Consider the following 72089-nt stretch of genomic DNA (forward strand, 5'->3'; position numbering starts at 1 on the left):
AAAACTCCACTGAAAATATTTATGCTGCTTAATGGACTTTTCCAAAAGCACATAAAATGTTTCAGGGTATTTGGAAATATATTCTATACAAATTATGAATATAGTTCCAAATGCAAATAAAGTAATGATTTAAATTCAGTGCTCAAAATATTCCTCAAAAATGTTCATTATTTTTGGTTTGGTGCAAAACCCTTGCCAAAATATAACCAACATTATTTAAGGCCATTTTGAAAACATTGAATGCATTTTCCAGGGTTCTTTGCCCCTCTTTTATTTAAGTTTTTGAGGCTTCCAAAATTCCTCAGTTCAAGTTTCAGAAATTTAAATATGATGCCTGGATGAAGATGCAACTATTTACAAACAATATTCTAGGGCTGTGACAACTCACCCCCACTAAACAAAAATCTCGTCCCGAGATTCAAGCGTAGGGTAAGGTGAAGGGGGAACGCAACTAGTACAATCTTCACGATCCAGGTTGCACTTCATAGAAACGTTGATTCGATCACCATCATTGTCTTGAAGTCTTGCCTTGAGAACTCCAACTATCATGACAACGAGAGGAAAGGAAAGACCCTAAAGAATTGTTCTTCTCGAAGGTCGAACAACTCAGGATTAACCCACGGAATGAGACATAACAACATCTCTCGAGCTGAGACACGAAGCACACCTCTAGAGGGATGGAGTGGAACAGATGACGAGGGTTCACTAGGTAGACAACAATTCCACACCTAAGAAGGTGGTAAACGATTGCCAACGTAGCGAGGAGTTGAGTTGCCATGATACCATAACGATGCACCTTAGGGAAGGTGACTCGTAGAAATATCCCCTTAAGTGGCAAAAAGAATTACCTTTGATTCAAAGATCAATGAAACTCTTTAAGCCAGCCTAAGGCAATTCTCGAGCGATCGTTTGGAGGGGGTCGGTAGAATGGCATACTCGGACTTGGATGATGTGGATTACCTTGTTGAAGACAACGTAATGGATGATTTTTGCTTATCACCGGAAATGGAAGAGACCCATGGTAGAATGGCACATTGGCGGTGCAAGCTGGGAACAAAATGCAAATGCTGGGAATGATTCTAGTAACTGGGGAGAGGCTCAACAATAGAGAGTGAATTCACTGTTTGAAAAGGTCATAGCATTGCCGAGGAAACTGAGAGCAAACCCAGTTAGTGCCGATGATAACACGTAGCGCTTGTGCGTGCTCTCAAGAACTTGAGCATTTCCACATTCATCAAGGTTTTACCAATATCCGTGTCAAGGATCCTGGCAACACAACTTACTACCATGATGAATAGCGATGGGCGATGCAGATGCAAAGGAGGATAACACTTTCTCAGATTTCACCTTAGCGAGGCCAAGGAAAAAAAATCTGGATGATCGACCGAGAGACATTTAGCACTCCGCTTCTAATGTTCTCCTTGATGTGCTAGTGTAACCCATTCATAGATATGGTTTGATATCTAGAACATCAAGTAAAAAAAAAGGTCGGACTTCGGGAACACAGGAATCCATAAGGAATAACTACGGAGGTAAATCCTACGAAGTCCTCATGGGGAGGTGGCCAACTTCCTCAATCATGATGTTATAATAACAGGTCTTCCGGCTGGGTGTGTTGGCCACGACATCCACCTTACCGGTTATCGAGGGACCAATATTATAGTTCTTGGGAAATGTTCCAACCATCATATCTGCCTGAGATTCAGATCTGGTTGGTGTCAGGATATTCTAGACTCATCGAGTCTAGTAAGAAAAATGAAAGTTTGCAACACAAATCGACGAGATGACGTCGTGAGATTCTCGGGGAGCGAACTACGATAGCAGGCTCCAAAACATGAGCTGGTTCTGCTACACACATGTGAACACGTTGTCCCAGACAAACATTATCACATGGTAGTCTTACAACAAAACACTACCGAGTTCAGGTGGGGAACCATCATTAATGACATCGAAGTCTCCACGCGTGGAAGTCCAAAGAGTTCACCTTGGACAGACTCCTTTATCTTTGAACAACTCAATCAGTGGCTTGGTGTGCTAGGATATACATATAGAATGGAGGTTGCAAATCTCCAGACCACAGAATACTTCGCACGTATGCATGACTGACTTGGGATGATTCCAGAGGAAGCAAAACTAACTTTCTCAAATTCACGGCGGCAAATTTCACCAAATGCACGTGTATAAAAGGAAGTCACTCCTTTCATCAACAAATACTTCATGAGCTAGCATGAATAAAATGCTTTCAAAAGTTTCCAACACTAGCTTAATGTCCAACAAAATCATCGAGGAGATAAGGATGTTGTCAATGGGATCAACAACAATTCATCTAGGTTTCCTTCTAAAAGGAATTCCATAGTTAAGTGAACACGGTGATAGCATTGGTCAGACCAAAGATGTAATGGTGTATGCTCGAGGGATCAACCATGAATAAGACAACATTACGAGCATCGTTGGTACTGATTTGATTTGACGATAGCCCACACTCAAATCAAAGGATTGATAAGACAATAGGTCCAGCAACTGATCACAGGGACCAATCGATGAAGATACCGTCTTTCTTCAACACACACTACACAAGAATATCCCTTTGGAACGAACTAAGTCAGGCAAGCTTTTATCTTCCAACCCTCCAAGTTGTTGTTTAGCTTAACCAACTAGCTCAGGGATATCTAACACCGATTCTTGGAGAGAAGGTGGTTCACAAGAAACCAACTTGATCACAAGCCCAACATAACAGTCAGGAAATAACCCGGTAATGCTTCCAAGAAGATATTTGGAAAGTCACAAACCACCGGTATGTTACTAAGCTCGAGAACAATCTTGCCTTTCAGGGCAAGACGATATGATCAAATGAGCGAGGACTTGACAAAATCCTAACTCATCAATCGAAATGTGCACCAGGAAGATGGACAAGGTAGCACGATAAATCTTAGAATGATGATTCAAGAACAAACACGTTAAGAATGAGGTTATTGTCCATTTATCTACCAAGCAACAAGGTTGCTAGGAGTATTGATTTCACACATCACGATTCACTTGTCGACATTCCGGTTGTGACAACACGGAACCGAGGGATGAATAATGATGGCGAGAAGTATCACTACATCAAGAATTCTCAAGAGCCGGTGCAATCCTCATGAAAATCCTGACATAAAGGGGGTAATACTCCAAGGTAGAACAGAACCAAAAGCTGGATTGGCATTTGATCTGCGGAATACAACTACTTTGACCCAATCCTAGATATGGATGAGGTACTGGAGTTTGTTTCCCCAAGTCATTCAGGACAGAATGGCTTGACGGACCACATGAGTAATAGATATTGATAAATGAATGCATGCATACTCTTGACTATCAATTGATAGACGAAGGTCAGTAGGCAACTAAAGAGGGACAACTCAAAGGAACATATAATTCTCTGAGTTATGGATGCATAGATTTGTATGTCGAGCGAGATCAACATTTCTTCCAGATAACCCATGCAGAGAGGTAGGACTGGCAGAGTCACGATTTATGAATGGAGATCTCCTCAAGAGTACTCTAATTGTGATTTTTTTTGATCCAATAAACATCTGCCATAAGCGGTTCATAGTATTTGGAAGAAGGAAATACCACGGACCTCGAGGACTATCGCAAAGTTACTAATATCCTGAAGGAACTAGCAAACACTATCAACATGAAGTAAGTAGAGTGAATCTCGGGTTCAAAACCCAGAAATAGAATACCTACTACTAAGTAGCATCACGAGATGCTTTCGAGAATGATGGCCAGAATCTTCACACTGGGAACACAAAACGTTGCTAGATTACTAGGTGACTCCCTAAATACCTAGGGTCATAATAGTAACTCCAACATAAATGTCAAGGCAATAGAATACCTCAACTTAACAATTAGTGTGATTGAGCTGGCATAAAGGAACATCGAAACCAGAGGGAAAGGATTTGCAAATGCATCAGACCATTTAGAAACCTGGAATGACTCGGACAGCATAACGGCTGTAAATGCTCAGAAAAGATTTGAGACATTCACAAAGATGGTGGCATAACCACTCAGAAGCACAATATCAAGGTTTCGAGATCAACAATTAACATACGGAAGTAGTAGAAACTGAACTCAAGCTTAAATCCAACAATCTTATAAGTCTACGAATTAGTAACGCGTGATCCTGATAGAAAGAAGAGATAGCCTAGTTCTTAATCCCCGTAGAAGAGAAGATGATGACTCAGATCAGAAGGCATAAGGTATAAGGAGTAAAAAGAGCCTTACGTTCCATCCCACAATCAATTCCCTTATATAACTAAAGAATTTCTAGACTCAACTTTGACCAGTTTGGCTTGGTAATCCTACAGGCAGTCAAGCTCTGATACCAACGCTGTCAGGACCCCGACTCAATGCCACATCGATCTAGCATGTAACACCTCATATCACTTTGCGGCCTCACGCACGGTATTCCCACGGGTGTCGCCTTACCTTAGCCCGGGACCGTTTGCGCCTTTTGGCACACGTATATGACAGTGTCGCTAGCATCCATATGATAAGGAGCCCGGGCTGATATGGCTAGTCATAAACCCAAAGTGGCACAGACTTACAGGGACAGGCATCCATGACCCAGCATCGAATGTGTCGGTCATCAGCGAGTGAATCCAGGCTGTAGCACTGGGCTAGCAGGACTCCGGTGAACCGGGCTGTAGCAGGCTAACAGGACTCCGGTATTCATCGCGTGACATTTCCCCGAAGGGACAGACACAGGAACGAAGAAGGACACATGCCGGCCAGCCTAAGTGTTCCGGAGCAGTAGCAAGCTACCATGGCTCGGTGGAAACACTAGGAGACATTTCCCGGTAAGAGAGGCTACTAAAGATAAACAACTAGATGGTCAGATCCCACACATACCAAGCATTTCAATAACATACACACAATATGCTCGATATGTGCAAATACAACATGGCATCACAACATGACTCTACGACTCAAGTATTTAATCAATAGGCTCCGAGGAGCGAGATATTGCAAACATGGGTCTCATGACCCAACACTCAGAGCATACAAGTCAAAGCACAAGCGGAAGCTATCATGTCTGGGTACAAACATCTATAAATGAAAAAGGCTGAGAAGCCTGACTATCTACCAGATCCTGCCGAGGGCACAAGATCGTAGCTGAGGTAACAAGCTAAACGTCGAAGTCCATGCGGAACTACTAGCGAGACCGAAGTCTCTCTGCAAAAACATAAAATAGGCAAACGTGAGTACAAATGTACCCAGCAAGACTTACATCAAAACTATCTACATATGCATCATTATCAACAAGGGGATGGTGGGGTTTAACTGCAGCAAGCCAGCTTTGACTCGGTGGCTATCCTAAACTACGACTGCAAGCAACTCTTTGAGGTGGCGCACACGAGTCCACATATTCACCATATCAATACACCACTATGGATCCACTCCCGTCTCTCTACGAGAATGCCATCCATAGCACTCACGCTTATCTTGCGTATTTTAGAGTATCCACTTTCACTTGTCTATGAACTGATATAAGCAACCCAGAAGTCCTTTTCCGCGGACACGGCTATTCGAATAGATGATGTTAACCCTGCAGGGGTGTACTTCTTCACACACGCTCTCACCACTTACCGCCGTTTACACGACATGTACTCGGCAACCTTCAAGCGGAAGCCCAACGTGGGTGTCGGCCACGGCCTACCTAAACACTCAAGTCTCTAGTCCAGGTTTATCGCCTATTCGGGTTCCATCCATGAGGAGATCCGGCCGGAGTTTCGCTCACAGCCCCAAACGATGTGTACAGGGTTCCGTGACACCAAACGGGCGCCCGGTTTACCCGGCCACGTGCCTACCGCATCACAGCCCACCCCTACGGTCAGCGCTGCGCACGGCCTCCAGCATACTACAAACACCAGAAACTAATTGCAACTCCTGGACAGAGGACAAGGGTGATTAAGAAGCCGAGAGGGTCCATTGGTTTCGGACCCAATGCGTGGTAGTAGCTGAATCATGGATCGCAAACACAGAACTCAATTCCTGAGGACGGCTGCAATGAGACAACCCACCATGTACTCCTACATGGCCTCTCACCGCTACCTTTACCAAAACGTGTTCACACACTTAGCTCACACACAGTAGGACATGTTCACACGCCTCTGAATCATCCCCGATGAATCAGACCCGACTCAACTCTAAGCAGTAGCAGGCATGACAACAAACATAAATGAGTAGGCACATCAGAGCTCAAACAACTCCTACTCATGCTAGTGGGTTTCATCTAATTACTGTGGAATGACAGGTCATGCAGAGGATAAAGGGGTTCAGCTACCGCAGCAAGTAACAGATGAATCGATGTTGTCCTAATGCAGTAAAAGAGAGCAGGAGCGAGAGAGTGGGATTGTATCGGAATGAACAAGGGGGTTTTGCTTGCCTGGCACTTCTGAAGATAACATTGAGTCTTCATCAGTGTCAACGATCACATCATCGGTATCACGTCTATCGAGAGGGGACAAATACCGGCAACACAGAAGGAAACACAATCAATGCAATGCACAATATGATGCATGATCATGACATGGCAAAATGAATGTGTTTTGGGCTAATGCATCTAGCAACAAGTTAAATGGGGTTGGTTTGAATACAAGATTCAAATTCAAACTCCATATGTGATTATTCAAATGCCATTTAATTGATTTGTGCTAAACAGCAGCTATAAGTTGTTCTAACATGCATGAAAATGGTACAGATGGATTCCTTGAATTTTTCTGATAATTTTTCATATATAATTTATTTAATTTGGAGTTACGGTTAATTTTCTATGATTTTTAGAAGTTTTAGGTATTTTCTGGAATTTCCTGAATTTATTTTAAATCCAGAAAATGATTTATGGCGTCAGCACCACGTCACTGTGACGTCAGCAGAGTCAACTGGGCGCCCCAGGTCAAACCTGACCAGCGGGGTCCACTGGTCAGTGACACAACTAATTAACCAAGTTAATTAGCCTTAAGTTAATTCTAACTAAACTGTTTGTGGGGCCGGGGCCCACTGGTCAGCGACTAATCAGCTAACTAACCTAGGTTAATTAGTGTTAAACTAATACTAACTAAAATGTCAGGGGGTGGCCCACACGTCAGTGACACACGGGGAAGGTCAAACCTGGGTCAACTCGCCGGAGTTGATCCGCGGCTCGTCGCCGGCGGAGCCAGAGACGGCGGAGGGGTGCGGTTTCCCTCCTCCGGCGACCAAATGGCCCGCGGAGGGCGTCTACGTGACGCAGGCACTCGTCCGCGTCGAGTAGTGGCAGCGGCTGGGCCTAAGATGGCCGGAGTCGTCACCGGCATCGACCGTGGCGGTCGCCGGAGCTCGGGCGAGCTCGGGGTCGACGCTATGGTGGCCGGGGAGGCTCGTGTGAGGCACCTACGTGCTCTAGGCAGCGCGGGGAGGAAGCTGAGCACGACAGCCGGGCCACTAGGTGGCCGGAGGCACGTCGGCGGCGATCACAGGCGGCGGCGGGTTTCGGTCATCAAGGGGGCGACGGCTACGGCAATCAAATGAAGAGGGGAAGAGGGGGAAACGGTGGCGGAGCTCACAGCGGTGCCGTAGGGATGGTTAGCCAGCTCGGGGACGTCCTGCGTGCGGCGGATCGACGACGATGGTGGCCGGAGCCCGAGGTGGAAGACGACGGCGATGGCGACGTTGCTGGCCTCCCGGGGTCGCGTGCGTCGTGTGTGTAGCTCCACGGGGTCGGGACGGAGCTCAGGGATGTGGAGAGGGAGCGAGGGGGTGGCTGTGGCCGTGGGGGAGCTCGTCGGCAGCGGCGGGCGCGTTCGGTGAGGAGAACAGAGGAGGGGGAGAGTGTTCGGGGAAGAGAGAGGGAGCAGCGAGGGAGGAAGAGGAGCGAGGGGACACGAGGCGTCGTCGTGGCGTCGCTAGGGAGACCGGGGGAAGCAGGAGGTGGCCGGGGCATCGCCAGCGCTCGCCACCGAGCAGCTTCGGTGCGAGGGGAGGAAGACGACAGGAGAAGGGTGGGCTGGGCTGCGCTGGGCCGGTCCTGTTGGGCCACCAGGTGGGCTTCACAGGTAAGTCCAGGTGGTTCTGCTCCTTTTTTTTAATTCTGTTCTGTTTTCTTTTATTTAATCTGTTTTGCCACTATTTTGAATTTAAAAATAATTCAAGCAATGCCAAAACTCCTCTGAAAATATTTATGCTGCTTAATGGACTTTTCCAAAAGCACATAAAATGTTTCAGGGTATTTGGAAATATATTCTATACAAATTATGAATATAGTTCCAAATGCAAATAAAGTAATGATTTAAATTCAATGCTCAAAATATTCCTCAAAAATGTTCATTATTTTTGGTTTGGTGCAAAACCCTTGCCAAAATATAACCAACATTATTTAAGGCCATTTTGAAAACATTGAATGCATTTTCCAGGGTACTTTGCCCCTCTTTTATTTAAGTTTTTGAGGCTTCCAAAATTCCTCAGTTCAAGTTTCAGAAATTTAAATATGATGCCTGGATGAAGATGCAACTATTTACAAACAATATTCTAGGGCTGTGACACAGGCTGCAACGGCATTCATTACTCCATACGGACCATTCTGCTTCAACACAATGCCCTTCGGACTCAAAAACGCTGGTGCAACATATCAGCGCATGATTTAGACATGTCTGGCTACCCAGATCGGCAAAACAGTGGAGGCATACATAGACGGTGTGGTCGTTAAGACCAAACACGTCGAATCTCTAGTAGACGATTTGAAGCTCACATTCGACAACCTCCGAGCATATGACATTAAGCTCAACCCAGAAAAATGCGTTTTTAGTGTAGCAGCCAGAAAGCTCTTGGGCTTCATTGTATGCGGTAGAGGAATTGAAGCAAACCCAGCCAAGATCCGAGCTCTGTCACAATTGGATATCCCAAAAGACCTCAAACAAATACAAAAACTGACTGGATGCATGGCGGCTCTAAGCCGCTTCATCTCCCGTTTGGGAGAAAAGGCATTGCCTCTCTACCGCCTCCTCCGGCGCATCGAACACTTCGAGTGGACGGATGCTGCCACGGTCGGACTCGAAGAAATAAAGGCCATATTAGCAACAAATCCGGTCCTGGCCGCGCCCAACCTAGGCGAACCAATGTTATTATATATCCGGCAACACATCAAGTTGTAAGCGCAGTGCTCGTCGTCGAATGAGAAATAGAAGCACACAAATTCCCTCTTCAAAAACCAGTGTACTACGTATCCACTGTCTTAACTCCATGCAAGTCCTGGTATCCACATTATAAAAAGATAGCGTATGCGGTGTTCATGGCATCCCGGAAGCTGCAACACTACTTTCAAGAGTGCTCGATAACAGTGGCCTCCAAAGTACCCCTCAACGACATTATAAACAACCGCGACGCAACGGGCAGGATTGAAAAATGGGCCATCGAGCTCTTACCATTTGACATAACCTACAAACCACGGCGAGCTATAAAGTCACAAGTTTTGGCTGACTTCATCGCCGAATGGACCGAAGCCGAACTCCCTAAAGAGTACGGCACATACTCCAATTGGATCATGCATTTCGACGGCTCCAAAATGTTGGCCGGCTTGGGGGCTGTCATTGTATTGACGTCCCCAACCGGAGACACAGTCCAATACGTACTTCAGATAATGTACACGGACTCCAACAATGCAGCCGAATATGAGGCCCACCTACATGGTCTCCGGATGGCAATCTCCATGGGTATTCAACGCCTAGAGGTGCATGGGGATTCAAACCTCGCAATATCCCAAGTAAATGGAGACTTTGACGCCAAGGATCCGAAAATGGCAGCCTATCGTAACGCCGTCTTAAAAATGTCAGTCGAATTCCACCATGTAGCTCGGGATAATAACCAGGCAGCCGACGTGTTGGCGCGCATCGGCGCAAAACGCGATGCCGTCCCTCCAAACATCTTCCTTGAGCGGCTCTTTAAGCCATCCGTATTATGGGAAGAGGAGTCCAGAAATAACAACCCAGAACCAACCGCGCCACCCAACACGGAACATTCTGACATAGTCGGTGGCTCAGCCAATGAAATAACACCCTCGGCCCACGAAATAATGGCAGTAATTGCCCCATGGACGGAACCATTCCTAGCCTACTTAACTAGGCAGGAACTTCCCGAAGACCAAAATGAGGCCCGCTGCATAGTTCGGCGATCTAAAGCCTACAAGGTCCATGAGGGAGAACTTTATAACAAAAGCACAACTGGAGTCCTTCAAAGGTGCATCACCGAAGAGCAAGGGCAAAATCTCCTGGCTGAAATTCACGCCGGACTCGGCGGGCACCACGCCGCAGCCCGGGCCCTTGTAGGCAAGGCCTTCCGTACAAGATTTTATTGGCCGACTGCCCGGGCAGATGCTCAGGACTTAGTCCAACGATGCGTCGGTTGCCAGCTCTTTGCTAATCAAAGCCACATGCCACCCACCGCCCTCAAAACTATACCCATCACCTGGCCGTTCGTGGTCTGGGGGCTTGACATGGTTGGACCCCTTAAAGGGGGAACCCACAAGCAAAAATACCTATTGGTCATGGTGGACAAATTCACCAAATGGATAGAAGCCAAGCCAGTTAAAACAGCAGAATCCGGACCCGTGATAGACTTCATATCCGGGGTAGTACACCGTTATGGCGTCCCCCATAGCATCATCACTGATAATGGCACGAATTTCACGGCCAATGAGGTTAAACTCTGGTGCAAAAACATGGGCATTAGGCTCGATTACGCTTCAGTCTATCACCCCCAAACTAACGGTCAAGTCGAACGAGAAAATGGTCTAATCATGAGCGGCATCAAACCCAGATTAGTGCGGTCCCTCACGGAATCTAACATGCACTGGGTAGAGGAGCTCGACTCCGTACTCTGGGGGCTGCGGACCACGCCGAACTGCACTACTGGATTCACACCATTTTTATGGTGTATGGCGCAGAGGCAGTTTTGCCCTGTGATATAATTCATGACTCACCTCATGTGTGCATGTACGAAGAAAGAGAAGCCGAGTTTGGACGCCTTAGAGGAGGAGCGGGACGTGGCAAAAGCTCGTTCCGCATTCTATCAGCAACAGGCTCGAAGATATCAAAGCAGAGAAGTACGGGCCAAAACTTACAATGTTGGCGAGCTAGTTCTACGCCTGCCGGACAAGAAAAAGGACAAACTTAAGCCCAAATGGGAAGGTCCCTTCATCATCGACCAAGTCCTGACCGGCGGAGCATACCTGACAACCGACTCGAGCCGAACCCATGGAACGCAACCCGTCTCCGAAGATTCTACGCCTAGCGCCGAACTCAGAGTTCGTCTCCTTCCTCCGTCCACCTTTTATATTTTCGCTGTCTTTTTGTTCCCCTCTTTTTTCCCCTTTTTTTTTTAATAAAAGCCCTTGAGGGCTGATCTACGCATTGTTCGCACACACTTGATGTGCTACTCGCACTCATTATACCTGGGGGCTTCTTTAACAGAAGCTTATTTATACGGGCTTCATGCCCAACACATGTGTCATACTTCTGCATGTACCTTTTATTCACCATTATATGCATCGATATGACTTAAGTTTTGGCCAAGCTGGGTTGCTTGGCTCCTGTGCTTACCCCTACGTCCCCGATTGTTCGGCTAGGAGGTAAAGGGAGCACCTCTGCAATTGTTACTGCCGGGTCAGCCGGATGTGTACCTCAGACTGGGTGAAGCTGAAAGCTAGCGTTCTTAAGGGAATATTCGGTCGGTGACTTGAAAGATGATTTATTACTTATTTATTTATCTGCCCCCAGATGCTTTTTATGCTCTCTTCGCAGTACGGACATGCACCTCAGGGCATGCCTCCCAGGGAAAGGAACCCCTAACGGAACTATTCTCCCTGGAAGATGTTTCTTACTAACCATGTAATATAACATAACTAGTTGGGCACTTGTCTGATAAAGCACTAATGACCCCTACGCCTGGTCTCCATGCATGCCCCGGTTTTTATATAACCGATAGGGTATTCGGACACACTCCGGACTGTTGGGTCCCGAGGTTGAAGCGAAAAGGTCCGCAAAGACAAACGATCTACAATCCGGCTAGAAGGTATTTTACATGTCATTTTAAAATTACATTGTCAAACCGACTGATTGAACTCCTCTTCAATCCCATCTAACAGGCTGTCTAGTTTACAGTCCCGTTGGGAATATTTCGCGGCCAACTCTACTTGGCCGTACATTAGGATCACAGGGATCTCCTTCCCATCAGGCCCCACAGGTCCGACCTCGGCCATGTGGCTTGGATCAGCCTTCGTGTACCGTGTCTTCACCATGGCCCAAGCCTCCCTGGCGCCTTGACGGCAGGCCGATATCTTCCACAGACGGAAGTGCTGCCGTACTCCCTGAAGCTTCTCAGCAAGCCCTCCAAGACCCTCGGGTAGGGAGACGGACGGCCATAAGGCCTGAACGACGCCGCTCATCGCCTGCCGAATATGTTCGTGCAGTTGCAGCAGCTCGGGAAGAAGGTCACCCATGGAACCAGGCATTTCCTCCGCCGGACGGCCCGTGAGCACACCTACAGAAATATTTCTGTCAATCGACTTCCTCGCCGAAATCTTCTTTTCAAAAGAGTTTGCTCAAGCACTTACTATAAATGCCGCGACGAAGCCGCCGATTCTCCTTTACGGAGTCAGACAGCTGGACCCGAACATCTTTTAGTTCTTCGCCCAGCTGGGTGTTAGCATCCTGGAGTTTGTTTCTCTCCTGCTGCACCCTCATAAGCACCTTCTCGCCGGCCTTCAGCTGGCGCAGCAGATGTTGCTTGTCCGGTTCCAGTCCGGCACCCTCTGCAATATTATTGTCAGACTTACGCACACGCCACACTTCATAAACTACTTATCTTTTTGAAGTATGTATTACCAGAGGGGGTCTCTGTGGCTCCCCCTGCGGCGGCTAGCACGGCCTCAAGTTGGGCCTTGCACTCTTGAAGCTCCTGGGACAGACATGTATTCTTCTCTGTAAGATCCTGCATAACAAATGATCCTTAAATCAGTTATTTTAACTATTTTAAGTCTCGGGGCTACTGGCATATATAACTATTAAAATTCCTCACCCGTATGTCTTTCACATACTGCTCCGTGGCTCTGGTTAGACCATCTCGAGCGGCACAGAGGTGCGCGTCTCCCGCATTAAAGGCATTCAGTGCCTCCGGAGAGAAACACACGTCATGAAGAACCGTCCGGCGGCGCATGTGATTCATGGCGCTCTCCACCTCAGACCTGGTGGCGGACAGCCTGTCGGCATATTCCATTGGAGGAGCATCCGGCTCATGCCTTGTGTTCGCCTCCCCTTCCGGACCACGCATTGGAGCATGGCTGGCGGAGGCTTGATTGGCAACCTCTCTGGACACTGTCCGGCGAGCACTCTTTCTCCTGGAAAAATCATGAGCGTTAATATACCTCCTAGGAACCTTTCCCTCAAAAACGGCGGTGCACCGTACCGTTGCGGCGACGTTTCGATTCGCGCCGCACTCTTCCGCCTGCTGGGCCGAACTGACCCTTGTTGGTCAGCCGTCGCGGGTTCGGCTTCCCGCCTTAAAGGCGCCTCCTGCGGAGCACCATTGGTATACGGTGGTCAGAAATGAGCATGGACCAAGTAATGATGTCAGGGCTCCGGTCGTAGTCACCTGGGAAGCCGGAGATAAACCGGGGTAGTCAGCCGTAATGGCGACTAGAGCATTGTCCATGCTAAGTTGGTGGAACACTCCGTCAATCAGCTCCACCTCTATGTCCGAATCCTCTTCGGAGGCCGGATCAAGGGATCGTCCTGGGTCCTCGGGCTGTGGAGTCAGGCTTTGTATGCCCTCCACGTCCCGACGCAGCTCCTGCGTCAAAATCACAAAGTGGGACACTTGACTTTGGAAATATGGATCGGGTAGATAAACGTCCACTTACCCAGCTCCGAGGGTTATTCATGGAGAATCCATTCAATGGACTCATGCGGAGGAAGTCCTCCTTCTCCCCCTTGTACAAGCCGGACAGGATCTTCACCAGATCGGCGGCCGATCCCGGCCCCTTGCGGCCATGACGGGTGGCGTCATCCTCCCCGTTGAAATCCCACATGGGGTGGCCCCTATATTGGAGCAGCTGCACCCCTCGCATAATGCACGTGGCCATGACTCCAATCATGGTCAATCCGGAGTGAGCCAGTAACCTTATCCAGCCCATCAGATATTGGACGCTCCCACCATCTTCCCGTTGAGGGCTCCGCGGGCACCAACTCAGGCGTTTCTTCAAGGGAGCGTTGCTTAACTCTGGGAGGCCGATCCGAACTGGATCTGGCAGAGGGGCGTCTTCCATATAAAACCATGCCGAAGGCCAATCTTCGGACGCCTTCTTCGGGGTTCCAGATAGATATCCGGTCCCGGCGATGCGCCATATTTCGGCTCCGCCCACTTGATATATCGACCCCTCATGAGAACGGGGTACGAGGCAAAACAATCTCTTCCACAACGCAAAATGGGGCTCGATGCCCAAGAACAGCTCGCAAAGGGCTACAAAGCCCGCGATGTGCAAGATAGAGGCAGGTGTAAGGTGATGAAGCTGGAGTCCATAGAACTCCAGGAGCCCTCGGAGAAACGGATGTATGGGAAATCTGAGTCCCCTTATTAGGTAGGGGATGAAGCATACCCGCTCTCCTTTGGAGGGATTGGGGACGCTCTCCGCCTGCTTCCCACCCTTGTAGGTGGCCAGCCCGGCTCGAACCGGAACCATAAAGGCTGGGGGAAGGTATCCCTCTGCTTGGAGCATTACTAACTCGCTATGCGGGACTGAACATCTCCTCCAATCTCCTGGCTGAGGGCTGGGAGCATGAGAGGAGGAGCCGCGTCGACTATCCATGATGGAATGGATTTTTGTCAGAGGCGCTTCGATGAGTACTTGCGGAAGGAGGATGGGGTGATTCGGATCTAGATCCTCGCCTCTCTTATAGGCAGCTTATTCATGCAGCTAGGGGGTAAAACGTAAGAATACCCTGGTGTCAGTGTCAAAACCGGCGGATCTCGGGTAGGGGGTCCCGAACTATGCGTCTAGGCGGATGGTAACAGGAGACAAGGGACACGATGTTTTACCCAGGTTCGGGCCCTCTTGATGGAGGTAAAACCCTACGTCCTGCTTGATTAATATTGATGATGTGTGTTACAAGAGTGGATCTACCACGAGATCAAGGAGGCTAAACCCTAGAAGCTAGCCTATGGTATGATTGTTGTTCGTCCTATGGACTAAAGCCATCCGGTTTATATAGACACCGGAGAGGGCTAGGGTTACACAAAGTCGGTTACAATGGTAGGAGATCTACATATCCGTATCGCCAAGCTTGCCTTCCACGCCAAGGAAAGTCCCATCCGGACACGGGACAAAGTCTTCAATCTTGTATCTTCATAGTCTTGGAGTCCGGCCGACCATGATAGTTCGGCTATCCGGACACCCCCTAGTCCGGGACTCCCTCAGTAGCCCCCAAACCGGGCTTCAGCGACGACGAGTCCGACGCGTATATTGTCTTCGGCGTTGCAAGACGGGTTCTCCTTCAAACTTCATGTTCCTGTCGAATTGTGTCCGGCTTCCTTATAAATGTTGCGCTCCTTGGCTTCTACGCCCAATAATGGCCTTCTTCCACATGTCGTATGAATGCGGAAGGCTGGGGTATTTTTACATTTTACCCCCTAGCCGTGCGAATGAGCCGCTTATAAGAGAGGCGAGGATCTAGATCCAGCTCACACCATCCTCCATCCGCAAGTTCTCATCGAAGCGCCTCTGACCAAAATCCATTCTATCATGGATAGTCGACGCGGCTCCTCCTCTCGCGCTGCCAGCCCTAAGCCAGGAGATTGGGGGAGATGCTCAGTTCCACACAGCGCTCCAAACTGAGGGATATCTTCCCCCAGCTTTCATGGTCCCGGTTCGAGCCAGACTGGCGACCTTTAGGGGTGGAAAGCAGGCGGAGAGCGTCCCCAACCCTTCCAAAGGAGAGCGGGTATGCTTTGTCCCTTATCTAATAAGGGGACTCGGATTTCCCATACATCCGTTTCTCCGGGGGCTCCTGGAGTTCTACGGACTCCAGCTTCACCACCTCACACCTGCCTCCATTTTGCACATCACAGGCTTCGTAGCTCTTTGCGAGCTGTTCCTGGGCGTCAAGCCCCATTTTGCACTGTGGAAGAGATTGTTTTGCCTCGTACCCCATTCTCACAAGGGGTCGATATATCAAGTGGGCGGAGCCGAAATATGGCGCATCGCCGGGACCGGATATCTATCCGGCACCCCGAAGAAGGTGTCTGAAGACTAGCCTTCGGAATGGTTCTACATGGAGGACGCCCCTCTGCTGGATCCAGTTCGAATCGGCCTCTTGGAGTTCAGCAATGCTCCCTTGAAGAAACGCCTGATTTGGCGCCCGCGGAGCCCTCAACGGGAAGATGATGGGAGCGTCCATTATCTGATGGGCCGGATTAGGTTACTGGCCCACTCTGGATTGACCATGATTGGAATCATGGCCACGTGCATTATGCGAGGGGTGCAGCCACTCCAATATAGGGGCCACCCTATGTGGGATTTCAACGGGGAAGATGACGCCACCCGTCATGGCCGCAAAGGGCCAGGCTCGGCAGCCGATCTGGCAAAGATCCTGTCCGGCTTGTACAAGGGAGAGGAGGAGGACTTCCTCCGCACGAATCCATTGAATGGATTCTCTATGAATAACCCTCGGAGTTGGGTAAGCGGATATTCATCTACCCGATCCATATTTTCAAAGTCAAGTATCTTACTCTGTGATTTCGACGCAGGAGCTGTGCCGGGACGTGGAGGGCATACGAAGCCTAACTCCACAGCCCGAGGATCCAGAACGATCCCTTGATCCAACCTCCGAAGAGGATCCGGACATAAAGGTGGAGCTGATTGATGGGGTGTTCCACCAACTTAGCATGGACAATGCCCTAGTCGCCATTATGGCTGACTACCCCGGTTTGTTTCCGGCCTCCCAGGTGACTACGACTGAGGTCTTGACACCATCATTTGATCCGCGCTCAATTCTGACCATTCTATACTGGTAGTGCATCGCAGGAGGTGCCTTTAAGGCGGGAAGCTGAACCCGCGGCGGCTGACCAACAAGGGTTAGTTCGGCCCAGCAGGCGGAAGAGGAGTGCGATGCGAACCAAAACGTCGCCGCAACGGTACGGAGCACCGCTATTCTTAAGGGAAGGATCCCTAGGAGGTATATTAATGCTCATAACTTTTCCAGAAAGAGCGCTCGCCGGACAGTGTCCGGAGAGGTTGCCAATCAAGCCTCCGCCAGCCATGCTCCAACGCATGGTCCGGAAGGGGAGGCGAATACACGGCATGAGCCAGACACTCCTCCGATGGAGGATGCCGACAGGCTGTCCACCACCCGGTCTGAGGTGGAGAGCGCCATGAATCACAGGCGTCGCTGGACAGTTTTTCGTGACGCGTGTTTCTCCCCGGAGGCGTTAAATGCCTTTGATGCGGGAAACGCGCACCTCCGTGCCGCTCAAGATGGGTTAACCAGAGCCACGGAGCAGTATGTGAAAGACATATGGGTAAGTAATTTTAATAGTTATATATGCCAGTAGCCCATGAGACTTAAAATAGTTAAAATAACTGATTTAAGGATCATTTATTATGCAGGATCTTACGGAGAAGAATACCCACCTGTCCCAGGAGCTCCAAGAGTGCAAGGCCCAACTTGAGGCCGCACTGGCCGCCACAGGGGGAGCCACAGAGACCCCCACTGGTAAGACATACTTCGAAAAGATAAGTAATGAACAAAGTGCGATGTGTGCGTAAATCTGACAATAATATTGCAGAGGGCACCGGACTAGATCCGGACAAGCAACAACTACTGTGTCAGCTAAAGGCCGGTGAGAGGGTGTTTATGAAGGTGCAGCAGGAGAGGAACAAGCTCCAAGATGCCCCCATCCAGCTAGGAGAAGAGCTGAAAGATGTTCGGGCCCAGCTGTCTGGCTCCGTGAAGGAGAATCAGCGGCTTCGTCGCGGCATTTATAGTAAGTGCTTGAGCAAATTCCTTTGAAAAGAAGAATTCGGCGAGGAAGTCGATTGACAGAAATGTGTCTTTAGATGTGCTCACAGGTTGCCCTGCGGAGGGAATGCCTGGTTCAACGGGTGACCAACTTCCCGAGCTGGTGCAACTGCTCGAACGTGTTCGGCAGGCGATGAGTGGCGTCGTTCAGGCTTTATGGCCTTCCGTCTCCCTACCCGAGGGCCTTGGAGGGCTTGCTGAGAAGCTTCAGGGAGCACGGCGACACCTCCGTCTGTGGAAGATATCAGCCTGCCGTCAAGGCGCCAGGGAGGCCTGGGCCATGGTGAAGACGCGGTACCCAAAGGCTGACCCAAACCACATGACCGAGGTCGGACCTGCGGGGCCTGATGGGAAGGAGATCCCTGTGAGCTTGATGTCCGGCCAAGTAGAATTGGCCGCGAAATATTCCCAACAGGACAGTAAATTAGACAGCCTGTTAGATGGGATTGAAGAGGAGTACAACCAGTCAGTTTGACGATGTAATTTGAAATTACATGTAAAATGCCTTCTAGCCGGATTGTAGATTGTTTGTCTTTGCGGACCTTTTCGCTTCAACCTCGGGACCCAACAGTCCGGAGTGTGTCCGAATACCCTTACGGTTATAGAAGAACCGGGGCATGCGTGGAGACAAGGCATCAGGGTCATAATTGCTTTATCAGACAAGTGCCCAACTAGCTATGTTATATTACATGGTTAGTAAGAAACATCTTCCAGGGAGAATAGTTCCGTTAAGGGTTCCTTTCCCTGGGAGGCATGCCCTAAAGTGCATGTCCGGTCTGCGAAAATAGCAGAAAAAGCATCTAGGGGCAGATAAATAAGTAAGTAATAAATCATCTTTCAAGTCACCGACCGAATATTCTCTTAAGAACGCTAGCTTTCAGCTTCACCCAGTCTGAGGTACACATCCGGCTGACCCGGCAGTAACAATCGCAGAGGTGCTCCCTTTACCTCCTAGCCGAACAATCGGGAACGTAGGGGTAAGCACAGGAGCCAGGCAACCCAGCTTGGCCAAAACTTAAGTCATATCGATGCATATAATGGTGAATAAAAGGTACATGCGGAAGTATGACACATGTGTTGGGCATGAAGCCCGTATAAATAAGCTTCTGTTAAAGAAGCCCCCAGGTATAATGAGTGCTAGGAGCACATCAAGTGTGTGCGAACAATGCGCAAATCAGCCTATAAAAGGTATTGACAAGAAAAAAAGTGGGAAGAAGGAGGGGGACAAGAGACAGTGAAAATGTAAAAAGGTGGATGGAGGAGTGAGACGAACTCTGAGTCCGGCGTTAGGCGTAGAATCTTCGGAGACGGGCTGTGTTCCATGGGTTCGGCTCGAGTCGGTTGTCAGATGCGTTACGTAGACGGTATGCTCTGCCGGTCAGGACTTGGTCGATGATGAAGGGGCCTTCCCACTTGGGCTTGAGTTTGTCCTTTTTCTTGTCCGGCAGGCGTAGAACAAGTTCGCCAACATTGTAAGTTTTGGCCCGTACTTCTCTGCTTTGATATCTTCGAGCCTGCTGCTGATAAAATGCGGAACGAGCTTTTGCCACGTCCCGCTCCTCCTCTAAGGCGTCCAAACTGTCCTGCTGATCCAACTCGGCTTCTCTTTCTTCGTACATGCGCACGCGAGGTGAGTCATGAATTATATCGCAGGGCAGAACTGCCTCTGCGCCGTATACCATGAAAAATGGTGTGAATCCAGTAGTTCGGTTTGGCGTGGTCCGCAGCCCCCAGAGTATGGAGTCGAGCTCCTCTACCCAGTGCGTGTTAGATTCCTTGAGGGACCGCACTAGTCTGGGTTTGATGCCACTCATGATTAGACCATTTGCTCGCTCGACTTGACCCTTAGTTTGGGGGTGATAGACTGAAGCGTAGTCGAGCTTGATGTCCATGTTTTTGCACCAGAGATTAACCTCGTCAGCCGTGAAATTCGTGCCGTTATTCATGATGATGCTGTGGGGGACGCCAAAACGGTGTACTACCCCGGATATGAAGTCTATCACAGGTCCGGATTCTGCCGTTTTAACCGGCTTGGCCTCAATCCATTTGGTGAATTTGTCCACCATGACCAATAAGTATTTGTGCTTGTGGGTTCCTCCTTTAAGGGGTCCAACCATGTCAAGCCCCCAGACTACAAACGGCCAGGTGATGGGTATAGTTTTGAGGGCGGTGGGTGGCATGTGGCTCTGGTTAGAAAAGAGCTGGCAACCGACACATCGTTGGACTAAGTCCTGAGTATCTGCCCGGGCTGTTGGCCAATAAAATCCTGTACGGAAGGCCTTGCCTACAAGGGCCCGGGCTGCAGCGTGGTGCCCGCCGAGTCCGGCGTGAATTTCAGCCAGGAGATTTCGCCCTTCCTCTTCGGAGATACACCTTTGAAGGACTCCGGTTGTGCTTTTCTTATAAAGTTCTCCCTCATGGACCTTGTAGGCTTTAGATCGCCAAACTATGCAGCGAGCCTCATTTTGGTCTTCAGGAAGTTCCTGCCTGATTAGGTAGGCTAGGAATGGTTCCGTCCACTGGGCACTTACTGCCATTATTTCGTGGGCTGAAGGTGTTATTTCATTGGTTGAGCCGCTGATTGTGTCAGAATTGTCTGAGTTAGGTGCTGCAGCTGGTTCCGGATTGTTATTTCCGGACTCCTCTTCCCATAATACGGATGGCTTAAAGAGCCGTTCCAGAAGATGTTTGGAGGGACGGCGTCGCGTTTTACGCTGATGCGTGCCAACACGTCTACTGCCTGGTTGTTATCCCGGGCTACATGGTGGAATTCGAGTCCTTCGAACTGAGCTGACATTTTTAGGACGACGTTGCGGTAAGCTGCCATTTTTGGATCTTTGGCATCAAAGTCTCCGTTTACTTGGGATATTGCGAGGTTTGAATCCCCGCGCACCTCAAGGCATTGAATGCCCATGGAGATTGACATCCGGAGACCGTGTAGAAGGGCCTCGTATTCGGCTACGTTGTTGGAGTCCATGTACATTATTTGAAGTACATATTGGACTGTGTCTCCAGTTGGGGACATCAAGACGACGCCAGGCCCCAAGCCAGCCAACATTTTGGATCTGTCGAAATGCATGATCCAATTGGAGTATGCGCCATACTCTTTAGGGAGTTCGGCTTCGGTCCATTCGGCGACGAAGTCAGCCAGAACTTGCGATTTTATAGCCCGCCGTGGTTTGTAGGTTATGTCAAATGGTAAGAGCTCAATGGCCCATTTTTCAATCCTGCCCATTGCGTCGCGATTGTTTATAATATCGTTGAGAGGTACTTCAGAGGCCACCGTTATGGAACACTCTTGAAAGTAGTGTTGCAGCTTCCGGGATGCCATGAACACCGCATACGCTATCTTTTGATAATGTGGGTACAGGGACTTGCATGGAGTTAGGACAGTGGATACATAGTACACTGGTTTTTGGAGAGGGAATCTGTGCCCTTCTGTTTCTCGTTCGACGACGAGTACCGCACTGACAACTTGATGTGTTGCTGCGATATATAATAACATAGGTTCGCCCAGGTTGGGCGCAGCCAGGACCGGATTTGTTGCCAGTATGTCTTTTATTTCTTCGAGTCCGGCTATGGCAGCATCCGTCCATTCGAAATGTTCGGTGTGCCAGAGGAGGCGATAGAGGGGCAAAGCCTTTTCTCCCAAACGGGAGATGAAGCGACTTAAAGCCGCTATGCATCCGGTTAGTTTTTGTATTTGCTTGAGGTCTTTTGGAATATCCAATTGTGACAGAGCTTGGATTTTGGATGGGTTTGCTTCAATTCCTCTACCGGATACAATGAAGCCCAAGAGTTTTCCGGCTGGTACTCCGAAGACGCATTTTTCCGGGTTGAGCTTAATGTCATATGCTCGGAGGTTGTCGAATGTCACCCTCAAGTCTTGGACTAGAGTTTCGACATGTTTGGTCTTGACGACCACATCGTCTATGTATGCCTCTACTATTTTGCCTATCTGGGTAGCCAGACATGTCTGAATCATGCACTGATATGTTGCGCCGGCGTTTTTGATTCCGAAGGGCATTGTGTTGAAGCAGAATGGCCCGTATGGAGTAATGAATGCCGTTGTGGCCTGGTCTTTCTCTGCCATCTTGATTTGATGGTATCCGGAGTATGCGTCGAGGAAGCACAATGAATCGTGCCCTGCAGTAGCATCGATGATTTGGTCGATGCGAGGGAGAGGGAAAGGGTCCTTTGGACAGGCCTTGTTAAGGTCTTTGAAATCGACGCAGAGGCGCCAGGATTTGTCCTTTTTGGGTACCATTACTAGATTGGCTAGCCAGTCCGAATGTTTTATATCTCTGATGAATCCGGCTTCTAAGAGTTTGGCTAGCTCCTCTCCCATTGGCTGTCCTTTGGGTTCGGAAAATCGCCGAAGAGCTTGTTTGACTGGCTTGAATCCTTTTAGGATATTTAGGCTGTGCTCTGCCAGCCCGCGTGGGATTCCTGGCATGTCTGAAGGGTGCCAGGCAAAAATGTCCCAATTTTCCCGAAGGAATTCTCGTAGTGCGGCTTCGACATCAGGACTTAATTGTGCCCCAATGGAGGCCGTCTTTGTGGGGTCCGTTGGATGGACCTGAAATTTGACTATTTCGTCTGCTGGTTTAAAAGAGGTGGACTTGGACCTCTTATCAAGTATCACATCGTCCCTATCCACCGTGGAGCGCAGTGTGGTTAGTTCCTCTGCCGCTAGGGCTTCAGACAATGCCTCTAGGGCCAGTGCGGCTGTCTTATTTTCAGTGCGTAGTGCTGTATCTGGATCGCTTGCGAGAGTGATTATTCCATTGGGTCCGGGCATTTTGAGCTTCATGTACCCGTAATGGGGTATAGCTTGGAAGATTGTGAATGCCTCTCGCCCTAACAAAGCGTGATATCCGCTGCCAAATGGGGCCACTTGGAACGTGACCTCTTCGGACCTGTAATTGTCCGTGAGCCGAACACTACATCGAGTGTGATTTTTCCTGTGCAGCGTACTTCTCAACTAGGAATTATTCCCCTGAAGGTTATGCTGCTTCGCTCAACGCGGCTCCAGTCAATTTCCATTTTTTGAAGGGTTTCCTCGTAGATGAGGTTTAATCCGCTGCCGCCATCCATGAGTACCTTAGTAAGATGGAAACCGTCCACTATCAGACTGAGGACCAATGCGGCTGGTGCTCTAGCTGTTCGGAATTTAGGTTCGTCGTTGGCATTGAAGGTGATAGCCGTGTTGCTCCATGGATTTGTTGTTGCTACTTGGTAGACTTCGGCGAGGCTGTGGATTGTTCGTTTCTGCATGTTATTTGATGTGAAAGTCTCGAAGACTGTTAATACCGTACTGGTACTGTTGGGTTGGTTGCCCGGGGCTAAAAAGCCTTCGCCACTTTTGTCCACCTGCCGTAGTATCCAACATGCTCGAAGGCTATGTGTTGGAGTGGTGCCCTCCGTACTGTGGATTTTGCAGGGTCCGTTGAGCCATCCCTCCAGTACGGTTCCGTACCCTTTAGGGGGTTTTTGCTTTTTGGTTTTTAACCCAGATGCTTGTATATAACGCACCCTTTTATTTCGGACTGGGGTTGTATTCAGGGCCGGATTGTCCCAAAACCTAGTTTCGGTTTTCCAGGCACTCTCCATCGCGCAGTATTTTTGTACAATGGTCGCTAGGTCAGTGAAGCGTGTAACTTTGCGACGACTGATGGAGTTTATGATTCCCTTGTCTGTGCAGTTGTTGCAGAAGATTGAAATCGCGCTCTCTTCACGGCAGTCCTGTATCCTGTTCATAACCAGGAGGAATCTAACCAATAATGATGTACTGTTTCATCGGGCTCTTGCCGTATTTGAGATAGATTGCTTATGTTTGGGTGGGCGGGTGGAATTAAGTCCGGAACCCCGCCCGATCTGAGGCTCAAGGGCCAAGAAGCTTCCGGATTCGGAAGCTTGGCTTGCTGAACGCTTTCCAACAAATCTGGTCCGATGCCTGATTTTAGGTTCAGCATTTGATTAGCGTCCATCCCTCCGCGGAAATCCGGCATGGAGGGATCGGGAATCCGAACATAGTTGGTTTTTAACATAGAAGAAGAGTCGCTGCATTGTTCCTCTACCACAACAACGTGGTGGGTAACCTGGGGAGAGTTGATTTCTCTTAGATCGGTTTTAAGCCCGATCAGATCGTAGTTGGTAGCGACTCCCAGGGCGGCGATGCGATCCAAGAGCTCGTTGACCGAGGAGAGCTCGATTGGATCTAGCTGCTCGGTGAATTCCAAGCTGACGTGAAGATCACTTTTAATGACCTGAGAGGTCATTGTCGGAGCGGTGGCCGAACAGGCGGTCATGAGAAAACTGCCTAGCTGGATAGTCTGGCCGGCGGCCAAAGCTCCCTTGACGACGGTGCCGTCTTTAAAGACGGGAAAAGGCATCCTTCCTGATGGTGACGGCACAGAGGAACTCTCAATGAAAGCACCAATGTCGGTGTCAAAACCGGCGGATCTCGGGTAGGGGGTCCCGAACTGTGCGTCTAGGCGGATGGTAACAAGAGACAAGGGACACGATGTTTTACCCAGGTTCGGGCCCTCTTGATGGAGGTAAAACCCTACGTCCTGCTTGATTAATATTGATGATGTGTGTTACAAGAGTGGATCTACCACGAGATCAAGGAGGCTAAACCCTAGAAGCTAGCCTATGGTATGATTGTTGTTCGTCCTATGGACTAAAGCCATCCGGTTTATATAGACACTGGAGAGGGCTAGGGTTACACAAAGTCGGATACAATGGTAGGATATCTACATATCCGTATCACCAAGCTTGCCTTCCACGCCAAGGAAAGTCCCATCCAGACAAGTGACGAAGTCTTCAATCTTGTATCTTCATAGTCTTGGAGTCCGGCCGACCATGATAGTTCGGCTATCCGGACACCCCCTAGTCCGGGACTCCCTCACCTGGCTTTTCGCATTCATACGACACGTGGAAGAGGGCCATTACTGGACGTGTAAGCCAAGGAGCACAACATATATAAGGAAGCCGGACACTATTCGGCAAACACATAGAATATGGAGGAGAACCCGCCTTGCAACGCCGAAGACAATATGTGCGCCGGGCTCGTCGTCATTGAAGCCTGGTTCGGGGGCTACTGAGGGAGTCCCGGATTAGGGGGTGTCCGGATAGCCGAACTATCATCATCGGCCGGACTCCAAGATTATGAAGATACAAGATTGAAGACTTCGTCCCGTGTCCGGATGGGACTTTCCTTGGCGTGGAAGGCAAGCTTGGCGATGCGAATATGTAGATCTCCTACCATTGTAACCGACTCTGTGTAACCCTAGCCCTCTCCGGTGTCTATATAAACCGGATGGTTTTAGTCCGTAGGACATAACAACAATCATACCATAGGCTAGCTTCTAGGGTTTAGCCTCCTTGATCTCGTGGTAGATCTACTCTTGTAATACCCACATCTTCAATATCAATCAAGCAGGACGTAGGGTTTTACCTCCATCAAGAGGGCCCGAACCTGGGTAAAACATCGTGTCCCTTGTCTCCTGTTACCATCCACCTAGACGCACAGTTCGGGACCCCCTACCCGAGATCCGCCGGTTTTGACACCGACAAATGGGTTCAACTACCACAGCCCAAAGTAGCAGATGAATCGTTGTTGTCCTAATGCAATAACTGAGAGCAGGAGCGAGAGAGTAGGATTGTATCAGAATGAACAAGGGGGTTTGCTTGCCTGGTAGATCAACAAGGGGGCACTGCTCCTCAGACAGGTACTCTAGAACGGTCTCCGGAGCAGGACCTATCGAGAAGGAATGGTGTCGACAATCAAAACACAATCATATGCAACAACATGATGTATGAACATGGCATGTAGTTGTGATGTTGTTTGAGCTAATGCAGCTAGCATTCTATTTGGATGAAGTCCATTTGAATCAACGATCAAATGCAATTCCAAGTAAGCTCTTTATAAATGCCATTTTAGTGTTTCACTTATACAGTAGGTATAAGTTGGTTTGTCATGCATGAAACTAGTACAGATGGAAAGATTGCATTTTTCTGATAATTTTTCATATATAAAATTATTTTAATCTGAGCTACAGTTGAATTTCTATGATTTTTTGAAGTTTATAATATTTTCTGGAATTTCCTGGATTATATTAAATCCAGAAAATGATTAACTGCGTTATCCTAGCGTCATGCTGACCTCAGCAGGTCAACGGGCCTGGTCCAGGTCAAACCTCACCAGTGGGGCCCACTGGTCAGTGACTCACTAGGCAAACCCGATCAAATCCAGCGCTGACTGGGTTTGACCGGTGGTGGGGCCCGCTGTCAGTGGCAGTGAGGTGGCTAATTAGGTGGGGTTAGTCCTAATGACGCGCCACATCAGCACCCGCCGGAGCACGGCCGGCGACGACCATATCACGCGGCGGAGGCTCACCAGAGTGGCTCGGGACGGTGCTACAGAGGGTAGTTTGCGATGGGGTTTGGCTCTACGGGGAACTGGAGGAGTGGCGCATCCACTGGTGGCAGCGACTGGAGCTGGGGTGTCCTGTAGCAGCGGCAGCGGCGAGTTGGGCGGCGGCCGGAGTTCATCCAGGTGTGCGCGGGGTGCTGCGGGGCACGGCAGGAGCTGTGGGTGGCGGCGTTGGTCTTCTGGGAGGTTGCTGAGTGCGATGACGTGCGCGGGTATGAGCTGCGGTGGCCCTGGCCACGCCGGTGACATGGCCGGCGGCGTTGCGCTTGCGAGTTCAACTACTAGCAGGGCTACGGCACGAAATCGGGCACGGGGAAGGAGGGGAAACGAAGGAGAGCTCACATAGGTCTCTACGGCGTCGATGACGAGCTCGGGGAAGGCCGGAGCTGAGCGGGGCGGCGAGGCGGATCTCCGGCGTCGGGAGGTTGAAGACGAGCTTGGTGAGGCCATTCGGGGGCTTCTGGTGCCGTGTGGCTCGGCGGAGAGGGCTAGAGCGACTAGGCGGATCTTCCGGGTGCAGCGGCAGGGCGAGGGATGGCCGGTGGCCGCGGTGGTGCTCGTCAGCGGCGGCGGGCGCGTTCGGACGCGAGAGAGAAAGCGAGGGAGAGGAGAGGAGAGGACCGGGGGAGAGTGAGAGGGGTAAGGGGCGGTGCGTGGCATCACGCGGGGCATCCAGAGCGACGAGAGGGAGGACATGCAGGCAGGGAGGGAGGAGGTGGCGCGGCGCGGCGGTGCGCGCGCGTCGGGCACACGCCCGTCCTCCTGGTAGGAGGAAGACGACATGGGAGGAGGCGGGCTGGGCCATCTGCTGGGCTGCGCAGTGCTGGGCCAGCACAGGAGCTGGGCCGCAGGTAGGTCCACGTAAGGTTTTTCCCTTTTTGTTTCTTTTTTTTATTTCTGACATTTGTTTTTGATTTAGTAAAAATACTAAATCAATTTATTTGCCTCTGATAATTTTTGTAGGACTAGTTGGATTAATCCAAAGCCCCACACGAAGAATCAGAGATATTGGACATATATTAAATATATAACTAATATATATCCAATGCAAATATTTATGCATTAATTCCAAATGCCCAAAATAAATAATTATGAGCTCCTAAAAATATTGGTTTGATTTTTATCTCTGCCCAATATTTTCATAGAGCAACATGAACATTTTCTTGGACCTTTTTGGAGCAATTTTTATCTGGGTCATTTCCAGAAATGATTCTGAGGGTTTCACAAATCCCCATTTCAAATTCAAATGAAACTTAAACATGATGCACACATGACTAGCTAGTCTAGGTCATGCCAGAACTAGGGATGTGACAACTCGCCCCCACTTGAAAGAATCTCGTCCCGAGATTCAGGGGTCGACAGAAAGAATGCGGGGTACTCCAGTCGAAGACGATCTTCTCGCTCCCAAGTAGCTTCTCTCTCAGAATGATGAGACCAGAGAACCTTGAGAAACTTGATGTTATGACGTCGAGTGACAAGCTCTGCTTGATCAAGAATGCGAACTGGATACTCTCGATATGTGAGGTTATCTTGGAGATCAAGCGTTTCGTGGTCCACTCCGCGGATAGGATCCGAGAAGCAACGCCTGAGTTGGGAGACGTGAAAGACATCATGAACTCGAGAAAGATGTGGAGGTAGTTCCAACTGGTAGGCAACCTCTCCTCGTTTAGCGAGAATGCGAAAAGGACCAATGTAACGAGGAGCCAACTTGCCCTTGATACCGAAACGATGGGTACCCTTCAAAGGAGTAACCCGAAGGTAAGCTTTGTCGCCAATTTCATAAGTCATATCCTTATGATGATGATCATACTGGCTCTTTTGACGAGACTGGGCTGTTTTCAAGTTCTCACGAATGATGTGAACTTGCTCTTTTGCCTCTTGGATCATGTCCGGTCCAAAGAATTGTCTTTCACCAGTTTCTGACCAGTTCAAAGGTGTTCGACATCTTCGTCCATAGAGAATCTCAAAAGGAGCTTTCTTGAGACTGGATTGATAGCTATTGTTATAAGCAAACTCAGCAAAAGGAAGACATTTCTCCCAATCCATACCGAATGAGATAACGCAAGCTCTAAGCATGTCTTCGAGAATTTGGTTGACCCTTTCCACCCGACCACTCGACTGAGGGTGGAAAGCGGTACTGAAGGAAAGATGGGTTCCCATGGCAGTTTGGAAACTCTCCCAGAAATGAGAAGTGAAAAGACTGCCATGGTCTGAATTGATCTCTAGTGGAACACCATGAAGTGATACTATTCGAGAAATATGTAAGTCAGCGAGCTGGCTAGCGGTGATATTCTCTCGAACAGGTAGGAAGTGCGCCACTTTGGAGAGACGATCAATGACTACGAAGATAGCATTATTCCCTCTCTTGGTCCTGGGAAAGCCGGTGATGAAGTCCATACCAACTTTATCCCATTTCCACTCAGGAATGGCTAAAGGCTGAAGGGTGCCAGTAGGCCTTTGATGCTCTGCCTTAACGTGACGACAAACGTCACAATTAGCAACGAAGTCGGCGATTTCTCTCTTCATCCTAGTCCACCAGAACCTCTGGCGTAGGTCCTGATACATCTTAACGCTACCGGGATGAATCGTGAGAGGAGATTCATGAGCCTCCTTAAGGATCAGTTGCCGAAGATGTTGTTTCCTGGGAACCACCAAACGGTTCTCGAAGAAAACAACACCTCGATCATCAACAGAGAAACTACCAGCAGCTCCCTTCTTCACCTTATCCTTGATTCGAGAAATACCTGTATCATACTGCTGGCTAGTTATGATCTGATCCTCAAGAGTAGGTTTCGCCACCAAGGTAGAAAGGAATCTGTGAGGAGCAATGTGAAGATTAAGCTTACAGAATTCCTCATGGAGAAGTGGTTGACCCTGCTGCAACATGAGATTGTTGCAATAGGATTTACGGCTTAGCACATCAGCCATGACATTAGCTTTGCCTGGAGTGTAAGTAATCCCTAAGTCATAATCTGAGATCAACTCCAACCAACGTCTTTGCCTAAGGTTCAAATCTGGTTGGGTGAAGATATACTTGAGACTCTGGTGATCGGTGTAGATCTCGCAACGTTTACCAAGGAGGTAATGTCGCCAGGTCTTGAGTGCATAGACTACGGCTGCAAGCTCTAGATCATGTGTAGGATAATTCTCCTCATGTGGATGCAACTGTCGAGATGCATAGGCAATCACATGACGATCCTGCATAAGAATGCAACCTAGTCCCTGTTGCGAGGCATCACAATAGATAACGAAGTACTTAGTGAAATCCGGTGGCACAAGTATGGGAGCAGAAGTCATACGTCTTTTCAGTTCCTGAAAACTATACTCACACTGTGGGGACCACTCAAACTTTTTATCTTTCTTGAGAAGTTTCGTGAGAGGTTTGGCCAATTTGGAGAAGTTTTCAACAAAGCGGCGACAATAGCTGGCTAGACCAAGGAAACTCCTAACTTGTTTAACGGTTTCAGGTGGAGTCCAATCGAGAACGGCCTTAACTCTCTCGGGATTGACAGCAATGCCCTTACCAGAGATTACGTGGCCTAGGTAGGTCACTTCTGGCAACCAAAATTCACACTTGGAGAACTTGGCATAAAGGCGGTGCTCTCTGAGTTTTTCTAACACAAGTCTAAGATGTTCGGCATGCTCTTCCTCGTTCTTCGAGTAAATAAGAATGTCATCTAGGTAAACCACGACGAACTTATCTAAGTACTCCATGAAGATCGAGTTCATCAAGCGGGAGAAAGTGGCTGGGGCGTTGGTTAGACCAAAGGACATGACGGTGTACTCGTACTAGCCATAACAGGTGACAAAGGCTGTCTTGGGGATGTCCCCATTTCTGATCTTGATTTGGTGGTAGCCTAACCTCAAATCCATCTTGGAGAAGACTGAGGATCTAGCGAGCTGATCATACAGATCGTTGATCCTGGAAAGCGGATATTTGTTCTTTATCGTGACCAAATTAACGGGACAATAATCTACAACCATCCGGTCCGTACCATCCTTCTTCTTGACAAAGAGGATAGGGCAAGCCCAAGGAGAAGAACTAGGACGGATGAAACCCTTTTGCAAGGACTCATCAAGTTGTTTCTTAAGCTCGGCTAGTTCTAAGGGTGCCATCTTGTAAGGTCTCCTAGAGATTGGAGCGGTTCCTGGGATAAGATCTATGACGAACTCTACATCCCTGTCAGGTGGAACACCTGGCAGTTCCTCTGGAAAGACATCCGGAAAGTCACGGACTACCGGGATATCTTCAAGGTCTGGAAGAGGGCTGGCATTAAGAGAATAGAGCTGACGCCTGGCAACTCTAGTGGAGACAGTGACTATCTTGCCAGATGGATGTGTAAGCTGAGCGTACCTTGTGTAACAATCAATCTTGGCATAATGAGCTTTCATCCAGTCCATACCAAAGATGATGTTAATATCTGTAGACTTGAGGGCTATAAGTAATGCAAGGAAAACAAGTCTGTCTACAAGGATTTCGTTACCATAGCTTACACTAGAAGTTTGCCATTTGGATCTAGGAGTTTGAATGACTAGTGGAGTGGGCATATCACAAAATGACATGTTGTGCAAGTTAGCATAGCTTTCAGAAATGAAGGAATGAGATGCTCCAGTATCGAATAGAACCAATGCTGGATGACAATTGACAAGGAGTGTACCAAGAACGACATCCGGATCGTCATGAGCGTCTTTAGCTGAGACGTGATGCACACGTCCACGTTTAGTGCAAGCTGGCTTGGCACTGATCGTCTTGCTTGATGGCTTGACATAGCCAACAAACTTCTCAAACTGGGGTGGAGCATAACTAGTCTGAGAGCAGCCACGTGCATAGTGTCCTGGCTTCCCGCATGTGAAGCAAGTCCCTGAAGTTGGACGTGAACCCGCACTGACAAATGGTCTACCAGTAGGCCTGGGTGGAACATACGACTGAGCTGGGTGAGGCACCACATAGGATGGCCTTGGTGTATATCTGGAAGGAAGAGCGGAGTTTGGAACCCAAATCCGGCGCTTCTGCGAGCCCGAACCGGAAGAAGATCCCAATCCACGGGTGTGCTTAAGAGACTCCTTGTAAGTGAGCTGAGCTGTCTCTGCATTAATGGCCTTGTTCACAAGAGCTTGGAATGTATCACAATGATGTAGGTGGAGATCATGACACAACTTGGGGTTGAGACCCTTCCGGAACCTAACCTGCTTCTTGGCGTCCGTGGACACCTCTTCTATGGCATAGCGGGCAAGGTTCTCGAACTCTTTGCTGTAAGCATCAACAGCCATCTTACTCTGGGTGAAACTACATAACTCTTCTCTCTTGCGATCAATGAGGGCCTGAGGTATGTGATGCTCGCGAAAAGCCTCAGTGAAATCCCTCCAAGTAGGAATCTGGCCAGCTGGAAGTATAGCCTCATAGTTCTGCCACCAAAAACTAGCAGGACCTTCCAGATGGTATGTGGCATAAGTGACCTTGTCATCTTCAGCTATGTTCGCAGAATGTAGCTTATGAGTGATGCTACGGAGCTAGTCATCTGCAACGAGTGGCTCGATGGAATGATGGAAGGTAGGTGGGTGCAAGCGAATGAAGTCATGAATGGTTGCAGACCCTTTTAAATGATGTGCGGTGTTCTCTTCAATACGCGCCAACAAGTGGTTAGACTCACACTTGTTCCTCTCCATCTCTAACATGAACTCTGTCAACGAAGGTTGATCGGGAGGATCCTCATCCCTACCATCTCCGTGGTTCTGGCTACGAGCAACAGAACTTCGCTTAACTAATGACATCCTGAGAAACGAAACCAAGGACAGAATCAACATCAACTATAGGCTGTAGAATGTAGGACAAGGAAATTAGTAACTCTCGAACTCCTAGGGGAATTTTGGCAGCATAGCGGCAGTAAAATGCTAGAATGAGACATCTTGCCAAAATGGGGTAGTAACAACTCAACATCACCAATCAAGGTTCTGAGATCATACTAAACAGGCTACACCGGAGGTACTCAAAACTGGGATATGACTCTGACCAACCAATCCTATGGGACTACGGAGTAGTAACACGTGATCCTGATAGACGGAAGAGAATCCTAGTTCCTTAACCCCGCAGGAAAGATAGGATGACTCAGATCAGAAGGCATAAGGTATAAGGAGTAAAAAGAGCCCTACGTTGCATCCCACAATCAATTCCCTTATATAACTAAAGAATTTCTAGACTCAACTTTGACCAGTTTGGCTTGGTAATCCTACAGGCAGTCAGGCTCTGATACCAAAGCTGTCAGGACCCCGACTCAATGCCACACCGATCTAGCATGTAACACCTCATATCACTTTGCGGCCTCACGCATGGTATTTCCACGGGTGACGCCTTACCAGGCCCGGGACCTTTTGCGCCTTTTGGCACACGTATATGATAGTGTCGCTAGCATCCATATGACAAGGAGCTCGGGCTGGCATGGCTAGTCGTGAACCCAAAGTGGCGCTAACTTATAGGTACAGGCATACATGACCCATCAACGAACGTGTCGGTCATTAGCGAGTGAATCCGGGCTGTAGCAGCTAGGCTAGCAGGACCCCGGAGAATCCGGGCTGTAGCAGGCTAATAGGACTCCAGTAGACACCGCATGACATTTCCCTGAAGGGACAGACACAGGAACAAACAAGCACACATTCCGACCAGCCTAAGTGTTCCGGAGCAGTAGCAAGCTACCAGGGCTCAGTGAAGCACTAGGAGACATTTCCCGGTAAGAGAGGCTACTAAGGATAAACAACTAGATAGTCAGATCCCACACATAGCAATACACATTACACGTACGCATAACATGCAAGTATGTGCTGTACAACATGGCATCACAGCATAACTCAACAACTCATATAGATAAGGCTCAAAGATCCATCATAGAATTTATTACAAGCAAGGGTCACATGACCCAACATTCAGAGCAAACAAGCAACAAGCGCAAGCATTACATGTCTGAGTACAGACATCTAAATTTGAAAAAGGCTGATGAGCCTGACAATCTACAACATCCTATCAAGATCGTAGCTGAGGTACAAGCTACTTGTCGAAGTCCAAGAGAACACTAGTAAGACTGAAGTCCCCGCTGCAAAAACATAAATAAAGCAACATGAGTACAAAGGTACTCAGCAAGACTTACATCAGATCCTATCATACATGCATTTGTATCAAAAAGGTAATGTGGGGTTTAGTTACAGCAAGCCAGCTTTGACTCAGTGGCTATCCTGTTCTATGACTACGAGAACTTCTTTGAGGTGATATGGCGCACACGAGTCCACTAATCACCACACAATACACTATTATGGATTCATTCCCATCTCCCTACGAGAAGGCCATCCATAGCACTCACACTTGTCTTGAGCATTTTAGAGTATCCACTTCAAGTTGTCTATGTACCATGTAAGCATCCAAGAAGTCCATAACTGCGGACCCGACTATTTGAATAGATCATGTTAACCTTGCAGGTGTGTACTTCTTCACACATGCTCTCGCCACTTACCGCCATGTACACGTCATGTATCTCGGCAACCTTCAAGCGGAAGCCTGGCGAGGGTGTCGGCCACAACCTGACTAACCACACAACACTCTAGTCCAGGTTTATCGCCTATTCGGGTTCCATCCGCAAGGAGATCCGGCCGGTGTGTCGCTCACGGCCCCAAACGATGTGAGCAGGGTTCCCAAGCCCACCATCCGGGTGCTACTTGATACACCGTGCCACCTGTGCCTAGTCTGTCCCAAGCCCACCCTACCGGGTGCCACTTGGTAGAAAAATAGCACTACCAACAAACACCAGAAACTAGTTGTGACTTCTGGACAGAGATCAAGTCGGTTAATAAGTCGAGAGAGTCAATTAAGGATCCCAATGTGTGGTAGTATCGAGTCATTGGACAACATAGATAGAACTCAGTGCTTAAGGACGGTTCCAGTGAGACAACCCACCATGTACTCCTACATGGCCTCTCACCGCTACCTTTATTAAATCGTGTTCACACACTTCACTCTCAGCATCAGAACATATCGTAACACTCTAATTCATTTCCAATGAATCAGACCTGACACGACTCTAAGCAATAGCAGGCATGGCATGGTAGGAACACAGCATGGCTCAATCAACTCCTACACATGCTAGTGGATTTCAACTATTTACTGTGGCAATGACAGGTCATGCATAAGAATGGGTTCAACTGCCGCAGCCCAAAGTAGCAGATGAATCGTTTTTATCCTAATGTAATAACTGAGAGCAGGAGCGAGAGAGTAGGATTGTATTGGAATGAACAAGGGGGTTTGCTTGCCTGGTAGATCAACAAGGGGGCACTGCTCCTTAGACAGGTACTCTAGAACGGTCTCCGGAGCAGGACCTATCGAGAAGGAACGGTGTCGACAATCAAAACACAACCATATGCAACAACATGATGTATGAACATGGCATGCAAATGTGATGTTGTTTGAGCTAATGCAGCTAACATTCTATTTGGATGAAGTCCATTTGAATCAAGGATTCAAATGCAATTCCAAGTAAGCTCTTTATAAATGCCATTTTAGTGTTTCACTTATACAATAGGTATAATTTGATTTTTCATGCATGAAACTAGTACAGATGGAAAGATTGCATTTTTCTGATAATTTTTCATATATAAATTATTTCAATCTGAGCTACGGTTGAATTTCTATGATTTTTTGAAGTTTATAATATTTTTTGGAATTTCCTGGATTATATTAAATCCAGAAAATGATTAACTGCATCATCCTAGCGTCATGCTGACCTCAGCAGGTCAACGGACCCGGTCCAGGTCAAACCTGACCAGTGGGGCCCACTGGTCAGTGACTCACTAGGCAAACCCGGTCAAATCCAGCGCTGACTGGGTTTGACCGGTGGTGGGGCCCACTGTCAGTGGCAGTGAGGTGGCTAATTAGGTGGGGTTAGTCCTAATGACGCGCCACATCAGCACCCGCTGGAGCACGGTCGGCGACGACCATATCACGCGGCGGAGGCTCACCGGAGTGGCTCGGGACGGTGCTACAGAGGGTAGTTTGCGACAGGGTTTGGCTCTACGGGGAGGTGGAGGAGTGGCGCATCCACTGGTGGCAGCGACTGGAGCTGGGGTGGCCTGTAGTGGCGGCGGCGACGAGTTGGGCGGCGGCCGGAGTTCGGCCAGGTGCGCGCAGGGTGCTGTGGGGCACGCAGGAGCTGTGGGCGGCGGCGTTGGTCTTCTGGGAGGTTGCTGAGTGCGATGACGTGCGCGGGTATGAGCTGTGGTGGCCCTGGCCACGACGGAGACATGGCCGGCGGCGTTGCGCTTGCGGGTTCGACGGATGGTAGGGCTACGGCACGAAATCGGGCGCGGGGAAGGAGGGGAAACAGAGGAGACCTCACATAGGTCTCGACGGCATCGACGGCGAGCTCGGGGAAGGCTGGAGATGAGCGGGGCGGCGAGGCGGATCTCCGGCGTCGGGAGGTTGAAGACGAGCTTGGTGAGGCCGTTCGGGGGCTTCTAGTGCCGCGTGGCTCGGCGGAGAGGGCTAGAGCGACGAGGCGGATATTCTGGGCGCAGCGGCAGGGCGAGGGGTGGCCGGTGGCCGCGGTGGTGCTCGTCGGCGGCGGCGGGCGCGTTTGGACGCGAGAGAGAAAGCGAGGGAGAGGAGAGGAGAGGACCGGGGGAGAGTGAGAGGGGTACGGGGTGGTGCTTGGCGTCGCGCAGGGCATCCACAGCGACGAGAGGGAGGACATGCAGGCAGGGAGGGAGGAGGTGGTGCGGCGCGGCAGTGCGCGCACGTTGGGCACGCGCCCGTCCTCCTGGCAGGAGGAAGACGACAAGGGAGGAGGCGGGCTGGGCCAGCTGCTCGACTGCGCAGTGCTGGGCTAGCACAGGAGCTGGGCCGCAGGTAGGTCCACGTAAGGTTTTCCCCTTTTTGTTTCTTTTTTTATTTCTGACATTTGTTTCTGATTTAGTAAAAATACTAAATCAATTTATTTGCCTTTGATAATTTTTGTAGGGACTAGTTGGATTAATCCAAAGCCCCACACCAAGAATCAGAGATATTGGACATATATTAAATATATAACTAATATATATCCAATGCAAATATTTATGCATTAATTCAAAATGCCCAAAATTAGAGCTCATAAAAATATTGGTTTGATTTTTATCTCTGCCCAATATTTTCAGAGAGCAACATGAACATTTTCTTGGACCTTTTTGGAGCAATTTTTATCTGGGTCATTTTCAGAAATGATTATGAGGGTTTCACAAATCCCCATTTCAAATTGAAGTGAAACTTAAACATGATGCACACATGACTAGCTAGTCTAGGTCATACCAGAACTAGGGATGTGACAATAGTTGAGGTAATAAATCATTCCAGGGGCAAAGAAGAGATTTGCACTTAGCTCCAAAGTAAACCAGCAGCCAAGTGTTTGTGGTGTGCAGTGGGGACACAAGCTAGGTAACTCAGTAACTAGTTTGTCTAATGAAGATCATACACTAAGGTGACTACGATCACAAGAAATCAGCTTAAGAGGAGGTGTTTAGTGGGTGGTTGCTGTAGAAAGTGCCATAATGGCCAGAAATGGGAATTTAGATGATGCACTCACATAGTTGCATCAATGAAGCTGAAATTGTTTATGGCCCAATGATTTGAGAATATTAAGATGACCAAGGAGTTTCATGCCATTTAGATGAACCAAAATAGCACTTGCTTCAAAAAGATTTATTCTGACCAGAAACTTGGAAAAATTCCACAGGGAAAATGGTCAAAGGGATTGAGCCACAACTTGGTGGAGGGAGGTTATATGGATACTAGAAGGTCTAGAAAAATTTACAGCCATAATGGATGAAGATAAAATATACTTGCTTCACAAACTAAAATTTTGACCATAAACTAAGAATTGAAGCTGTGCTCACATGGAGGCATGATATGAGCTCAAATTTGGTGGAGGGCTATGATACGATGATATGAAGGATCATGCAAAATGGCAAATCATTTGGATATGCCTAGATTGTACCTCCTTCACAAAGTTTCTTTCTAGATAGAAACTTTGGAAAATCATAATTAAATAATTACTAGGCAAATGAGGTTGCAGTTTGGCATGTGGCAATGATATGGACATGAAAAGATGTCCAAGGTGTTTGAGGTCAATTGGGCAAAGGAAAATGGCACTTGCTTCACAATGTGCCATTTAGGGCAGAATAGTAAATGAATTATTGGAGGATTATTTTTGAACATGGCAATGAAACGTTTTGCCATATTTGATCAAGATATGTGTCACATCCCTAGTTCTGGTATGCTCAAGGATAGCTAGTCATGTGTGCATCATGTTTAAATTCCATTTAAATTTGAAATGAGGATTTGTGAAACCCTCAGAATCATTTCTGGAAATGACCCAAATAAAAATTGCTCTAAAAGGGTCCAAGAAAATGCTCATGTTGCTCTCTGAATATATTGGACAGAGATAAAAATCAAACCAATATTTTTAGGAGCCCATAAGTATTTATTTTTGGGCATTTGGGCGAGCTCCGGCGCCCCCGCGGCTTCCCGTCTGCTCCTCTGGATGCGGGAGAGCACGGGCTATGCCCTGGTGCTCTCACACGCTGCCCCCATGGCCCCAACGCGGACGCCGCCTCGTCCTGTGGTCACCGCCGATGACGTTGCTGGCCGGACGGGTGGGCCCTGTCGGCAAGGTGATTAGCTTAGTGCTAATCACCGCCTATCTAACCCCTGACACTCACCAGTGGGCCCCGTGCCCCCTAATCCTTTTAATTAAGCAAATAACCCCCTATTTAGCCACGTGTCACTGACGTGTGGACCCCACACGTCAGGTTTGACTTGGAGCGACCCGTTGACCTGCTGACGTCACTAGACATCATGCTGACGCAATTAATCCTTTTTTGGTTTAAATTTAAATCAGGAAATTCCAGAAAATTAGCAAAACTTCAAAAAATCATAGAAATTCAACCGTAACTCAGACTGAAATAATTTATATATGATAATTTATCAGAAAAATGCAATCTATCCATCTGTACTAGTTTCATGCATGACAAAACAACTTATACCTACTGTATAAGTGAAACACTAAAGTGGCATTTATTAAAGACTTAATTTAGAGTTGCATTTGAACCCTTGGTTCAAATGGATCTCTTCCAAATAGAATGCTAGATGCATTAGCACAAACAACATCACATCTACATGCCATGATCATGCATCATATTGTTGCATATGTTGTGTATTGATTGTCGACACCGTTCCTTCTCGATAGGTCCTGCTCCGGAGACCGTTCCAGAGTACCTGTCTAAGGAGCAGTGCCCCCTCTGTTGATCTACCAGGCAAGCAAACCCCCTTGTTCATTCCGATACAATCCTACTCTCTCGCTCCTGCTCTCAGTTATTGCATTAGGACAACAACGATTCATCTGCTACTTTGTGCTGCGGTAGTTGAACCCATTCCTCTGCATGACCTGTCATTGCCACAGTAAATAGTTGAAACCCACTAGCATGTGTAGGAGTTGATTCAGCCATGTTGTGTTCCTACCATGCCATGCCTGCTATTGCTTAGAGTGTGTCAGGTCTGATTCATTGGGAATGAATTGGAGTGCAGTGCTCTATGTTCTAATGCAGAGAGTGAAGTGTGTGAACACGATTTGGTAAAGGTAGCGGTGAGAGGCCATGTAGGAGTACATGGTGGGTTGTCTCACTAGAACCATCCTTAAGCACTGAGTTCTATGTATGGTGTCCAATGACTAGCTACTACCACGCATTGGAATGCTTAAGTGCCCCTCTCAACTTATTAACCAACTTGATCTCTGTCCAGGAGTCGCAACTACTCTCTGGTGTTTGTAGGTAGTGCTATTTTTCTACCAAGTGGCACCCGGCAGGGTGGGCTTGGGATAGACTAGGCACACGTGGCCTGGTGTACAGAGTATCACCCGGATGGTGGGCTCGGGAACCCTGCACACATCGTTTGGGGCTGTGAGCGACACCCCAGCCGGATCTCCTTGCGGATGGAACCCGAACAGGCGATAAACCTGGGCTAGAGTCTTGTCTGGTTAGTTAGGTCGTGGACGACACCCTCACCAGGCTTCCGCTTGAAGGTTGCCGAGATACATGACGTGTACATGGCGGTAAGTGGCGAGAGCGTGTGTGAAGGAGTACACCCCTACAGGGTTAACATGATCTATTCGAATAGCCGGGTCCACGGTTATGGACTTCTTGGATGCTTACGTGGTACATAGACAGCTTGAAGTGGATACTCTAAATGCTCAAGACAAGCATGAGTGCTATGGATGGCCTTCTCGTAGGGAGACGGGGATGAATCCATGGTGGTGTATTGTGTGGTGATTAGTGGACTCGTGTACACCATCTCACCTCAAAGAAGTTCTCGTAGTCGTAGAACAGGATAGCCACAGAGTCAAAGCTAGCTTGCTGCAACTAAACCCCACATTACCCTCTTGATACAAATGCATGTACGATAGGATCTAATGTAAGTCTTGCTGAGTACCTTTGTACTCATGTTGCTTTATTTATGTTTTGCAGCGGAGACTTCGGTCTTACTAGTGTTCTCGTGGACTTCGACGAGTAGCTTGTACCTCAGCTACGATCTTGATAGGATGTTGTAGATAGTAAGGCTCTTCAGCCTTTTTCATTTGTAGATGTCTGTACCCAGACATGTGATGCTTCCGCTTGTTGCTTGTTTGCTCTGAATGTTGGGTCATGTGACCCCTGCTTGTAATAAATGCTACGATGGCTCTTTTGAGCCTTTATCTATATGAGTTGTTGAGTTATGTTGTGATGCCATGTTGTACAACACATACTTGCATGTTATGCATACGTGTAACATGTATTGCTATGTGTGGGATCTGACTAACTAGTTGTTTATCCTTAGTAGCTTCTCTTACCGGGAAATGTCTCCTAGTGCTTCCACTAAGCCCTGATAGCTTGCTACTGCCCCGGGACACTTAGGCTGGCTGGCATGTGTCCTTCTTCATTCCTGTGTCTGTCCCTTCGGGGAAATGTCACGCGGTGTCCACCGGAGTCCTGTTAGCCTGCTACAGCCCGATTTACCGGAGTCCTGCTAGCCCAGTTGCTACAGCCCAGATTCACTCGCTGATGACCAACACATTTGATGCTGGGTCATGTATGCCTGTCCCTGTAAGTTAGTGCCACTTCGGGTTCACGACTAGCCATGTTAGCCCGGGTTCTTTGTCATATGGATGCTAGCGACACTATCATATACGTGTGCCAAAAGGCGCAAACGGTCCCGGGCATGGTAAGGCGACACCCGTGGGAATACCATGCGTGAGGCCGCAAAATGATATGAGGTGTTACATGCTAGATCGGTGTGGCATAGAATCAGGGTCCTGGCAGTTTTGCTCTAATACCAAAGCTGTCAGGATCAACATTCCTAGTGCTGGTATGCTCAAGGCTAGCTAGTCAAGTGTGCGTCATGTTTAAATTCCATTTAAATTTGAAATGAGGATTTGTGAAACCCTGAGAATCATTTCTGGAAATGACCCAAATAAAAGATGCTCAAAAAGGGTCCAAGAAAATGCTCATGTTGCTCTCTGAAAATATTGGACAGAGATAAAAATCAAACCAATATTTTTAGGAGCCCATAAGTATTTATTTTGGGATTTGGAATTAATGTATAATTATTCGCATTGGATATATATATATATATGTTATATATATAATATATGTCCAAAAATTGTGCCAGTTGTTGAGGAGCTATGGACTAATACCACTAGCCCTACAAAAATTGGCATAAGAAAAATAAATGGTTTAGTATTTTATTAAATCAAACAAATGTCAGAAAATAAGAAAAGAAAACAAAAATGGAAAAAACCTACCTGGCACTTATCTGCAGCCATCTGGCCCAGCACTGTGCGGCCTGGCCGGCCTAGTTGGCCAGCCTAGCCCACCTGGCCCCCCTACTCTGTCGTCTTCCTCCTCGATAGGAAAACAGGCGCGTGCCCGACGCGTGCGCACCGCCGCGCCGCGCCACCTCCTCCCTCCCTTCCTGCCTGTCCTCCCTCTCGTCGCTCTGGATGCCCCGCACGACGCCACATGCCGCCCCGCACCCCTCTCACTCTCCCCCGGTCCTCTCCTCCCCTCTCCCTTGCTTTCTCTCTCGCGTCCGAACGCGCCCGCCGCCGCTGACGAGCACCACCGCGGCCATCGACCACCCCTCGCCCTGCCGTTGCGCCCAGAAGATCCGCCTCGTCGCCCTAGCCCTCTCCGCCGAGCCACGCGGCACCGGAAGCCCGGAACAACCTCACCGAGCTCGTCTTCAACCTCCCAATGCTGGAGATCCGCCTCGCCGCCTCGCTCAGCTCCGACCTCCCCCGAGCATGCTGACACCTCCGCCGAATCCGCTGTGAGCTCTGCCGCACTCTCCCCCTAACCCTGCCGTCTTTTGCGCCCTCTAGCCCCTCTGCCGCTCGAGCCCAAGCTCTGTCCGCCGCCGTGAGCTCCGCTCCGGCGAGCTCCTGCGCCCCCGCGACTTCCCGTCTACTCCTCTGGATGCGGGAGTGCACGGGCTACGCCCCGGTGCTCTCAGACGCCGCCCCCGTGGCCCCAACACGGACGTCGCCGCGTCCTGTGGTCGCCGCCGCCGACCTCACCGGCCTGACGGGTGGGCCCCATCGGCCAGGTGATTAGCTTAGTGCTAATCACTGCCTATCTAACCCCTGACACTGACCAGTGGGCCCTGTGCCCCCTAATCCTTTTAATTAAGCAAATAACCCCCTGTTTAACCCCGTGTCACTGACGTGTGGACCCCACGCGTCAGGTTTGACCTAGAGCGACCCGTTGACCTGCTGACATCACTCAGACGTCATGCTGACGCAATTAATCCTTTTCTGGTTTAAATTTAAATAAGGAAATTCCAGAAAATTAGCAAAACTTCAAAAAAATCATAGAAATTCAACCGTAACTCAGATTGAAATAATTTATATATGAAAATTTATCAGAAAAATGAAATCTATCCATCTGTACTAGTTTCATGCATGACAAAACAACTTATACCTACTGTATAAGTGAAACAGTAAAGTGGCATTTATTAAAGACTTAATTTATAGTTGCATTTGAACCGTTGGTTCAAATGGATCTCTTCCAAATAGAATGCTAGATGCATTAGCACAAACAACATCACATCTACATGCCATGATCATGCATCATATTGTTGCATATGTTTTGTATTGATTGTCGACACCGTTCCTTCTCGATAGGTCCTGCTCCAGAGACCGCTCCAGAGTACCTATCTAAGGAGTAGTGCTGCCTCTGTTGATCTACCAGGCAAGCAAACCCCCTTGTTCATTCCGATACAATCCTACTCTCTCGCTCCTGCTCTCAATTATTGCATTAGGACAACAACGATTCATCTGCTACTTTGTGCTGCGGTAGTTGAACCCATTCCTCTGCATGACCTGTCATTGCCACAGTAAATAGTTGAAACCCACTAGCATGTGTAGGAGTTGATTCAGCCATGTTTTGTTCCTACCATGCCATGCCTGCTATTGCTTAGAGTGTGTCAGGCCTGATTCATTGGTAATGAATTGGAGTGCAGTGCTCTATGTTCTGATGCTGAGAGTGAAGTGTGTGAACACGATTTGGTAAAGGTAGCGGTGAGAGGCCATGTAGGAGTACATGGTGGGTTGTCTCACTGGAACCGTCCTTAAGCACTGAGTTTTATGTATGTTGTCCAATGACTAGCTACTACCACACATTGGAATGCTTAAGTGCCCCTCTGGACTTATTAACCAACTTGATCTCTGTCCAGGAGTCGCAACTAGTCTTTGGTGTTTGTAGGTAGTGCTATTTTTCTACCAAATGGCACCCGACAGGGTGGGCTTGGGGCAGACTAGGCACACGTGGCCTGGTGTACCAAGTGGCACCCGGATGGTGGGCTCGGGAACCCTGCACACATCGTTTGGGGCCATGAGCGACACCCCGACCGGATCTCCTTGCGAATGGAACCCGAATAGGCGATAAACCTGTGCTAGAGTCTTGTCTGGTTAGTTAGGTCGTGGACGACACCCTCGCCAGGCTTCCGCTTGAAGGTTGCCGAGATACATGCCGTGTACATGGCGGTAAGTGGTGAGAGCGTGTGTGAAGAAGTACACCCCTGCAGGGTTAACATGAACTATTCGAATAGCCGGGTCCGCGGTTATGGACTTCTTGGATGCTTATGTGGTACATAGACAACTTGAAGTGGATACTCTAAAATGCTCAAGACAAGCGTGAGTGCTATGGATGGCCTTCTCGTAGGGAGACGGGAATGAATCCATGGTGGTGTATTGTGTGGTGATTAGTGGACTCGTGTGCGCCATCTCACCTCAAAGAAGTTCTCGTAGTCGTAGAACAGGATGGCCACAGAGTCAAAGCTGGCTTGCTACAACTAAACCCCACATTACCCTCTTGATACAAATGCTTGTATTATAGGATCTGATGTAAGTCTTGCTGAGTACCTTTGTACTCATGTTGCTTTATTTATGTTTTTGCAGCGGAGACTTCGGTCTTACTTGTGTTCTCGTGGACTTCGATGAGTAGCTTGTACCTCAGCAAGGATCTTGATAGGATGTTATAGATAGTCAGGCTCTTCAGCCTTTTTCATTTGTAGATGTCTATACCCAGACATGTAATGCTTCCGCTTATTGCTTGTTTACTCTGAATGTTGGGTCATGTGACCCCTGCTTGTAATAAATGCTATGATGGCTCTTCTGAGCCTTTATCTATATGAGTTGTTGAGTTATGTTGTGATGCCATGTTGTACAACACATACTTGCATGTTATGCGTACGTGTAATGTGTATTGCTATGTGTGGGATCTGACTAACTAGTTGTTTATCCTTAGTAGCCTCTCTTACCGGGAAATGTCTCCTAGTGCTTCCGCTGAGCCCTGGTAGCTTGCTACTACTCCGGGACACTTAGGCTGGCCGACATGTGTCCTTCTTCGTTCCTGTGTCTATCACTTCGAGGAAATGTCACGCGGTGTCCACCGAGTCCTGTTAGCCTACTACAGCCCAGTTTACCGGAGTCCTGCTAGCCCAGTTGCTACAGCCCAGATTCACTCGCTGATGACCGACACGTTCGATGTTGGGTCATGTATGCCTGTCCCTGTAAGTTACTGCCACTTCGGCTTCATGGCTAGCCATGTCAGCCCGGGTTCTTTGTCATATCGATGCTAGCGACACTATCATATACGTGTGCCAAAAGGCGCAAATGGTCCCGGGCATGGTAAGGCGACACCCGTGGGAATACCATGCGTGAGGCCGCAAAGTGATATGAGGTGTTACATGCTAGATTGGTGTGACTTAGGATCGGGGTTCTGACAATATGACCCAAACAATTTATGAGAATTATTTGGGAATTTTAGGAGTGATGAAAATATAGGTTGCTTCACATCCTAGGGCAATTTGAGTTATTCCTGTAATAGAAAAGGAATATTCCCAGTAAAAAGAAATTGGGATTTGGGCTAGGATGAAAATTACAGGGTCTAGGGAAGGATTTGGGAATGGCAAGCCACTCTGGAAGCAAAGAGGAGGGCATCTTCTTCAGTTTCCAGACCACAAAGCCACGGAAAAAGAAAACTCAGGCAAAAACCTCAAAAAAACAAAAGAAAATGAATGGGCCAACAATCAAGTTGTCACAAACCTTACCCCCTTAAAGAAATCTCGTCCTCGAGATTTGGTTGCTCAGGGAACGAGTATGAATATTCTGACTTAAGAAAACCGTTTCCAACTCGGGTATCCTTTTTTCTTTATTGTTGTTCCCACTTAATTTTTATGTGACTGGCCCTGGGTGGTTTCTTTACTGTATCCACATTCTGACAGATCTTACCTGGCTTGCTCATGCTTATATAGGCTTCAATTTCTTTTTAGATCTGCTGACTAGCTGAGTGTGATTTGATTATCACGACTGAAATATATGTCCGTCTCACAAATCCAAAAGTGATTTCCGCTGGGTGTGCCACCCGACACGACAACCTTTCAGGTAATGATGATCAGATTTTTTTGATGAAAACTCAAGCTCTGACTCATTGCGTTGGGTTTCTCCACTAAATGCAGGTCCTTTGGGTTCCAAGCAGTGAGGTAAAACATAACCGTTTCCTGACAGATTCTGACTCATCGCAGAAGTTTCTGAATCATCTTAACTGGTTCCACTGTCATGAGTATCGGATCTGCACCAAATATTTGATTATCTCCTGTCATGGCCAGCATAAAGAATATGACCTTACATGCTAATATCTGCAGACTCGACTGATGGTGGTTCTGACGGAAATTTTTTGTTCACGACATGCTATCCATGATGATTCATATAAGTGAGGACTCAGGCTTCCAGACTATTATTCCTCATGCCGATTACTCATGTTGTAGGCATATCCATGTGGATCAATACTGACTTAGACTGTCCGGGGGATCTGCACCATGGGGGTTGTGTACAATTTTCATACCTGCATCATTGGTCTTGCTCCTTCATTATTGTTTTCTTGGTCTGGATCTTTGGCTAAAAGAGCTGGGCCATATTGCTTCTTCGTATGACCATAGGTATTGTCGGTGCAATTTTTCGGCAAACATAGCTTATCCTCATTTTTCTGACAGGGTAACCCATTAAATGGCAGGTTCAACACCTCTTAATTTTGGATCATTGGGAAATGATCATCCGAAACCCTTGCAAGAAATCGGCAAATAAATCAGTAGCCACCAGAACGGTCTTTACAACTCAGATCTGGGACATTACTGAAATAACTCAACCACGCTCAGGACGTTCGAAAAGTAGCTCAGAGCATGAGACCGGGTCGATAAGAAGAAGGTGCCAGCTCCCTAAAATAGCCAAAAAGCAGCTATAGGGATACTGTCACAAAAAGAAACTCAATAGCTGTACAAGACGGCCGAAAAGCAGCTCAGACTCGTGACAGTCGTTGAAGAGAGAAACAAAAATCGACATCCACACCGGATAGCTAGGAACAACTCAGAGCACAGGCGTGGTGCCGTCATTGGAGAAAAGGGGACAAGGGCTCATCAGGATCATTTTCCAGTTCACAAGTACTTGTATGGAGCTCATTGATGTCTTCAATCCTCATAATCCTTTGTCGCACTGCGGTGTATACTAGCTTTCTTCTATTAACCATCCTCACGTGGTTGTCAGATCCTCATCCGAGTGACTTGTAAGATCTTTATGGTATGCTCATTGCATATATATGAGGACCTGATTCCGAGACAGACATGTATTCTGACTGATTCTTGGTTCTGACCAAAATATTGTGGATCTGATTCTTGGGATTCACTGCCATATGCTGTCAATTCACAGCGTACTACCTTGTACCAATGTCTACTGAGGAAGATTGGTTGGCTTGTGCTCGAAACTTTCATCGACAGCTTGCTGAAGAAGTCTGGGTATCGTGCTTCAGAAGCTTACCCCCTTAAAGACTTTGCTGGGGAAAGACTCAGTACCTTATCTCAGAAGCTTTTGCGATTGCTTACTGAACAAGGCAGAGTACCTTGTACAGAAAATCATCCATGTATCATACTGAGGAAGATAGATGAATCTTGCCTTGGAAGCTTCTCGGGTATCTTGTGAGGGAAGATTGGGTTGCTTACACCAGAAGCTTCTTATTGTGATATGCGAACCAATTTCCACATATATAACCATCTGAATATTTTCGCTATTGATTTCTTGCATGAAACGGGGTTTTGCAGGACTATCCTCCTTTCTGAGTACATGCCATATTTTTTCTCGCTTCTGGGCATAATGTTTAAAATCATTCTTAACAACGAATCAAACTTGTATCTAAGCCAAACCTTTGACTGATAATATTCTATCAACCTTGCACACAATTTATCTTCTTGCTGATTTGATCATTTCTACTATGAGGAGTACATGCTGAGGGAGACTTGACAATCAGTAACATGATCAGATATTCCCCAATCTGAATGCAGTCGGCTGAGAATTCCATACCGTTGTGAGGAGTGCACGTTAATGCAAACTTTATACTAACATTCCATCCAGGATTTCTTTTGTATTTAGACGAGCTATTTCCAATTTCACTGTAGTCTGCTGACAATTCCATTCTGTTTAGTCGAGTTTCCAAATATATGCATTTCTTGCTGACTCTTCGGGTCCGGTGTCGGTTGACGAGCAACTTTAATAGGGGGAAAATTTGTAACACCGAAGGCCCAAAGAAAGGAACAAAAGAAATGACTAAAACGAAAGCACACAAGCATACTACTAATATAATTAATCAAGCAATCATCACATATTACTGCTACTCACACAATAATATGCATGCACACCTAAGCACACAAATCTCGCGGAAACTCTGGTATTGTGGTCTAATATGCTGTGGCGATGTGCACGAAAATTATATCCATGTGTGGAAAGGAGTTGGCGTAATCGAAGCTACACCAAGCACTGGCTGGATCTGGATGGATACACAGGTGAGGACGGGCTTAATGATCAAGTAGCGAGGCACAAAAGTCACGACTACCCCATCATCAAGCGTACGAAGGGAATCTTACCCGTCCAAAGAATGAAATGACAAGGCAAGATAACAGTGGAAGACTGGGTCTAATGGCATTGCCCTTTGCTGATAACAAAGGTCAGCAAGGGTTGACAAAAGAACGAGATGGAGGGCATGGATGATGATGTGGTCGCATCACACCGAAGAAGGAGGGCGTAGGTAGTGGATCGAAACCGATACCACCTACACTCACAAGATTAACCGTTAGCGACTAAATAATAATCTATATGCATGCTATGCGACAAACAAATGCAGTAATCAAGTGCAACAAATCAACTGGGGGTCTATACTACCGCTTTCTAACATTCGCGTGGTCTAGGGCGTCCTACAGCTAGACCTGCTCTGATACCAAGCCCGTGGCACCCCGGCTCAGAGAAAACCGAAACACCCCGTATTCCAGCCCAGAGATCGAGATGAAGTCTTCTGGTATATGGCACTGCTTACCATAGAACAAACCGGCTCTTTATTACAATCTATTTGGGTACAAGGGTTACATCGGCACGACGACACTATGCCTGCCACTGTTGCTCTATGCAAGCAGCAGAACAACACGGTGCAGCGGAAGAACTCTAGCAGCGGAACAACAACGACGGTGGTGAACTCCACTCCGCAGGGACTCTCGCTGGAACGCTTATCCTAGCTCGCAAACAAGGACTCCACGACAAACAAGCAATCAAATCCGGAATGACCTGCAAACTGGCATGACACGCCAGGTCAGTACATTGAATGTACTTGCAAGCTCACAATAACCAGAAGCATTCAAGACAAACAACAGCATGGCAATTACAGGTTAAGCAGAAATTAACATGATATCATCATAGCAACATGGCATCAATACGAACATGGTACAGCTAGAACAACATGAACCTGGCATGAACATATGAATCTGACGATACTAGCATGCAACATGATGACTCTATATGCACCACTTATTCTGCTCGGGCTACCTTGTAACCAACACATGCACCACTTACCAACCTCGGACATCACACGATCATCGCAGGATCAAATCAAGCTTGGTATAAACAATACCGTAGTAATCATTAAATGACCACAAGGAGCTTGATTTTTACCCATGATTCTCGCACAACATCACGAATATACAATGACTCGGTATCCTCGATACCACTATTTTCCTTACGGCAATCACAACCACGACCAACACTTGGTCTCAAACCGTGATCCTTACGGCTATCACAACCACGACCAAGATTTGGCACATGATCCTTACGACAATCACAACCACGACCAATAATTGGCCCGTGATCCTTACGGTGATCACAACCACGAGTTGTCATTAATCAAGTTATTCTTATTACTATTGACTGATAGTGTGACCTACTTTCGAACTGGGCCCTTATCTGCGGGCGCGGCTATCGATAGATTTAATATACACTTTGCAGAGGTTAGTACACTGTACCCACACTACGGAACCCATGGCCTCGTACTCCCATTCAGGTGGACCAACAGCGTTCCGACAAAACCGTCCTACTGCCATGACACTCTCCCGGCCACTCCGACCAACTCCCCTTTGGGCTAAGTCATGGGTGGCCCCGTGTCTACCTCAAGACACAACGACCACCGTCGTGGCCCGTCCCACACGGGGACACGGATCCAAAAAACTCAACAACGGGCACACAAGGTTATGCCTGCTTACCTGGCCAGGGTACATCACGCCCATAACCTTCCCTCCTTGGAGGCACCAACGAGAGGCACAACAATAGACCCAGTTAGGGCCGTCCCATACCGGCAAGCGTGGTTGCACTGGTCAGCATCAATTCAGCGGCACCATGACTCAACCAACAGTTGTTCAAGTTCAATTTAATCTGGTTAAACTTGAATGCAAATATGCCGAGCCATGATAAAATGCATGAACATGGTATCAACATAATCATGAGGGTATCACATAACTATCCATCATATCAACAAGGAATCATATCCACTGAGCATGGCATACTGACTAGCATGACCATCACCAACATCAACATGTACTACTAGCAAGCATAAACATACGAAAGGAAATACTAGCAGGTAGAACATGATAACAGAGTACAAGACAACATAGCACAAAAGTGAACATGCAAATCTAAACATCACCGGAACAATGATAACCATCTTTTCAACAAGCAAACATTTAATAAAGATTCAAGTTGAAAACCATGGCTACTGCATGACTATCATGCAAGTGGGTATTGTGGCTTGCCTAGGGATGAAGAAGGCACCGGGGAGAAGTGCGGTGAAGCCACGGAAAGATTTGTCGGAAACAGTTCTCTCTCGGAGGGGCTGTTTACGCGCAAGGGCAAAATGATCATTTTCAGAATGCCAAAACATAATGAAAGTGACACCAACAGAAAGGGCTCGACGAGAGGAAGAAGTGGGCTTTGGATTCACCTCATTCAGAGTTAGGTTGCAGAGATATAAGATGATGAAGATCAGGGACCAATATGTGAATATTTCTTCAGCAAACAGGTCCCTAAGTGGATAAGGTGGAGGCGCAAACTAAGAAATACGCTTTCGGGGGATGAAAACACACTCGCCCAATTACGTCTCCACTTAGCCACGTCAGCGCACCGGGTCAACGCGGGGCCGACTCCTGTCTCACTGATGCGTGGGGTCAAGAGGGGAGGCGGGGCTCGCCTGGCCAGCTGGAGGGGGTACGGGCGCTCATCCCCTTCCTCCCGCTCGCCCTGTTCCTCGCATGAGGCAGCGGCAGAGCAGGGAAGGGAAGAGCCCAAGGGGCCGGCCGACTCCGGCGATCCCCGGCCGTGGCTCGGCCACCGGCGGGACCGCAGCAGCCAGCCGCACCCATCCAGAGGAAGGGCGGCCGCTGGGGAGGCACGGGACGGAGGGGAGAGGCGGCACCATGGGAGAGGCAGAGAGCTTCAGGCGGCGAAGGTTCTTGGCGATGCGGGCACTCCGGCGAGGTGGCAAGGGGATGGGACGACTAAGTGGGACGAGTGGAGTGCGGTGGATGTGGAGGGGAGGGGAGGGGAGGCATGTGGTGGCCGGACACAAGCCGAGGCCGAGGCGGCCATGAAGGGTGACGACGAACAACGGCGAGATGCAGCGATTCCCGAGGGAAAATGAGGCGGGGGAGGGATCAGTGAGCTGCGGAGGAGGTCGGGGGTCCCTTATATAGGCACGAGGAAGGCTCTGGAGCTTCACGGGCAAGCTCACGACAAGCTCTAATGGTTGACAGAGGCTGGGCATGGCACGGGCATGGTGTTTGTGATGCATTTAAGGCGAACTACGACGAACCATAGATGCAGGGAGACGCAGGGCATCACGGGGGAGCTCATGGACAAGGTTGGACGTCGAGACGAGGAAGGATGAGACGAGCATAGGGACGGGAAGAAGCCAGAGCGCGCAATCTGCATGACGCAAGCGTGATCAGCACGCGCACTAGTGCAAATAGCTCGTTCTGGCCAGGACGACCATGTCTAGTGGATTGACCCTAGTGACCTTAGTATAGTTGAGGCAATAAATCATTCCAGGGGCAAAGAAGAGATTTGCACTGAGCTACAAAGTAAACCAGCAGCCAAGTGTTTGTGCTATGCAGTGGGGACACAAGCTAGGTTACTCAATAACTAGTTTGTCTAATGATGATCATACACTAAGGTGACTACGATCACAAGAAATCAGTTTAAGAGGAGGAGTTTAGAGGGTGGTTGCTGTAGAAAGTGCCATAATGGCCAGAAATGGGAATTTAGATGATGCACTCACATAGTTGCATCACTGGAGCTGAAAATGTTTATGGCCCAATGATTTGAGAATATTAAGATGACCAAGGAGTTTCATGCCATTTAGATGAACCAAAATAGCACTTGCTTCAGACAGATTTATTCTGACCAGAAACTTGGAAAAATGCCACAGGGAAAATTGTCAAAGGGATTGAGCCACAACTTGGTGGAGGGAGGTTATATGGATACTAGAAGGTCTAGAAAAATTTACAGCCATAATGGATGAAGATAAAATATACTTGCTTCACAAACTGAAATTTTGACCAGAAACTAAGAATTGAAGCTGTTCTCACATGGAGGCATTACATGAGCTCAACTTTGGTGGAGGGCTATGATATGATGTTATGAAGGATCATGCAAAATGGCAACTCATTTGGATATGCCTAGATTGTAACTCCTTCACAAAGTTTCTTTCTGGATAGAAACTTTGGAAAATCATAATTAAATATTTACTAGGCAAATGAGGTTGCAGTTTGGCATGTGGCAATGATATTGACATGAAAAGATGTCCAAGGAGTTTTAGGTTAATTGGGCAAAGGAAAATGGCACTTGCTTCACAATGTGCCATTTAGGGAAGAATAGGAAATGAATTATTGGAGGATTATTTTTTAACATGGCAATGAAATGTTTTGCCATATTTGATCAAGATATGACCCAAACAATTTATGAGAATTATTTGGGAATTTTAGGAGTGATGGAAATATAGGTTGCTTCAACACCTAAGGCAATTTGAGTTATTCCTTTAATAGAAAAGGAATATTCCCAATAAAAAGAATATTGGGATTTGGGCTAGGATGAAAATTACAGGGTCTAGGGAAGGATTTGGGAATGACAAGCCACTCTAGAAGCAAAGAAGAGGGTATCTTCTTCAGTTTCCAGACCACAAAGCCACGGAAAAAGAAAACTCAGGCAAAACCCTCGGAAAAACAGAAGAAAAAGAATGGGCCAAAAAATCAGGCTGTCACAACGAGCTGCTGATCATAGCAGACAAGTATGCTATCGCCGACTCCTCCATGAAGTCGAAGCTTCAAGTGGATGCTTCCGGGAGAGTGCTCCCTCCGTCTCCTCGTACGCCGGCTGGTGACAACAGTCTAAGTGAGCAGCAGAACGACAACAAGCGCAAAGCCCTGCAGCCGCCTTCTACCAGTCGACAAGTGGCAACAGTTGAGGACCAGCAGCCAGAGGGACAACCCTTACCCAAGCATCAAAATGGTGGCAAGGCCGCATGGTTGCTCGCCTTCTCCTATGAGCAAACCCTCGATGCACCTTGCAAGTTCCACAACGACGCAAAGCCGTCCAAACACACCACTCGGAAGTGTCATTGGCTCACTCGAATATCCAAGGGCGAAGGACTGTTGCCCCCTCCGCCTGCTGGCAGTCGCCGCCGCTTCCCCAGTAGTCGGCGCCATCCAAGATGAATTCCCTGAAGAGCACGAAGCCTACATCGTCTTCACCAGCCTGGCGGATGATAAGCACAGCCGATGGCAGCAGCACTGAGAGGTGAATGTTGTCGCCTAAGAAGCGCCAGAATTCATGCACTGGTCCGAGAAGCCCATCAGTTGGAGCCGAGCTGATCACCCAGAATGATGCCTTCTCCGGGTTCCTATGCCATGGTGTTGGATGCCACCTTTGCAACAGAGAGGAGAGCTGCTCGTTTCTCCCGAGTCTTGATAGATGGCGGTAGCAGCATCAACATCCTGTACCGCGACACTATGGAGAAGTTGTGCATCAAAGAGAAGCATCTTCAGCCCAGTCGGACTGTTTTCCACGACATCGTGCCCGGCCTGTCATGCTCACCAATCAGCAAGATCAAGACAGATGTCCTCTTTGGAGACAAGGACCACTTCCACCGTGAAGCAATTTGGTTTGAGGTGGTGGATCTAGAGAGCCCGCACCATGCACTGCTTGGCCGACCTGCCTTGGCCAAATTCATGGTTGTGCCACATTATGCCTACCTCAATATGAAGATGCCGGGAACCACGGGCATTACCACTGTGTCTGGAGACTACAAGAAGTCGACCACCTTTCCGCAGCTAGCAGTCGGCTGGCCAAGTCCCTTGTGATTGCTGCCGAAAAGAAGCTCCTTGACTGGGTTGTGGCTATTACCAGCAAGCAACCGGACCTGTCGCCCGATCCCAAGGAGTCGGAGACCCAGGGCTTGTTCCAGCCGGCCAAAGAGACCAAGAAGATACCTTTGGACGCAAAACACCTAGAGAGGTTCACCCTCATTGGAACCACCCTTGATAGCAAATAGGAAAGAAAGCTCGTCGATTTCCTCCGTGAGAATCGAGATATCTTTGCATGGTCCCCCAAGGACATGCCGGGTGTTCCGACAGATTTCGCCGAGCACAAGCTACATGTCAGGGCAGATGCAAAACCAATCAAGCAACCTCTCCGCCGTCTGTCAGAGGAGAAAAGAAGAATTGTTGGTGAAGAGATAGCCCAGCTTCTGGCAGCCGACTTCATTATGGAAGTGTTCTTTCCAGAATGGTTGGCCAACCCAGTCCTCGTACTGAAAAAGAACAACAAGTGGCGCATGTGCATTGACTACACCAGTCTCAACAAAGCTTGCCCCAAAGATTAGTTTTCCTTGCCTCATATTGATCAAGTGATAGACTCCATAGCCGGATGCAAGCTGCTGAGTTTTTTGGATGCCTACTCAGGATACCACAAGATCAAGTTGAACCCGGCCGACTGCCTGAAGACCGCCTTCATCACACCATTTGGAGCCTTCTGTTACTTGACCATGACATTCGGCTTGAGAAATGTTGGTGCCACGTTTCAGCGTTGCATGCAGAAGTGTCTCCTCAAGCAACTTGGCAGAAATGCCCATGTCCATGTAGACGATATTGTGGTGAAGACGGATAAGCGTGGCACGCTTTTGGAAGATCTCAAAGAAACTTTCGATAATCAGTGCCGATTTCAAATCAAGCTCAACTTGGAGAAGTGCGTCTTTGGAGTACCAGCCGGCCAGCTCCTTGGCTTCCTGGTCTTAGAGGGCGGCATTGAGTGCGACCCTGTCAAGATCAAGGCCATCGAGAAGATGGAGATACCCACCCAACTGCGAGACGTCCAGAAGTTCACCGGCTTCTTGGCATCCATCAGCCGGTTCATCAGTCGGCTGGGCGAGAAGGCTCTTCCCCTATACAATCTCATGAAGAAAACCACTCACTTTGTGTGGAATGACAAGGCGGACGAAGCTTTTCTCCAGCTAAAGAAGATGTTGACCACACCACCTGTTCTGGCTGCTTCGGCTGCTAAGGAGACCATGCTCATCTACATCGCCGCCACCAGCCAGGTGGTCAGCACAGTCATGGTAGTAAAGTGCAAAGAGGACGACAAGTCACTGCGATCCAGAGGCCTGTGTATTACTTAAGCGAGGTGCTGTCGGCCTCCAAGCAGAACTACCCACACCACAAGAAGGTGTGCTACGGTGTGCATTTTTCCGCCAAGAAGCTAAAGCCATACTTTCAAGAGCACCCCATCACAATTTTCTGCACTGCTCCACTCGCCGAGATCATAGGCAGTAGAGATGCATCAGGCCGGGTGGCCAAATGGGCCATCGAGCTGGCCCCCTACACCATCTTCTACCAGCCTCGCACCGCCATCAAGTCCCAAGTGCTCGCCAACTTCCTCGTCGACTGGGCCGAGACCCAGTACATGCCGCCAACGCCGGATTCAACCCTTTGGCGAATGCACTTTGATGGCTTGAAGATGCGCACCGGTCTGGGATCCGGCATCGTCCTTACCTCTCCCAAAGGCGACAAGCTCAGATACACATTGCAAATCCACTTTGCCGCCTCCAACAATGTGGCCGAGTATGAGGTGCTTGTACACGGACTCCGGCTGGCCAAAGAGCTCGGCATCCGCCGGATTCTGTGCTACGGCGACTTAGACTTGGTGGTCCAATAGTCGTCTGGTGACTATGACGCCATGGATGCAAACATGGCAAGCTACCGCTTCCTCGTCCAGCAACTCAACGAATATTTTGAAGGGTGCGAGTTCCTTCATGTGCCACGAAACGAGAACGAGCAAGCAGATGCCCTGGCACGGATCGGCTCCACCCGGCAAGCCATTCCAGTCGGCGTTTCCCTTCAATACCTCCGCAAGCCGTCCATCAAGCCTTTGCCAGAATCAGAGTCCATCTTTGTGCCGGCTGCTCCTGGGATAGTCGGATCCGACTCGGGGACTGCAGTAGTCGGCCCAGGGACTTTGGCAGGCGGCTCGGGGACTACAGCAGTCGCACCCAGCCCGGGGACTTCAGAACTCAGCCCAGGGGCTGTGACAGTCGGCCCGGGGACTTCAACGACACAGCAGGCGGCGACCGACTCCAACCCGCCACCTCCCAACCCAGCCGCCCTAGTTGCAGTGGCCGTAATGACAGTGGAAGAAGTCCAAGCTCCATCATGGGCGCAGCCCATCCTTGACTTCCTGGTGAACAGAGAGCTGCCGGCTGATGAGATCTCGGCCCGACAAGTTCAGCGCTGAGCAGCAACATACACCATCGTAAACGGAGAACTCGTAAGGCACATCGTCACTGGTGTGTTCCAGCGCTGGAACAAAAAAAGGCCAAGCAATCCTCAAAGATATCCACCAAGGCGAGTGTGGCCACCACGCGGCCTCCAAGTCCCTTGTTGCCAAAGCTTTCCGCCATGGTTTCTTTTGGACCACTGCTCTAGAAGATGCCAAAGATCTAGTCAAGCATTGCAAGGGATGCCAGAAATTCAGCTCCAAGCAACATCGGCTGGCTTCTGCACTCAAGACCATCCCCCTTACATGGCCCTTTGCCGTCTGGGGGCTGGACATGGTGGGCCCATTCAAGACAGCACACGGCGGCATGACTCATTTGCTTGTCGCCGTGGACAAAAATTCACCAAGTGGATTGAAGCAAAGCCAATCAAGAAGCTCAATGGTCCAACTGATGTGACTTTCATCGTAGATATCACCATCCGATATGGTATAGCACACAACATCATCACCGACAATGGCACAAACTTTGCCAAAGGTGCCTTGGCCCGTTTCTGCGCGACGCAGGGCATCTGATTGGACTTAGCATCCGTTGCCCACCCGCAGTCAAACGGCCAAGTCGAGCGAGCAAACAGCCTCATTCTGTCCGGCATCAAGCCCCGACTGGTCGAGCCTCTGGTGAATTTGGCCGGCTGTTGGATCGACGAGCTGCCGGCCATCCTCTGGAGTCTGTGCACCACTCCAAACAAATCAACCGGCTTCACTCCCTTCGTCCTCGTGTACGGGGCCGAGGCTGTCATCCCAACTGACATCGAGTTCGACTCACCTCGCGTCACCATGTACACGGAGGCAGAAGCGAAGTAGGTGCGAGAAGACAACGTTGATCTGCTGGAAGAGGGCCGATTGTTGGAAGGTCAAGCGAAGATCCTCCCTAGAAGGAGACCTTGTGCTCCGACTGATCCAGCGAATAGCTGACCATCACAAGCTCTTGGGCCCTTGGGAAGGCCCCTTCATCATCAGCAAAGCCTTGGGCAACGACTCCTACTACCTGATCGATGCACAGAAGCCCAGGACATGCAAGAGGGACGACTCCGGCAAGGAATCAGAGCGCCCATGGAACGCAAATCTCCTTTGAAGATTTTACAGTTGACACAGTATGTACCATGCTACCCTTTGTATTATGTGCAAGACATCGGGTCCCTCGAGGAGCACTCGGGGGCTACCCTTTTTATTCTATATGATCAGTATTATGCCTATTAGTGTGTTCTTTCATTCTTTCCACCTGACACCTGGTTCGACCAGTCGGCCTGGGGGCTTGCCGCCTTGTACTATGTTGGTGCTTCCTGCAGTCGGACAAGTAATGTGTCGGCACCTAAAAGCCCTCTCTTGCCACAAGCCGCAGCTCGCAGAGCGACTGCTCGATCGACAAGAGCTAAAGGCAGGAAATGGTGTCCACATGAAAAATGGCTAAGGACCAAAGAATTCACATAGGCCAAGCCGGCTCCTCGCCTCGCCCATCGGCTGTTGAGTAGCCGGCCGGCCAGCTTCTTACTTAGCTTGTTGTGTTCCAGTCGGCCAGAGTACTTGCCTTCCCAAAATGACTAAGTACTTGACCCAGTCGCAGTCTGCAGAACGGCTGTCCGACGGGCAGGACGGCTGTTAAGGGAGGGCGACAAAGGAAAAAAGCCAGAACAGAAAGCAATGCAAGTAGGAAGTCGGCAAAGCACAACTCGTGCGAAATAATATTTACACATCAAAAGGCCCTCGGCCAGCATTCATCAAAGTTTGAATACACCCCCAGCGGGTGGAAGTGCGCAAATTTAACAAGTTTTCATTCGAAGAGACTACAAGCAGGAAAATTTTAGTTAAAGCTGGTCGCCTAGGCCAAGGGAGCAGCAGGTGGGTCCGACAGGCTGGTGGAGTCAGCGGTGCCGGTTGGTGGAGTGGCCGGCTGGTGAGTCTCGGCGCGGTCACCTTCTGCGGCAGTCGACGTACTCGCACGCTCGTTGCTTGAGACATGGTCGAGTTGAGGCAGGTCGTCCGCTCCGTCCTCCGGCGCATCGTCTTCGCCATCCTCATCCTCACCCTTGTCGCTGGAGGCGATCTCCTCCATCGAGTCTTCGCCATCAGCCGGGTTCAGCCCGAACCAATTGGGTGGCAGCTCGGCACCCTCCTCGTCCAGCTCAGGGACGAAGTTGTTGGTGTTGGTGTACTCGATGATCACCGTCGCACGTTGAGTGAGCTTAGCTACCACCAACGCCAACTCCCCGATGGCCTCCTGCCGGAAGGTGGCCAGCTGGTCGAGGCTTAGCCCGGGATACCAGGCCTTGATGAATTCCAAGGCCCTGCGTGCACCCGCCCGGGCCGAGGAGCCCTTCCACGCCTCAAGGCGGCCAACTGCCACTTCCAGCCAGTCGGCAGTCCGTCTGGGAGTGCGCGGAATGTTGGCTTCTAGCCAAAGGGCGGACAACACCTAGGCTCCAACGCACTGCAGACGACGAAGCATTCGATGAGCCGGCTGAAGGCGCGACTGAACATCAAGAAGCCGCTCGTTGATAGTCTGGGGCGCGTTGGGCGCGATTTCCTCGCCTTCGCTCTTCGCGGTGTGCCTCGACGGCCTGATTGGCGGCAACGGAGTAGCCACGGAAGAATTTTGCACAAGATGAAAAATATTAGAAGCTAGAGGCTGACTTCGGCGGCAGCCGGCGATTGTTCAAAGGAAGAAGCAGCTCACCGTCGATCATGTCGTCGATTTCACCATAGCCGTCGGTCAAAGCCTTCTTCTCCTCGTCCCAATTCGAACGCTCAATATCGAACTCGGCCAGAAGGCCGGCTTTGTTTTCCTCCACCTGCTTAAGGGTCGCCTTGTGAAGCTCCGCCTGGTCAGCCAGCTTCTTGGCCAGGCGGTCACGCTCCTCTGCCGCCTTGCTACACTCTGCCTCCTTGGCATGCAGCGTAGTTTGGGCTTCGCCCAGTTGCTGCTGCAAGGCGGCGTTGGCTCCTGCAAAATCAAAAAAGAGAAGACAAGTCAGCAATCAACAAGAAGAAAGGTAGTTGCTGGGAGATCTAGCCCGACTGCTTAGCAGTCGACCCAAATCTCAGGGGCTACACCCAGCGGGTGCACTGGCGCGCCTCCGCCAGAGAAAGAAGACAGAGGCTTACTCCGGCTGTCGGACTGGTTGGCGGTTCGCTTGGCCAGCTCCCGGACATGGGAGTTGAAGGAGGCCGCGTGGATGTTATGGTAATTCTGCAACGAAGATAGCAGAAGAAAAGAAAAAGTCAGCACTTAGAACTTACATTTAAGTTCAGAGCCGCCTGCTCAGCGGCCGGCCCGGAACTCGGGGGCTACACCCAGTGGGTGCGCTGGCACGCCCCCATGGAAGATTGCAAGAATTGAAAACAAAGCAAAAGAGCGAACCAGGACGGCGGCTCGCGTCGACAGGAACGACTTCGTGTATTGCTGGAGGGCGGTGCTTTGGGCCTTAAGCTGGGCCTAGATGTCCTGTGCAACCCTGTTTAGCACGCTCATCCTGCCCCGGGTGTCCATTCTGGCGGGACGGTGCTATTGACTTCTGCATCTGGGGCCGACGAGCTTGTGGCCTTGATTTCCTGCGGTCGCGGCGCTGAGATCGTCCTCGCTGCTCGCCGGCACACCGGAGTCCAGGCCCCCACAGTTGCCCCCGCCACCACCTCGCCGCCGGCTGGCGGCTCCTGCGGCACCTCAGACCGACTGGTTTGAGCGTCGACAGTCGGCATGGGCAGTGACGGGGATATACCCCGCGGTATGACCCGGCCAGAGTCATAACCCGGCTGGGACTTGGTAAACTGGCAGATGGTAAACCGGCGGACAGTTAAGACAGAGAGTCAAGACAGATGGCTAAGATAGACGGTAAACCGGTGAGGTGGTAAACCGGTAGGTGTTAAGTCAGATGATAACCCGGCAGGAGTTAAGTCAGATGATAACCCGACAGACAATCTTAAACCGGCAGACAATCTTAAACCGGCAGACCATCTTAAACCGACACCAGTCATAACCTGGTAGGCAGTGATAACTGGGTTGCCAGGGGTTATGAAGCCCAAGACGTTATGAAGCCCAAGATGTCAAGAAGCCCATGAAGAGAAGTCAGGATAGTTTAAGTCTTAGTCCGAGATGGACTCTACATGTAACCCGCCCCTTCAACTTATATAAGGAGGGGCAGGGCTCCCCAAAGGGGGACAAGAAAGAAGAAACAATCTCTAGGGCTAGACACAACTAGAGGAGAGCCGCTTTACGGCGACTCCCTCATGATCATAATGAGACCTAGCCACAAACAGCATGTAGGGTTATTACCAGATGTTGTTTCCCGGGGCCCGAAGCTGTCTAAATCTTTGTCTTGCGTGTTGCGTCTCTCGATTTCGCTCAACCCCTCCCAAGCTACCACATAGATGCGTTGGCCTCACGACTAAGTCCTCACACTAAGGACATCTGACGTGACAATTCCATGATAGTTGGCGCCCACCGTGGGGCTTGCACACGGTGGTGTTGAGTTCTTGAAGGGATCTCTTTAGGGTTCGAGAAGCTATGACCCGCCGGATCAGCAAAGGCCGGTGTGGAAGATTCACTTCAATTATGAAGTTCATTAGTCAAGGATTGAAAAAAGTTTTTCCGCGGCGACATATACAAGTTTAAGACGAGAGAAGCTAGGGTTCGGCGTCCTGTGCACCGCCGCCAACGCGAATTGGCGAGCCAAAGCCAGATCGATAAAGGAAGCCGACAGGATTTCTGCTGAGCCGACCGTACACCGCGTCATATCAATCCGCAAGTGGTCGCTGCTGTGCATATACGCTTGAAGCCCCGAGTACACAGTGTCCCGTTTGCTGTCTCAAGAGAATCAACCGCTGCTGCTGCTTCGAGTCTCTAGGGCCTTCACGTCAATTTGTTTTGTGTTCCACACAACACGTCAAGTTACAAAGATCAGAGTTACATGCGCCGCTGCACGCGTCTGTGCATGCCGTCGGATCAGATTGGAATTTGCATTTCTGCTGCTGCACCACCTACGAAGTCGAGTCTGATAGGTGTTTCCGTCTCCAGCAACATCAAGACCTAAGGCTGTGGCTGTCGTTGTCCGATCTGCCGAGTTTTCTATTGCTTGTAGTTTGAAGTCCAGAGGTAAAACAACAATTAGCTGCCTTTAATTCACGTGAAGATCGAAGGAACCAAAGAAAGGAAGAAAAGTGCTACTCCATCGCTGGGATGACACCCCGGTTCGCCTTGCCACCGTGGCCTTCACGTTGCATCGGCCTGAGCCGTCGTGCTGAGCCGCCGCCACGCCTTGAACCGCCGCGCCGCAGCGCAGCTGCGCGCCCACCGGATTCACTTTCACTGGGCCAACCCGGATTCGCCTACGACGAGTCACCGCCGTGACCCGCCCGGCCGCGGACCCCCTCACCAGCAGCTGCGTTGAACCGCCACCAGGATCCCCCTATTTTGTTTCTCCTTGTTGTACGTCGCCCCCACCTCGCCTCCGGTGCCGGTCTGTGGTCCTCTGTCGAGTCAAAACCGCCCAAACTGCAGCCGCATGCAGAGCCGCTGGGGCTGTGCCCGCAAACCGCCACCCCGAGCAAACCGGGGCTGCGGCCTACTTCATCGCGGCCCTGCGCAGACCTCGCGGGCAGCTTTGGCCGCCGCTATGAGTCGCCGAGACCATCGGGGCCCCACCTTTGCCGCTGTGATTTGTCCCGCTTCAACTGCAACTCCGCTGCCGTCCCGGTGTTGGACCGCCGCCGGGTCAAGTTGACCCGGCCTCGCCTTCGTTAACTCGCCAGCAAACCCCCTGCCGGCTGCCGAGCCGCCGCTGCTACGGCCCGCTTTGACATTGCTCCTACAAACCATCTCGGGCCTCTGCATCTCCAAACCGCAGATTCGCTGGACTTCGCCACCTTTATTTCACCTCACAGGTCCGCGATGCATTAAGCCGTCTCCGAGCCGCCGCGCCTCTGTACCGGATCATTGGACCAATTGCCACTTTAAGTTGCTGCATTGCCGGTTTCGCCGGTGCGCCGAACTACCCCGGCATTGCACCACCTCTGCTGCGGCGCGCTTTGAACAGACTTTACCACCCGCCTTGAGCCAGCCATCCCGCTTAAAACCGCCGCTCAGGCCGGGTCACCTCCGGCGGACCAATCCCAACCCACGGGTCGCCGCCGCGGCCCCGAGCCGCGCCTGACCTCGCCTTAAACCGTCGTCAACTCCTGCTCTACGCGCCCCGCTGAAACCGGCTACACTTCTCCAACCCATCATTGCCGGCTGCATCCGTGGAACCCGGCCATAGCCACGGCCTGCGAGTTGCCGCTGCTGTGGATAAGGTTTTGGTTCAGTCTCCCTTTGCTACATTCACATCAGGAAGTAACCAGGCAAACTACAATGATGTCATGTTGTCCCGACAAGCCGCTGCTACATGCACAAATTGGTGCTGCAAGTAAAAGTAAACAGTGGCAGAAACAGAAGTGTCTAATCGAGTCAAGTGAACGGATGGATGATTGAAAGTGAAGGCATGCAAATTCCGCGAATCAGGATAATTTGTGTTGACCTCTGCGTCCAGCATTATTAGGCATCAGTGTCTACATTCATCTTAAAAAAACCCAGGTGCTATCAGTTTCATTTATTTTAGTACATATTGTTTTCGTCAAAGAACTATTACTCTAGTCTATATACTTTTTATATGCAGGATAATCATTCACTACAAAGGTGATTTATACCACGGGTACGGAGTGCATACTAGCAATATTCTGCACCGGTGTTCATCCGTGTCGTGCTGCTGGATAGATATGTGAGCAAATCACCGCCCCCACTACATCAACATATGTGACTGGCTCGTTGACCGCACCCACGGCCGATTCACCCGCGGCCGTGCCATTTTCAACGCCATGTCCGACTCTTTCGTCCGCACCGGTTTAAATGATGTGGCCAGCTCTTGCGCCTGCACTGACTACCGCTGCCGCACCCAAATCGTCAGCCCACATTGGTTTACAAATGTTGCGGCCGATTCTTCCGTCCGCACCGGCTTACAAATGTCGCGGCCGACTTTCCCGCCCGCGCCGACTTACAGAACCGTGGACGACTCCTCTGTTTATGCCGCCTCTGAAGTTGTGATCATCGTCCATCTCCCGCGGCCTGGTCTACATCAACACACCGAGCTGCACCTGTCTGCATGAGCTGTCTATTGAGTATGAGCAAGTCACTGCTTGGGTAGCCCAGTTTTTCTTCCAACAAATTGGAGGCAAATTATCATTCAGCCACCGTCTACGTTGGATGGCTCAATGGACAAGTGCACAAGTCGCTGCCACTACAGTTTGGTTAGCTTCAAACTGCCAGTTGGAAGGAACCATTGGCCGAGTTACTGACATGACTCATACGGGATCATTTATAACCCGCCGCAGTCACCTCAACCTTCTGTAGATACGTATCGCACTATCAAACACCAATTATATACACCTTCTGCTCTGGTCAAATACGGAGAATCTCAAGACAACTCTTTGAGTCATCTTAAGACTCGGGGGCTACGATGACATGACTCAGCAAATCTTGCCAGTTTCAGCAAATTTAAGAACCCCGGGATGATGGAGGGAAAGATAAACCCGGACCCGGAGGCTACTGCCTTATTGGCAAAAATTTAAAAGTCGTCAGAAGAATTTTCTGGTTCAAAATGAAGAATGCCGATTTAAAATCCGGTTCAAGGGAAATCTATTCCCCCACAAAGCTTTGAAGCTCTCAAAATCCGGTTTAACATCCGGTTCAAGAAGAAACATCTCTCACAAAGTTCGAGTTTTCAAGAAAAATCATTTGGGGGCTTGGTCGTATTCGAACCATAGCTACACCTCTTGATCGGCATAAGGCCACCAGGGAAATCACTTGGGGGCTTGGTCGTATTTGAACCATAGCTACACCTCTTGATCGGTGTAAGGCCAACAGGAAATCACTTACAGGACAAAGAGAGTGTTGCAAAAAGCAAAACTCAAACATAGGCACCCATTGAGCACAGCTCAAAATGTTACCCGGGGGCTCTTTGTGCACAACAACAAAGAGTTTGAAAGGACCCTTGTAATAGGCTATCAAGCCACGGCTTGGAAGCCTGGTGTATTCACCTAAAACCGCGGGTTAACCTGCCTTCATCAAGTAAGCCACTCCTGTCCAGGTAATCCTGGTACGACCCGCCGAGGATTTGACAAGTCAATCTTATACAGACCCTGAACTTGTCAAAGTTAAAACGACGATTGGTTGATTGGAGGCCCATCTTAAAAGGCTTTGTCAAATGGTTTAACTAGTGGCCTAGCAGCCCATGAAAAGCCTCGAATTTGGGCCTGGCAGCCCTTGAAAAGCCTCGACTTCAAGTTTTCATTTGCTTTTATTTGTCAAAGTCTTTCCTCCTTTGATAAGGTTTTATGATAATCCGGAGTCTATTGACCCGGCCTGACTATAAGTCATCAATTATAAACCGGTGTTTGTTAACCCGGCTTGGCTTTCAACTACAAGTTGTTAGTACTCGAACAATTATAAACCGGTGTTTGTTAACCCAGCTTGGCTTTCAACTATCAGTTGTTAGTACACAATCAATTATAATAGGTGTTTTAACCCGTCCTGGCTTTGACTATAAGTCGCCAGGATAATCATCCGGTGTTTATTATAACCCGACACGGCTTCATTATAAACCAGCAAAGCATGGTGGGAATTACCAGCAAAGCATGGTGGGAGTTATCAGTACTCCAGATTTGGGTTATCACCCTTACTACAAAAAGTTGGCAAACCAACGATGTGATTCAATGTCACAGGTATGATATATTTCATATTTGATTATTCTTAAGTGCAGCCTTGGTTATAAACCCGGGTTATATGTTGGGCATTATGACCCGTCCGGCGGTAAACCGCTAGGACACTTTAAACTTGTTGTATGTAGAAACAGGTTGAATAAAGCATAAATCACCGGTGTTTATTAACACGGCCTGGCTTTGGATTATAAGTCGCCAGTATATATTTGGATTGCGCCATTAGAATCATGCGCTTATAAATCATTGGATTATATTATTCAAATCTTTAATAGCCAACATGGCTGGATTTTTATTATGGTTATCAATAACCAATATTATGATTGAGGTTTTCAAAGTCTCTTTTAGCGCAATGGTTATTATTTTATCAATGGATATGATTTATTCTACAATGGAGGAAGAAGTCCCGAGTCGCTGCAGGCTTACGACCTGGCACTTGGGGGCTACATTATTTAAGTTGAGATTATATTAAATATGCAAGTCTCATGTCGTTGCAAGCATGCACCATGATACTTGGGGGCTAATGCAAAGTCATTTTTGCTCACCTCATTGAAGACCTGACTCACCACATCATAATGAGCTGGCCCTTGGGGGCTACCAATTGCTCCTGTCAACTATTTAAGGTACAAAGCTTTTTATCCATTATATTGAAGGGTCCACTGCTCAGTTGGTAAAGCACAAGGCTTTTAACCTTGTGGACGTGGATTCAAGCCCCATGATGGGGGTTACATCATATGATGTTATTTTCATTGAAGTATATATAAAGTCCCAGCTCAATATTACCTCACTGAGCCAGCCCTTGGGGGCTAAACGTTGTTGTTAAAGTCTACATGATCATATTTTCAAAGTCCCTGCTCATTATTTGCATAATGACCCGGCCCTTGGGGGGCTACACTGGTTGAAGTTTTTATGAGCATCAGGAAATTACAAGTCCCAGGTTGCTGCAAGCATGACAACCCAGCACTTGGGGGCTACATATGTGGAATACTCAGTTCTGACTAGTAATTGAGATGAAAAAACTGGATTTCTTCAAGCTTGTGACATTCATATTGAAGCAAATCTTAAGCTATTACTACGTTACCTTCTTAAGATTTGAGGGCTACAAGTGATAGGCATATAAGAGGTATATTTTCAAAAGCTGATGTTAACAAACAGTTATGATCCGGTGCCATCAATATTTGTAAACCGGCAAAGTTCTACATTTTTAAACCGGCAAAGTTCTACATTCTTAAACCGGCTGAAGATCAAATGAGTATTTCAAAGACCAATATTTTTTAAGCATTGGGAGCTGAGTCAAAGAAGTTATTCTTCACAATATTTCTCTCTGACAAACCAATGTCAGCAAATTGATTATGAAGCTGGCCTACTGACCCAGATTTTCTAGAAGGAAATGACAAGGATTTAAAGATGCTCAGGATCAGTTTAACATGGATAAATCCAAATTAAACTGGGGGCTAATGACGGGGATATACCCCGCGGTATGACCCGGCCGGAGTCATAACCCGGCTGTGACTTGGTAAACCGGCGGACAGTTAAGACAGAGAGTTAAGACAAATGGCTAAGACAGATGGTAAACCGGCAAGGTGGTAAACCGGCAGGTGTTAAGTCAGATGATAACCCGGCAGGAGTTAAGTCAGATGATAACTCGACAGACAATCTTAAACCGGCATACAATCTTAAACCGGCAGACCATCTTAAACCGGCACCAGTCATAACCTGGCAGACAGTGATAATTGGGTTGCCAGGGATTATGAAGCCCAAGACGTTATGAAGCCCAAGATGTCAAGAAGCCCATGAAGAGAAGTCGGGATAGTTTAAGTCTAAGTCCGAGATGGACTCTACATGTAACCCGCCCCTTCAACTTATATAAGGAGGGGCAGGGCTCCCCAAAAGGGGACGAGAAAGAAGAAACAATCTCTAGGGCTAGACACAACTAGAGGAGAGCCGGTTTACGGCGACTCCCTCATGATCATAATGAGACCTAGCCACAAACAACATGTAGGGTTATTACCGGATGATGTTTCCCGGGGCCCGAAGCTGTTTAAATCTTTGTCTTGCGTGTTGTGTCTCTCGATTCCGCTCAACCCCTCTCAAGCTACCACATAGATGCGTTGGCCTCACGACTAAGTCCTCACACTAAGGACATCTGACGTGACAATTCCACGACAGGCAGGATCACTTCCGCCTCCGTGCTGACAGGGTCGCCCTCTCCCCTCTCCATGACCGGCTCGTTGTCGCCGGTTCTTCCAGTCGGCGCCTGGGTCTCTGGCGCCGGTGGCATGGAGCGCAGCGGGATGATAAGTTGCGGAGCCCGGCTGCATGCTGCCTCCTCCGCATGTGCCATGGCGGCCGCGTCCGCCTTGGCCTTGGTCACGGCATCCGCCTGAGCCTTAACTGCGGTGTCAGCCTAGGCCTTGGCCGCCGTGTCCACCTCCTCCTGCGCCGCCTTGGCCGCCTCCATCTGCTGCAGCTCCGCTTCCTACTGCTCCTTGTGCGCCTCCTGCGTGTTCCACTACATCACCGATCGAAGCTCGGTGCGCGGGTCTATGCAGCGGGTGTTGGCGGAGCCCTCTGCCGCCCCGATCATGGAGGCAGATTCAAACCGCTCAAGAGAGAGCGGGGTCCTGTTCAAAGCAAGACAAGAAGAACTCAGAAAGAGTTTGCAAGAAAGGAGAAAAGAAGACACAAAGAATAGCAAAGCACTTACGCAGACACCATTGGTGGCTGCTCGTGGCCTTCTGGAACCTGGCCACCTTCACGGCGGCCTCTTCCCGCCTGGTCGCAGAGGCCGAGCTCTTGGGCTTCTTTGGCCGGCTGCCGAACAACAACGAGCAGGCTCGGTGCTTTGATGCACCGCCTGGTGCGGACGGCGCCGTTGAAGAGCTCGTGCCTGCCCTGACAGCAACCGGCGGGTGGCGTGGCTCGGCCTCCTCGTCATCATCGTCTGGCCAGCCCTCGAGGCCGCCTCCTCCTCCGTAGCCGCCCGCCTCACCACCACCACCTGTGGTGTCATCTTCTTCTAGGGCAGCCATCCCCAAGTCAGGGTCATCCGCGTCGCTCACTAACCGGTCAGGCAGGTACTCATGGCCCTGCTCCAGGGCGTCAGCTGCCGACTGGATTAGGTGGCAAAGTAGAACTCAACAACTGAAAAGAAAAAAGAGTTAAGCACTTACTACGGGCGGAGGGCATGTGTGGGAATATGGCAGCTTGCCGAACTACCACTCCTCCTCTGAGAGTTTGCAGTTTGAGATATGGTTCACCAGCCAGGCTACCTTCGTGCCCGACATCTCTTTGGTGCACATCCGGCATGGGTCTCGATACCCGCTCATCTGGCTGATCAGATGAGGCCGGCCTTGAAGAGGGAGCACCCGGCGCGCCACAAAGGCGGTTAGCAAATCCAACCCCTTGAGGCCCTTCGACTCCGTCATCACATTGAGCCGGGCGATGGCGGCTGTGGAGGCGGCCGACAACGTCTTCGGCTTGAAGGTCCAGTTGGTGCGGGGCTCAGTCGGCGGGCTGGCTGTATAAGCAGGCAGGTTGACGAAGTCGGCCCTCGGGTGGACGTTCTTGATGTAAAAGTAGGATTTTTGCCACAGCTTGACCAACTACGTCAAGCTGATGACTGGGAAGCAGTTGCCGGCACCCGAACATCGCACCGCGATGAAGGATCCACATTGGGCCGCCCCTTGATGGCAGTGCCGAGTTTGGTGTAGAAGAACTCCCCCCAAAGCTCGAGGGTGGGGAGAACGCTAAGGTAACCCTCACAGAGAGTAACGAAGGCAGACAATAGCACAATCATGTTCGGTGTGAGGTGGTGCGGCTGGAGATGATAGAATTGAAGGAAGGAACGAAAGAAGCCGCTAGCCGGCAGGCCGAAGCCACGAAGGAAGTGTGACCGGAAGATGACGCGCTCGCTGTCTTCCGGCGCCGGCGTGATCTCCTTCTCCGGCTGGACGCGCACCTCTACGTAGCCCGCGCTGGGCAGCCGCCGCGTTTGGCAGAGGAAGGAGAGGTGGTTGTCGTGGACATTTGAGCCATCCAAGTTGCCGGCCCGATCGCACGCCATAAGGGCTCGAGTTGATGGAGGTGCGGGGTGGCGATGAACACATAAGACCGCAGCGGGGCGATGATGCTGCGGGGAAGACGGGCTCGACGACGATGGGCTGCGGCAGTGCTCCGGCAAGATGTGAGGGTGCGTCGGCAACAGCAAAGAGAGGGAAAGAGAAGGGTGAGGAGGGCGCGCATGCGTCTGCCGCCCCCTCTCCTCCCTCTACTTATAGCCTAGGCGGCAACGACGAGGGGGCGAGAACGTGGGAGGTTGTGGGATTAACTGCGCCCATGACCCCGCATTTACCGCGTGGTAACCGCATGTAGTTACTGCGCCATGGAATCCTAACCGTCCGCCTCAGCCGCAGAGGATCTGCATGTGCACTGAGGCACGGTAGTGGCGGGCCCTAGCCTGTGGCGGTGTCCCATCACGCGCATGGGCTGGCAGGCTGGCCTGACTGACTGACGCCGTGTGGCACGCGGGCAGCGGGCAGCAAGCCCGGCGCCTGAATGGATTGCCAGCTAGCTCCCGCCTCGACATTTCAAAATCACCAGGCGGCTCGCCTGGTCACGGCCGACTCCTAGCTGTCAACACTTTAGAAGACAAACAAATGACCACTCGGAGTAGGAAGCTGCTGGGGCTTCTTGCCCCTTCAGCCGCAGCGCCTCACCAACTTCGGGGACTACTGTCGGAGTAAATGACCACAGGTAGCCTCATCGGCCTCCCCTGGTATTTCAAAACATCGGAGTCGGCTGCGCCCCTCAAGAGTCAAAAGCAAAAGGCCGCCTTCCTAGGGCCGGCTCGTGCAAACAGCTGGCTGCCAGGAGGCGGCAAAACCCAGAAGATGATCGCCGAGTGGGCCGACTCCTAGCAGACGGCTCCTAGAGAAGCCGACTCCTAGCAGGCGGCCCCTCGCACCCTCAAAGTCCAACCCACATAAACACGACGAGACGGGGCATGGCTACAGTGCATCCTGCCACCCCCGAATCTCGGGCTGAGCGTGGCCACGATGCAGGGAGCCGGGTGGACATCCCTCGCCCGGTGCGCCACTTGTTGCCATGCAGCCCAGGACATCACCATGGTAGAAGAGGCCATGCCCCCATGACGGGCTGTCGGTACGGCCCACAGGCAACGGGCCCCACCTGTCCATGAGAATCCGGAAGGTGGCGAGCCCTGACCAGGTGGCTTAGGAGGACGCTGGCTCCTAACCAGTCGGCTCCCCTCCTCCTTGGAGTCTGTGCGCCATTAACCAGAAGAGACGGGGTGTGGCTACAGTGAACGCCTACCAGGCGGCGGCACTGTAGCCACACTCTCCCCGACAAAGCATGCATCATCATCCGTAAGGCTACAATACTAAGCAGCCGGCAAGACCCGCCAGTGGCGGGCGTGGCCTGTCGGCCAAGTATAAGACAGTCGGCGGGTGCTATGTCTTGAGCTTGCGTTGGTTTTCCTCGAAGAGGAGAGGGTGATGCAGCAATAGTAGCGTAAGTATTTCCCTCAGTTTTTGAGAACCAAGGTATCAATCCAGTAGGAGGCTCCCCAAAAGTCCCACGCACCTACACAAACAAACTGAGAACTCGCAACCAACGCAATAAAGGGGTTGTCAATCCCTTCACGGCCACTTGCGAAAGTGAGATTTAATAAAGATAGTGAGATAAGATAAATATATTTTTGGTATTTTATAATATAGATGCACAAAGTAAAGATGCAAATAAAAGTAGATTGAAAGTAACTATGATAAGAGATAGACCCGGGGGCCATAGGTTTCACTAGTGGCTTCTCTCAAGATAGCATAAGTATTACGGTGGGTGAACAAATTACTGTCGAGCAATTGATAGAGAAGTGAATACTTATGAGATTATCTAGGCATGATCATGTATATAGGCATCAGGTCCATAACAAGTAGACCGACTCCTGCCTGCATCTACTACTATTACTCCACACATCGACCGACTCCTGCCTGCATCTAGAGTATTAAGTTCATAAGAACAGAGTAACGCATTAAGCAAGATGACATGATGTAGAGGGATAAACTCAAGCAATATGATATAAACCCCATCTTGTTATCCTCGATGGCAACAATGCAATACGTGCTTTGCAACCCTTTCTGTCACTGGGTAAGGACACCGCAAGATTGAACCCAAAGCTAAGCACTTCTCCCATGGCAAGAAAGATCAATCTAGTAGGCCAAACCAAACTGATAATTCGAAGAGACTTGCAAAGATAACTCAATCATACATAAAAGAATTCAGAGAAGATTCAAATATTATTCATAGATAAACTTGATCATAAACCCACAATTCATCGGATCTCGACAAACACACCGCAAAAAGAGTTTACATCGAATAGATCTCCACAAGAGAGGGGGAGAACATTGTATTGAGATCCAAAAAGAGAGAAGAAGCCATCTAGCTAATAACTATGGACCCGTAGGTCTATGGTAAACTACTCACAACTCATCGGAGGGGCAAGGATGTTGATGTAGAAGCCCTCCGTGGTCGATTCCCCCTCCGGCGGAGCGCCGACGAAAGCTCCAAGATGGGATCTCGCGGATACAGAAGGTTACGGTGATGGAAATTGTGTTTCGTGGTGCTCCATGATGTTTTCGAGGTACGTAGGTATATATAGGAGGAAGAAGTACGTCGGTGGCCGCCCGAGGGGCCCACGAGACAGGGGGCGCGCCCTACTCTCTCGTGGCTGCCTCGTCTGCTTCTTGACTTGCACTCCAAGTCCTCTGGATCACGTTTGTTCCAAAAATCACGCACCCAAAGGTTTCATTCCATTTGGACTCCGTTTGATATTCTTTTTCTTCGAAAGACTAAAATAGGCAAAAAAACAGCAATATGAGCTGGGCCTCCGGTTGGTAGGTTAGTCCCAAAAATGATATAAATGTGTAAAATAAATCCCATAAACATCCAAAAGGGGTAATATAATAGCATGTAACAATAAAAAATTATAAATACGTTGGAGACGTATCAAGCATCCCCAAGCTTAATTCC

This window comes from Triticum dicoccoides, chromosome 3B (genome assembly GCF_002162155.2).
Source record: "Triticum dicoccoides isolate Atlit2015 ecotype Zavitan chromosome 3B, WEW_v2.0, whole genome shotgun sequence".
Taxonomy (NCBI): Eukaryota; Viridiplantae; Streptophyta; class Magnoliopsida; order Poales; family Poaceae; genus Triticum; species Triticum dicoccoides.